This window comes from Camelina sativa, chromosome 12, assembly GCF_030686135.1.
Source record: "Camelina sativa cultivar CO46 ecotype springtype chromosome 12, ASM3068613v1".
Taxonomy (NCBI): domain Eukaryota; kingdom Viridiplantae; phylum Streptophyta; class Magnoliopsida; order Brassicales; family Brassicaceae; genus Camelina; species Camelina sativa.
The window spans coordinates 34,610,567-34,682,655 of record NC_141891.1 but is presented as its reverse complement, the minus strand read 5'-3'; the positions used below and the strand labels follow the sequence as shown (position 1 = coordinate 34,682,655).

General features: G+C 39.4%; 1 protein-coding gene, 2 long non-coding RNA genes and 1 other non-coding gene across 5 annotated transcripts; 2 read left to right on the top strand and 2 right to left on the bottom strand.

Annotated features, from left to right (window-relative positions):
- Nucleotides 1-18,298: 18,298 nt before the first annotated feature.
- On the top strand, nucleotides 18,299-19,189 carry LOC147933063 (uncharacterized). The gene is made up of 2 exons (XR_015574119.1): nucleotides 18,299-18,686; nucleotides 18,790-19,189. It is a non-coding gene; the product is annotated as an uncharacterized LOC147933063 (long non-coding RNA).
- A 13,831-nt stretch (nucleotides 19,190-33,020) lies between these two features.
- LOC147933062 (small nucleolar RNA R71) lies at nucleotides 33,021-33,127 on the bottom strand. Its single transcript, XR_015576722.1, has one exon. It is a non-coding gene; the product is annotated as a small nucleolar RNA R71 (small nucleolar RNA).
- A 3,943-nt stretch (nucleotides 33,128-37,070) lies between these two features.
- LOC104732983 (uncharacterized) lies at nucleotides 37,071-38,726 on the top strand. 2 transcript variants are annotated; one of them, XR_002034562.2, is made up of 5 exons: nucleotides 37,275-37,702; nucleotides 37,800-37,974; nucleotides 38,147-38,336; nucleotides 38,432-38,478; nucleotides 38,595-38,726. It is a non-coding gene; the product is annotated as an uncharacterized LOC104732983 (long non-coding RNA). The 2 variants fall into 2 exon arrangements; XR_015574120.1 differs by lacking the exons at nucleotides 37,275-37,702; nucleotides 37,800-37,974 and adding an exon at nucleotides 37,071-37,118.
- A 24,927-nt stretch (nucleotides 38,727-63,653) lies between these two features.
- On the bottom strand, nucleotides 63,654-64,631 carry LOC104732984 (uncharacterized). The gene has a single exon (XM_010452593.2). The coding sequence runs from the start codon at nucleotides 64,437-64,439 to the stop codon at nucleotides 63,885-63,887; it is 555 nt and encodes a 184-aa protein (XP_010450895.1). The 5' UTR covers nucleotides 64,440-64,631; the 3' UTR covers nucleotides 63,654-63,884.
- Nucleotides 64,632-72,089: the final 7,458 nt, after the last annotated feature.

The window sequence follows — 72,089 nt, the reverse complement described above, 5'->3', positions numbered from 1 at the left end:
TGCATTCTTCTCCTTGGACACAATCCACCTCCCAAATTTAGCCCAATCTTCTTGATTCCTTCCCCACGAACCACCTTCCTCGTTCTCTTCCTTTTCTCCTCCACCATTGCAGCCTAACCACACCACACCACCGTTGTTTCCGTCCGTCAAGAACCATCGCCAAAGTCTCTTGTACCGTGTAGGAAGGTCTTCCTAATGTTTACGGATCCCTTCCTAAATTTTCAAGAATGCTTCAAGAATTTTTGACAAAGCTTAATTCAATCACTTTTCCTAGTACAATATAATGTACTGTTTATTCATTCCCCACGAACCACCTTCCTCGTTCTCTTCCTTTTCTCCTCCACCACCGCCGCCTAACCAGACCACACCACCGCCGCCTAACCAGACCATACCACACCACCGTTGTTTCCGTCAAGAATTGGAGCTGCAATAACACTCATAATCAAAGACGAACAGTGCTCATACAAGATTGAAGGCTTCAGTTGCCATATGAGATTGAAGTATATACAGTTTGAGTCTTTGTATTCACATGGTCTTTGTGTTTAGCATTAGGATTTTGGTTATGAAAGATAGTTTGAATGGTTTTCACCACAAAACTTGTTTTAAAACATATTCAGGAAGGTTTTGTATTAATTATCTCGATATTTTGGTAGATAGCTGTGTTTTCACCGGTAAACATATAAGAAGGATTTGAATGTAACATTCAGGAAGGATTCTCATATATTTATGAATGATTTCTTGAATTTCAGGAAGACCGTCATGAAAAGAAAAAAAAAGCATTAGGAAAGAGCCATTGACGTTTAGGAAGAACTCCTTGAAATTTAGGAAGAATTCATTGACGTTTAGGAAGATCTTCCTAAAACATCATGTTGGATACTTCTATTTGCTATCTTTATTGTAAAACACCAATATGTGGACATAATCAAATCATTAATAAAGTAATATGTGATACAATACAACAAAACACATATAAAGAGATTTAAAAACACATTTTAAACTAAAATAGGAAGAATTCCATAGCTTTTAGAAAGGTGTTCTTGAATTTTAGGAAGACCTTCCATAATGACGAACTCAAACTTCCACTCAAGTGCCCATTTTTCCATCTTCATCATCAACTCTCTGCTTTGTTCTTGAAATATTTGTCATCATGTATATCATCAATCACTTGAGTTAGACCTGCAAACCTTATTCAACAACATGATCATTCCATGAATTCAATTTTTGTTTTAACATTACTTCAAGAGATATCTTATATATCACCCCACATTTAAACTAGTTCTGCAACACTACCAGATTGATTAACCTTAAAACCCCAAGAAACACTACCAAGTTGATCTATGCCATTAGCAAAACTATTCAAAAACTCATAGCAAGCTAGATACCTACCAATTCAAATCAGTCCTTTTAATCTTCATCTCCTTACAAGCTTCACTATAACATACTTATAGAAGCTTCAAGCCTTGATTCATCAGTTTCTTATGCTTCTCTTTCCCCATTTCTGAAAAATGTGCTCTACACATCATCTGTTTTTGACAAACAAAAAGCTCACTCAAACATTACAATAACATATAAAAAAAAGTTTAAAGATTGGTGTTTTTTTGTTAGTTAACTGATTTGCAATGATTTGAAACGAGAAGCAAGACTAAAGAGAGCTTATGAACAAATCCCAGAGTCCAAAACTCCAATTGATTTGATATCTTATTTGATCCCATTCATAATTGGTAACTCTCTCTCATGTTCCTCATTTGCACCTTTAACATCCCTACATACAACAATAAGTCAGAATTTACAAAGAACAATTTCAACATCTGACAATGAAAATTCCAGAAACTCAATCCTTACTTTGATTAACAGATTCGAGAACAGCTAACAAGATTCTCTCACTGAAGCTCACCGTCGCTGATTCCGTTTTCGTGATTGAAGCTATCAATCGAAGAAGAAAGAGAACCCAACAATTTCAAACTCTGAAATCAAAAAAGAAGAAAGATTTATTGATGATAGCCATCGATTTAGTACATGATTGAAGCTTCACGGGAAAATCTGAGATTAGAAATAAAGATCTCAGATCGGAAAATCATCAAACTTCGCCGGAGAGAAATGAAAGAGCGATCGGGTTTTTGATTTTTTGAGTTTTTTTTAATAATAATAGAGATAATATTTCTCTCTATTAATTACTCAGTATTAAAAAATGCTAGTTTTGGAACATTCACGCGTGTGTGTTAGTTTTGGAACAAAAACTTAAATGTGTGCTATTGTGCTAGTTTTGGAACAAAAACTTAAATGTGTGCTATTCTAGGGTATTTCTCATAAAGGTAGAGGGTTAATTATATATCTGTTTATATATAATTAATATTATAGTTCTGAATAATTCAAATTGTCATATCTGAAACAATTGCATTCCGATTTTCATATTCTATAAACCAAATCTTCGTTTGGACATTATTACAATATAAACGAAATCTTCGTTTGGACATTATTATAATATTATGTAAATTGTGACCAGGTGAGGATAAAACATATATTTGTATTATATAGAGTATGTCATATCTTTATTTCATTAATTAAAAAAAAAAGAATAATATCAATCTGTATCCCTAGAGAATCGAATAAATTAGTTCTCTCTGTTAGTGACTGTTTGACATATATATATAAATATACATGAATACAAGACAACTACACCATCATACACATTTTATTTATTTTTCTTCTCTTTATGTGTTTTTTTTCTACTCTTGAGTATTTCTCTGGCAAAACATTACTATAATCAAATAAGTCATAATCTCTTGAGGTTTATTGATCGAAATAGGGGAATGGGAATCGTTGATGGCAAAAACCACTGTCACATTATTCTGGATTTGATTCAGCTCTATGGGTAACAATTTACTTAGCAAGCTATTTATAGACTGAAAGTGCTAATATATAAGTTAACTGTGATAACTAAATTATCATTTCAAATAAATATGTTAGTACATAAGTTACCAGTAATAATTAAATTATTAGAGTAAATAAACAGATTAATATATAGGTTAGATTATACGAATCATATAATTCATGATTTAATATGATGAATATTAGCATATATTGTATAAGTTACACGATAATATAAATGATATTCATATATTGTATATCTAACCATGTTTATATAAATATTATTTGGATATACAATATGTTAGCACGTTATCATCTTAAATAACGTGTTATTATAATTGTTATCACATTAGTGTTATCACATTAGTCATGTAAGAGAAAGACTAATCCATTTCATTGAACTGATATATACATAAAACAAACATTAATTCATATTTTTAGAATAAGAACATGTGTTTAACATATAAGATGTAAATTTTTGCAATAGAATATTACCATATTATTTGGTGAACAGTGTAGTTGATCTCGAATGAACCATTGTCATATTTTTTGGGTTTGATTCAGCTATATGGGTAAAAATTTACTTAGCAACCTATTTAAATACTTAATGTGGTAACATATATGTTAACCGTGATAACTAAATTATTATTTTAAATAAATATGTTAACACATAAGTAATGTAACACCCGCAAACCAAAATTGTGCGTTTTGGGGGAGGGTGTCGATCAACATCAAGGATGGTGTCGGTCGACACCAATATTCTCTAGTTCGACCAATTCGATTTAATTATCGATTTGAACCGGTTTTGATGTGAGCGCAGGTAGGATCGCGGTACGGACAGAAAGTCGAATCCTCGGGCCGTTCAAAATTAGGAGAACTTCCTTCGGGCCAAACGATGCTGAATGGTTGTAGAGGACAAATAAACGATGGAAACGAGTTTTGGCAAAAAACAAACAAGTGGAACGCGAGATGGAACGATGGTCACGACTTCAGGCGTACGGACGGTCCGATGCGATGGCAGTTCGGAACGACCGTCGAGAACGGGAAACGGTTAGCGAACCAAGTGATGGTTTAGCTAGGAGGAATGTAAGCGATGGTGGATTGAATGACGACACACGAGTGACGACTCTACTCGTGATACGGCCAAACCAGTAGATTACGAACCCGGTTCATGAATCTACTAGGGTTTCTCGAGAGCTAGTCCCGTATAATTGCTAAAGAGAGAGTTGAGACAAGAAACAAAGAATCACTCTTTGGAAAAAATAATTTCATTCAAGTCTGCGTTTTACAAAATAGAGAAGGGTTTAAATAGTGTGAGGGTTTAGAGGGAACCAAGGACACGCGGACTCGCTATGGTCCGCACACGTTTTCCCTTGACGCATTTCCTTTGATAGAGAACACGTCGCCCTCTAAAGTGGTTTAAACAGAACCACACAGGTCACACTACTCTATCGTTACAAAAGAAAGTTCTAGACAAAGTTCAAAAACGCAACGTTTAAACAAAAGATAACATGTCCTTAGGCTTAGATGCGACAACCACGCCATTGGCTTCAAAACGTGGAGGTTTGCGTTAGGACTCGTCGCCTCATTAAAAATTTCTCCGGTAAACCTTGTGGGACAAACCCAGAGTGAGGAAAAAGAGTACGGGTCATGATCTTAACGACTTGGTCGCCTTTATCCTTGGGTAAGGATGAAGGCCATGCAAACATTCTCCACTTGAATGGCTTCGGCCGGGTTGTCTTCTTGAACAAAGGCTTGCACGAACCGGATGATCTTCTGTCTTGCGGCCTTAGACAAGCTCTTTGATCGCGTGGTAGCTCCTGGAGTGATCCTTGGTGCATTGGCCTGATGTTGTCCCGCGGGTAATGCAAGTGTCTCGGCCGCGTCCTGGGCGTCTTGGTCCGGTACGAGTGTTCCTGGCCGCGTGTCCGGTCCCGTGCTCACATCATTCCCTTCGTCATCACATGCGTCAAACGGAACAAGATCAGTGACGTTGAACGATGTAGAAGTATTATACTCACCTGGCAGGTCGAGGCGGTAGGCGTTGTCGTTGATCTTCTCTAAGACTCGGAAAGGCCCGTCGCCACACGGGCTAAGCTTGTCTTTCCTCGTTTGTGCAAACCGCTCCGGCCTTAGGCGCAGCCAAACCTAATCTCCCGACTTGAAAAGCATAGGTTTGTGTCCGCGGTTCAGGAAGCATGCATATTGTTCTGTCCTCCTCTCGATGTTTGCTCGAACCTCCTCATGAAGCTTCTTGACCACCTCGGCTCTTGCGTTTCCATCTTGACTCTCAACCTCGTTCGGTGGTAAAGGTAGTAGATCCATCGGAGTAAGAGGTTTAAATCTGTACGCGCCCTCGAATGGTGACTTCTTTGGTGGCCGAGTGAACGGCTTGATTGTATGCGAACTCGATTAGTGGGACGCATTCTATCCATGCTCCTTTGTTGCTTGCGATCGCCGTCCGAAGTAAAGCTCCAATGGAGTGGTTCACGACCTCGGTCTGGTCGTCGGTTTGCGGGTGCGCGGCGGTGGAGTACAGCAGTTTAGTTCCAAGCTTCTTCCATAAGGTCCGCCAAAAATGCCCAAGGAACTTCGGGTCACGATCCAAAATAATGGTTCGCGGTAAACCATGGAGTCGGATCACTTGACTAAAGAACATGTCGACCAATTGCTCCGCGTTGTGGCTCTTGTTACACGGAATGTGATGCGCCATCTTTGAGAATCGATCGACCACAACCATCAAACTGTCCTTCCTATGTAAGGGTGGCAAGCCGAGGACAAAATCCATCGATAGGTTGATCCAAGGTCCAGTCGAAACCAGCAGTGGTGTGTATAGGCCGTGCGGGTGGGTAGTTGACTTGGACGCACGACACACCACACATTGTCCACAATGATTCTCGACCATGCTTCGCATGTTCGGCCAACAGAAGTGTTCTTGGAGCACGGCCAAAGTTTTTGTTATACCAAAGTGTCTGGAAAGGCCGTCAGTATGCGCTTCTCGGATCAGCAACTCTCGAATAGAGCCGGTTGAGACGCATAAACACCGGCCCCGGAAAAGATAGCCGTCGTAAACATAGATCTCGGTGAATATGCCCTTGCTGTGTTTCTTGAAACAATCTCCAAACTCAGCAGCTTTGCCGTACGCCGCTTTGATGCTTTCGAACTCCAACACTTTGGCGTCCATGGGTGTGATCAGGGTGTGTCTTCGTGACAAAGCATCGGCAACGATGTTTTCCTTTCTCTTCTTGTATTTGATCACGTAGGGGAAAGACTCAATGAACTCCATCCATTTATCGTGCCTCCTTTTGAGATTGGTCTGACCACGCAAATGCTTCAAGGTTTCGTGATCCGTGTGAATCACAAACTTTTGGGCCAAAAGATAGTGCTGCCAGGTATCCATGGCACGAACCAATGCGTATAGCTCCTTATCATACGTAGGGTAGTTGAGAGTGGCGCCGCTGAGTTTCTCACTAAAATAGGCCACCGGGTTGCCGCCTTGTGTGAGAACCGCTCCAATGTCTATTCTTGATCCTTCTCCCATTTGAACTCCTGATTCTTCTTGATCACCGCGGTAAGAGGCGCCGCGATCGTACTGAAATCTATCACGAACCGGCGGTAGAAGTTGGCGAGGCCATAAAAGGCTCAAACGTGTGAAACACTGGTAGGCGTGGGCCATTCCTCGATGGCTCGAATCTTATCACTGTCCACCTTGAGTCCCTGTTCACTAATAACAAAACCTAGGAAGACTAGTTCATTAGCAGCAAAGACGCACTTTTTCAAGTTAGCGTACAATTGCTTTTTGCGGAGGGTGTTTAAAACATATTCTAGGTGCACGACATGATCCGATAAGCAAGAACTATAAACAAGGATATCATCAAAGTACACCACAACAAACTTGTTGATATAAGCTCTCAAAAAATGGTTCATCAATCGCATGAAAGTAGAAGGTGCATTGGAAAAACCAAATGGCATTACCAACCATTCATAAAAACCTTACATGGTTTTGAATGCGGTTTTCCATTCGTCCCCTTCCTTCATTCTCACTTGGTGGTACCCGCTTTTGAGGTCGATCTTGGAGAAAATGCTCGAACCGCTCAATTCGTCCAACATGTCGTCTAGCCTCGGTATTGAGTGTCGGTATTTGATCATGACTTTGTTCACGGCTTGACAATCGATGCACATATGCCAGGTTCCGTCTTTCTTTGGTATGAGTAGGACAGGAACGGTACACGGACTGAGGCTTTCTCGAACATAGTCTTGGGACATGAGTTCGGCCACTTGTCGCTCTAACTCTTTGGCTTCCTCCGGGTTGACTCGGTACGCAGGATAGTTCGGTAATTGAGCTCCAGGAACTAGATCAATCTGATGTTCGATTCCTCGGATCGGTGGTAGTCCTTCGGGCAGTTCGTCCGGGAAAAAGTCCGCAAAACGTCAAAGAACGTCACGGATAACGCCCGGTAGTGCGTCCACCAAGTTTTCAATCCCTTCAACCAACAAATCTCTAAAAACCATCAATAAAACTTGGTTGGAGTCCTTAAGGGACTTTCTAACATCACTAGAGTGAATTAGAAAGTTCATTTTAGAGTCTGAATCCTTAGACAGTTTAGATTGCATTTCACGAACTTGTGTGGGAGTCAACGGTTTTAAAAAAATACGTTTATTATCGTGCACAAATGAGTATTGGTTGGTGTGGCCGCAGTGAGAGGTCCTTTTTTCAAACTGCCATGGATGCCCCAAAAGGAGGTGGCTAGCTTGCATTGGCACCACATCACACAAGAAATGGTCTTTATAAGGACTCACACTGAACGAAACCATGACTTGTTCTTTGACTTGAATCACGGTTTTGTCATTCAACCATTTGAGCATATAGGGTTTTGGGTGGTTTGTGGTGTTAAGAGACAATTTCTTGACCATGTAAGAACTTGCAACATTAGTGCAAGATCCACCATCGATGATCAACCCACAAACCCTCCCACTTACAGTGCAACGCGTATGGAAAATATTGTCTCGCTGGTTTGAGTCGTCCGTTTCCAGGTTGGTGCAGAGGATACGTCAGATCATCAAGAGTTCTCCGACCTCCGGTTCTGCTACGGCCTCCTCCAGGTCCGCTTCGGCTTGATCGTTATCTTTGGCCACTTGTAGCAAATGATGTCCCGGCTACAAAAGTCGTTGGTCGTCCTTCGTGGATCTTGACGATTGTCACTGGCCGGCTCCTTGGATTTGAACCTCTTGTCAACATTGGCCGCTTTCGGCTTCTATTGTGGCCGGTTGGAGGATAAAGCGTTAGGTGACCAGTTTGGCACTCCTTGAGCTCTGGTTCGGTTAGTAGCGGCAGCCTTCTTCTTGATTTGGGATTCAATTTGCTCCGCTAGGTGCAGTAATTCTTCGAACCCATGGTAAGGCTGTCGCTCGACCTTTCGTTCAATCCGGTCTTGTAAACCGTCGAGGAACTGCGCCATGAGGGACTCCTTGGTGTCTTCTACTTGGAGTCGGTTGCTTAAGTGCTCGAACTCCTCGTAATATTCTTCAACGGACCGCGAACCTTGGGTGAGTCACCTAAATTTCTTTTGGAGCTCTCGATAATGGAATGGTGGAACGTATCATCTCCTCATCACGACTTTCATGACTTCCCATGTAGCAATCGGTCGGTCATGGTTGCGGTGTTGTTCGGCCACTAAGCGATCCCACCATGTAACAGCGTCGTCGGTAAACTGGGCCACGGCATAAGAGATATTGCGAATCTCCGAATAGTTGTAGCAGGAGTAAAGGGGATCCATCCGGCTCTCCTAGTCGAGGTAGGCCTCGGGGTCAGATTTGCTGGCAAAAGTTGGGGCCGCCATCTTGTGTCCTGGTTCGTTCGGCCGTGGTGCGTCCTCATACTGGTCATCGCGTCGGTGTCGTTGCCTCGGACGCGGTTCATAATCTTCGTCGGATTGGTCGCTTGGTTCTGGGTCTTGTCATTGACGTCGCATTGGAAGTGGATCTTCCCTTGGGGGATTAGCGAGTTCAAGATGCGTCATTCGTTTGGCCAGACGTTCTATGCCGTTGTGAAGGGCTGTCAAGGTGGCGCCAATCTCCGGTGGAGGTAAAGGGATCTCCGGTGGTTGTTGTTTGGCCATGATGCTTGTACGGACGGTCAATGATGACGTAGCTTGGTCCGTACACGTTGCGCTGTCCAATTGATTTCAAACCTCGTTGAAACAAAAACGAATATTCGTGTGTATATTACGTTCAATGGACAACGACTAAGATATTTCTTTGGCCAGTCAATGATTGAGGACAGCAAAGCAAAAAATAACCTATGACTAAACAAAAGCAAAAGCAAAAGCAAAAGAACACTACAAGACAAACTATTTGGGACCACAACACAAACGCAAAAGCAAACACTCTACTTTATCGATCTATCAGTTTCTAAACAAGAACAAGGATGAACAACAATAAGAACACGATGAACAAGAGATAACTTAAACGATCTAACAGCAATACTACGCATAAAACAAATTAAACCAAACGCTCTAATGAAGCAAGAAGAAAATGAACGAGACTACTAGAAGCAGTCAAGATTAAACCTTTAAACATGTAAAGAAAAGTTATGGGTTTCAGAAAGATACAACCTTTTGAGGGAACTTTCGGCTCTAATACCAGCTGATGTGAGCGCATGTCGGCTCGCGGTATGGACAGAAAGTCAAATCCTCGGGCCGTTCAAGATTACGAGAACTTCCTTCGGGCCAAACGATGGTGAATGGTTGTAGAGGACAAACAAACGATGGAAATGACTTTTAGCAAAGAACAAACGAGTGGAACGCGAGATGGAACGATGGTTATGACTTCAGGCGTACGGACGGTCCAATGAGATGGCGGTTCGGAACGGCTGTCGACAACGGGAAATGGCTAGCAAACTAAGTGATGGTTTAGCTAGGAGGAATGGAAGCGAGGGTGGATTGAATGACGACACACGAGTGATGACTCTACTCGTGATACAGCCAAACCAGTAGATTACGAACCCGGTTCGTGAATCTACTAGGGTTTCTCGAGAACTAGTCCCGGACTATTGCTAAAGAGAGAGATAAGACAAGAAACAAAGAATCACTCTTTGGGAAAAATAATTTCATTCAAGTCTGCGTTTTACAAAAGAGAGAAGGGTTTAAATAGTGTGAGGGTTTAGAGGGAACCAAGGACATGCGGACTCGCTATGGTCCGCACACGTTTTCCCTTGACGCGTTTCCTTTGATGGAGAACACGTCGCCCTCTAAAATGGTTTAAACAGAACCACACACGTCACACTACTCTAACGTTACAAAAGAAAGTTCTAGACAAAGTTCAAAAACGCAATGTTTAAACAAAAGATAACACGTCCTCAGGCTTAAGACACGAGAACCACATCATCGGCTTCAAAACGTGGAGGTTTGCGTTAGGACTCGTCGCCTCAATAAAACCTTCTCCGGTAAACCTTGTGGGACAAACCTAGAGTAAGGAATAAGAGTACGGGTCATGATCCTAACGACTTGGTCACCTTCATCCTTGGGTAAGGATGAAGGCCGTGCAAACGGTCTCCGCTTGAATGGCTTCGGCCGGGTTGTCTTCTTGAAGAAAGGCTTGCACGAACCGGTTGATCATCTGTCTTGCGGCCTTAGATAAGATTTTTGATCGCGTGGTAGCTCCTGGAGTGATCCTTGGTGCATTGGCCTGATGTTGTCCCGCGGGTAATGCAAGTGTCTCGGCCGTGTCCTGGACGTCCAGGTCCGGTACGAGTGTTCCTGGCCGCGTGTCCGGTCCCGTGCTCACATCAGGTTTGGTTTAAGGAAAACCATTGAACCGAGATATTAAAGTGAGAAACGGTCTAGGTCGTGTTTTGTTTTGTCTCATGTCGTTTTTGACAAAAACAAAGTGAGAAAAGTGTTCTAGAGAGAGATTGTGAGATTTCAAGGCTTTATGGGTGAGATCTTGCTGTGGGAGTGAGGATCCAAGGCTAGGAACGTGTGAGAAGCTTGCTGGGAGTTTGGGATTCGTCATTGTTTATCAGAATCTTCTTGTAGAGAGGTGAGTGCATGACCATGGCTTATCTAAGCCTGAGATTTCCTTTGTCTTGCTTGTTTGAAGTTGTTTGTGGTGTTTTGTTGCTTGTTTGGGTTGCTATAGGGTTCTTACGGATTCATATGGCTATGGGATCGAGTATTGGACGTTTTGGAGGAGTTTAGGAGCGAGATTCGACTCTCAGCTTTGATCAAAACGCGATTGCAGAGGTAGTGTCGATAGACACCATAGTGGTATCGGTCGACACCAGTGAGCGAGCATCGATCGACACCAGTGAGTGAGCATCGGACGACACTGTGGGGTAGTGCCGGTCGACACCAAGTGCCAGTGTCAGTCGACACTAGGCTGGTGTCGGTCGACACCTCCCTTCCAGCGAGACTATGTGTTGCTTTCAGGTTGTTTGCTTTGTTTGTTGATTGCTTTAGACATTGGTATCTCAGTTGCTTGTGTGTATAGCCCAGTAGATGGGAGGATTGACTCACTGAGTGTTTATAAAATACTCATGCATCTCAATTTGTGTTTGTGGTGCAGGTAAAGGCAAGTGTGATCGTGGGATCAAGGCGATGAAGAGGAGGATGTTTTAGGGACTCGATTGGTTGTTGTCTGGCATTGCTAGGTTGCTAGAGTTGGGTCATTAGAAACATTGCTACGTTGCTGGTTATATGTTTTCTGTTGGTTGAATTTTGGATATTGTTCATGTTATAATGAGTGGTTTATTATTGGATATTTATTGGATATTGGTATTGGTTATTTCGGCTGTTAATTGTGACTGTGGTTAGGTGGCTAGTGGATATGGGACTACTAGTTGTAGTTATTTATTATTTTATTATTTTTAAAAAATGGGTCCGGTCGTTTCAGTTTGGTATCAGAGCTCTTACGGTTCTAGGTTTGTGTTCACTAGGCTTTGTGTTGTAGATGTTTGGGATTTGCATGCTTTCATGGTAGTGCAGATGGCTAGAGTGATGCTGTTGCTAGTCGTGGATGCGGTCGTGGTCGTGGTAGGGGCAGAGGCCCAACAGTTAGTGATACTGTGGCCCACAGTATGACAGCTGAGGGTGTTGGAGAGTCGCAGGATGTCCAGGAGTATTCTATGAGTGTGGCCGGAGGGGGCGGTATTGGTGCTCGAGTGGTCGATGATGCAAGGGTCCCGAGTGTGGGAGTCCCAGCAGATGGAGTCCCTGGAGTTGATGTTGTGGTTTTGCTTGCACAGGTGTTGGAGTGGTTACCAGCAGTGGTACCGGCTCAGGCTCAGGTAGTGCCACCAATGGTGGCGAGGAGCGGCAGCTAGTGGCTGCGGATGTGGGAGGTCATAGTCGTTATCTGTCTATGCTCAAGGAGATATGTGGCATTGATACTGCGCTGTTTTCGGTTGGTACAGATCCTACTACTGCAGATGCGTGGAGGACGAGTGTGGAACGTATCTTCTAGACTCTGAGATGTCCTGAGGAGTTTTGGGTGGACATAGGGGTCCACAACTTGGTGGGTGACGCTCAGGTGTGGTGGAGATCAGCGGCTGCTAGGAGAGTGCGGAGGGAGATGACTGGGGCTGACTTCATGGAGGAGTGGATATTCAGATAGGAGTTGTCAGAGTTGCGGGAAGCAAGTTTCTAAGGGTCATTGGACGAGCTAGAGGAGTGGATATTCAGATCGCAGGAGAGTCGTGGCCAGCGGATTTGCTTATCAGTCTAGTGGAGTTGTATGATGTTATTCTCGGGATAGATTGGTTGCATCGGCATATGGTACATTTGGATTGCCATCGGGGTACAGTGGAGTTTGAGCGTCCAGGAGGGAAGTTTGTTTTTTAGGGTATTAGACCGACTTCAGGGAGTCTCGTGATCTCGGCCATTCAGCCTGGGAAGATGATCGAGAAGGGCCGTGAAGCTTATTTGGTTACTATATCAATGCTAGAGTCAGTGGAGAAGTCTACGGTTAATGGTATTCAGGTTGTTGAGGAGTTTGAGGATGTGTTTCAGTCATTGCATGGATTACCACCATCTCGGTCTGATCCTTTTACTATTGAATTTGAACCAGGGACAACGCCGTTATCCAAGGCTCCTTACAGAATGGCTCCAGTAGAGATAGCAGAGCTGAAGAAGCAGTTAGAAGATTTGTTGAGTAAGGGATTCATCTGTCCTAATGTATCACCGTGGGGAGCGCCGGTGTTATTTGTTAAGAAGAAGGATGGGAGTTACCGGGATTTGAACCGGGTCACTGTGAAGAACAAGTACCCTCTTCCCAAGATCGATGAGTTGTTGGATCAGTTGAGAGGTGCTACTTAGTCGGATTATCATCAGATACCGATAGATGAGGCAGATGTGAGGAAGACGGCTTTTAGGATGAGGTATGGGCATTATGAGTTTGTGGTGATGCCTTTCGGGTTGACTAACGCGCCAGCAGCGTTTATGAGATTGATGAACAGCGTGTTTCAAGAGTTTCTGGACGTATCTGTCATCATTTTCATCAACGATATCCTGATATTTTCTAAGAGTCCTAAGGAGCATGCAGTTCATTTGAGGGCAGTTCTAGAGAAGCTGCGGGAGCAGAAGTTATTTGCTAAGTTGAGCAAGTGCAGTTTTTGGCAGCGTGAGATGGGTTTTCTGGGTCACATTGTTTCTGCAGAGGGGGTTTCTATAGATCTGGAGAAGATTCAGGCTATCAGGGATTGGCCTAGACCGCATAATGCCACAAAGATCAGGAATTTCCTTGGTTTGACAGGTTACTACAGAACATTTGTGCAGGGCTTTGCGAGTAAGGCACGCCCGATAACTAAGTTGACAGGGAAGGATGTTTCTTTTTTTTTTGTCACATGATATTGAGGAGGGCTTTGCAAGCCTTAATGAGATGTTGACTACTGCGCCAGTGTTAGCTTTGCCTGAGCAGGGAGAACCCTATGTTGTTTATACTGATGCATCTAGAGTTGGTTTGGGGTGTGTTTTGATGTAGCATGGGAAGGTGATTGCCTACGCTTCGCGACAGTTGCGGAAGCATGAGGGCAACTATCCTACTCATGATTTGGAGATGAGTGTTGTAGTTTTTGCCCCGAAGATTAGGAGATCTTATCTTTATGGTGCAAAAGTGCAGGTGTTTATAAATAATAATAGCCTGGAGTATATATTCACTCAGCCCGAGCTGAACTTGAGGCAGAGGCGGTGGATGGAGCTGGTGGCGAATTATGATTTGGAGATAGCCTACCACCCTGGTAAGGCTAAATTGGTTGTAGATGCTCTGAGTCGGAAGAGGTTAGCTTCGGCTCAGGAGCAGGAGATGGAGTCTCTAGTAGGAGAGATCAGTGCTTCGAGGTTGTGTACTGTTTCTCAGGAACCATTGGGCTTGGAGGCGGTTGATAGGGCAGATCTTCTGAGTAGAGTGCAGTTGGCTCATGAGAAGGATTTTGGGCTGGTGAATGCCTCTAAGGATGTTGATTCAGAGTATCAGGTCTCAGATAATGGTACTATCTTGGTGCGCGGGTGTGCCCAAGGATGAGGAGTTGAGGTAGGAGATCCTGAGAGAGGCTCATGCGAGCAAGTTTTATATTCATCTAGGAGCGACTAAGATGTATCGTGATCTCAAGAGGTACTATTACTGGGTCGGGATGAAGAAGGATGTAGCTAGTTGGGTCACGAGGTGCGATGTGTGTCAGCTAGTGAAGGCTGAGCATCAGGTTCCAGGCGGGTTACTAAAGAGTCTACCCATTCCTGAGTGGAAGTGGGATATGATCATGATGGATTTTGTGGTAGGATTGCCAATGTCTCGGACTTTAGATGCTATATGGGTCATTGTGGACCGGTTGACTAAGTCAGCACATCTTCTGGCCAATAAGAAGACTGATGGAGCAGCGGTCTTGACTAAGAAGTATGTGAGGGAGATAGTCAGATTGCATGGGGTGCCAGCGAGCATTGTGTCTGACAGAGATTCTAAGTTCACTTCAGTGTTCTGGAAGGCATTTCTGGCAGAGATGGGCACTAACATGCATATGAGTACAACTTACCATCCCCAGACCGATGGACATTCAGAGAGGATGATACAGTCACTGGAGGATTTGCTGAGGATGTGTGTGTTGGATTGGGGTGGCCATTGGGCAGATCACCTGAACCTGGTAGAGTTTGCTTCCAACAACAGTTATCAGACGAGTATTAAGATGACTCCTTATGAGGCTTTGTATGGGAGGCCATGTCATACACCGTTATGCTGGACTCAGATGGGGGAGAGGAGCATGTTCGGGGCGGATTTTGTTCAGAAGACCTTAGAGAAGATTCAAGTTCTCAAGTTAGACATGAAGAAAGCTCAGGATCGACAAAGGAGCCATGCCGATAAGAGGAGGAGAGATCTTGAGTTTCAAGTAGGAGACAGAGTATACCTCAAAATGGCCATGTTGCGGGGTCCGAACAAGTCATTGACAGAGACTACATTGAGTATGAGGTTTATGGGTCCGTTCAGAGTGATTGAGCGGGTGGGACCGGTAGCATATAGGCTGGAGTTGCCTGAGGTTATGCGTGCGTTCCACAAGGTTTTCCATATTTCTATGTTGCGGAAGTGTCTCTGTAAGGATGTCAGCTGTTGGCTAAGATTCCTGAAGATCTTCAGCCTAACATGACTTTGGAGGCAAGACCAGTGAGGGTTCTCGGGAGGAGGATCAAGGAACTTCGGAAGAAGAAGATTCTTTGATGAGAGTCCTTTGGGAGTGTGATGGTGTTGAGGAGCAGACTTGGGAGCCTGAGGCGAGGATGAAAGCAAGGTTTAAGAAGTGGTAAGAGAAGCAAGCCGCGACTTGAGCTTGTCTAGCCTGGTCCCATCTGTAATCCGTGGCTAGAGCGGGAATGGAGTTTTCCAGCCCATCTCTCTTGTTTACCTGGTCGCTTTGGGGTGGCTGGTTGTGCGACTAAGTAACAAGATGAGGTGGTGTTCAGGGTATGAAATTTTCGTGAGGCGGGGTTTTGAGGGAAAATTTCCCGAAATAGAAGTTTCTAAAAGTGGAAAGTTTTCAAAAGTGGAAAGTTCTAAAAATTGAAAGTTTTATGTGAGTTAGAATTTGTCCATTTTTAGTGGTTGTGAGCCTTGGAGGGGCTTGTGTGGCTTTAGTGGCGGACTTTTGAGTTATTGTGCCCATGTGTGGCGGTCTTTTGAGACATTGTGTGGCCTTTGTGATGGGCTAATATTATTTGGATATATAATATGTTAGCACGTTATCATTTTAAATAACGTGTTATTATAATTGTTATCACATTAGTCATGTAAGAGAAAGATTAATCCATTTCATTGAACTGATATATACATAAAACAAACATTAATTCATATTTTTAGAATAAGAACATGTGTTTAACATATAAGATGTAAATTTTTGCAATACAATATTATCTACCATGCTAAACAACAAATTATACACTAAATAAGAAAATAATTTACTATATTTTTTGGTGAACAGTGTAGTTGATCTCGAAAGAACCATTGTCACATTTTTCTGGGTTTGATTCAGCTCTATGGGTAACAATTTACTTAGCAACCTATTTAAATACTTAAAGTGCTAACATATAAGTTAACCGTGATAACTAAATTATCATTTTAAACAAATATGTTAACACATAAGTAATGTAACACCCGCAAACAAAAACTGTGCGTTTTGGGGGAGGGTGTCGATCGACACCAAGGGTGGTGTCGGTCAACACCAATATTCTCTGGTTCGACCAGTTCAATTTAATTATCGATTTGGACAGGTTTGGTTTAAGGAAAACTATTGAACAGAGATATTAAAGTGAGAAAACGACCTAGGTCGTGTTTTGTTTTGTCTCATGCCATTTTTGAGAAAACAAAGTGAGAAAAGTGTTCTTGAGGTTCTAGAGAGCGATTGTAAGATTTCAAGGCTTTCTGGGTGAGATCTTGCTGTGGGAGTGAGGATCCAAGGCGACAAACGTGTGAGAAGCTTTCTGGGAGTGTGGGATTCGTCATTGTTTGTCAGAATCTTCCTGCAGAGAGGTGAGTTCATGACCATGGCTTATCTAAGCCTGAGATTTCCTTTATCTTGCTTGTTTGGTGTTGTTTGTGGTGTTTTGTTGCTTGTTTGGGTTGCTATAGGGTTCTTACGGATTCATATGGCCATGGGATCGAGTATTGGACGGTTTGGAGGAGTTTGGGAGCGAGATTCGACTCTCAGCTTCGAGCGAAACGCGATTGCAGAGGTAGTGTCGATCGAAACCATAGTGGTGTCGGTCGACACTTTGGGGTAGTGTCGGTCAACACCAAGTGCCAGTGTTGGTCCACACTTGGATGGTGTCGGTCGACACCTCCCTTCCAGCGAGACTATGTGTTGCTTTCTTGTTATTTGCTTTCTTTGTTGATTGTTTAAACATTGGTATCTCAGTTGCTTGTGTGTATAGCCCAGTAGATGGGAGGATTGCCTCACTGAGTGTTTATAAAATACTCATGCATCTCAATTTGTGTTTGTGGTGCTGGTAAACGCAAAGTGTGATCGTGGAATCAAGGCGATGAAGAGGAGGATGTTCTAGGGACTCGATTGGTTGTTGTCTGGTATTGCTAGGTTACTAGAGTTGGGTCATTAGAAACACTGCTACGTTGTTGGTTATATGTTTCCTGTTGGTTGAATTTTTGATATTGTTTTTGTTATAATTATTCGTTTATTATTGGATAGTTATTGGATATTGGTATTGGTTATTTGCGCTGTTGATTGTGATTGTGGTTAGGTGGCTAGTGGGTATGAAACCACTAGTTGTAGTTATTTATTATTATTATTATTTATTATTTAAAAAAATAGGTCGGATCGTTTCAAGTAACCAGTAATAATTAAATTATTAGAGTAAATAAACAGATTAGTATATAGGTTAGTTTATACGAATCGTATAATCCATGATTTAATATGATGAATATTAGCATATATTGTATATCTTACCATGTTTATACAAATATTATTTGGATATATAATATGTTAGCATGTTATCATTCTAAATAATTGTTATCACATTAGTCATGTTAGAAAAAGACTAATCCATTTCATGAACTGATATATACAAAAAAAAAACATTAGTCATATTTTTAGAATAAGAACATTCGTTTAACATATAAGATGTAAATTTTTGCAATACAATATTTAGCATGCTAAAAAATAATTATACACTAAATAAGAAAATAATTTACTATATTATTTGGTGAACAATGTCGTCAGTCTCCAATGAACATTATTTCTAGTGTTGAAATAAAGAGTGTCATTGATATTTTAAAGTAAAATAAAATAAAAAAGGTTTGATCAATAGTATTTCTGTAATTAATTGAAAGAAAAAAGAGATTTTTTGTTTATGTTTTTCTTTCTTATTTTTAGATTCTCAAGAGTACAGATTTAATTAATTCGTTATTGATGGCTACATATTAATATCACCCTTAAAAAATTAAGAAGCCACGTTTAGTTAATATAAAACCTAAATGCTCTTCTTCTTCGTTGCTTTACATTGCAGTACTGCTGGCAAGAGAAGTTACAGTTTTTTTTTCAGATTTAACCTCAAACACATATATTTCTATTGATTATACACAGATCTAATCTTAGTTTCAAGTGATTCAACAAATTTTTTAACGATTCTAGTTCATCTGTTATTCGCTTCCTAACCCGAACCGCATGCTTCTCATGCTCTGTAAAAACTTAGATAACTTCCTATTCGATTTAGCTCCGATCTCTTCCTTTTCAATCTAGTTCTGATCTCTTCCTCCTCGACTCGCCATGCGTCTCCCCAGCCGACAGGCTGACCACCATCACGCTTAACCCTCTGATTCTTATCTAACAGGTACTTGTTCCATCTTTTCTCTTCTATTTCTAGCGATTTGTTGAGTTCAGATTAAGTTTAGACTATCAGATTCATTCTTCATTTCCACTGCCTTCTCGCTTAGGTCATATAGATTGGAAGCGTTAAACTCAAACCACTCGACCACTCTTTTTTCTCCGCCTCTGTTTTCTCTCCGTCTCTGCGATTCACAAGCTTTAGCCAGCGAAAGATTCTCACCGTCGTTTGTTTCGTCGTTCAAGGACATAAACAGATCCGACGCCACGAGACCACCGAGGAGCCTTGGAGGAAGAAGCATAGCAAGCAACGTCGGCAAACAGCATTTGGTTGCGTCGGCTGAGGGCTCACTAGGGTGAATAGGGTACTTTTTGTTACATTTAGCATCTGGTTTAACCGTGATTTAGTGGCCAGTTCAATTCTGTAATAATTATTCAATTTCCGGTTTGGGTGGTTTGTTGATATTAATATATATATATATATTAATTTAAAGAAAAATTATCACAAAATCATTTAAATTAATATATATATGAATTTTATTTTTTAATTATTATTTTTGTAATTTGTAACAAAAATGTCCCAAATCTATGATATAATTATGGTCACAATTTAGTCTCTAATACACGACCATATTATGCTGTCACAAAATGGTCGTAAATTTAGGACTATTTTGATACTTACTTATTTTGCGACCATATTTTAGCGACTATCTATAACAGTCATTAAATAATCGTAAAGTAGCTTTTTGCGACTGTTTTGTGATGTTTTTGGGAGTTGCAAATGGTGTGTTTTTTTGTAGTGTCTATCTGACTGTCTAGTAAAAAATTTATATGTTCTAAGAATGTCGTGAATGTCTTCTTTCTTGATCTCTTCATTCTTAGGGGTTTGGTAAGATGTATCTTTTGTGAAGTATTGACCAAACAATACTAATGGATTCAAGAAGAAATAGAAGATGGGCCTTCATACATGGAAGCCCATAAACAATACGTTTGTCAACACCGACTAAGGAAGCTAGGTTTTCTTCTAATCTCTTTGATGGCAAAAGATAATGGAAGTTTGAGGGCAAAAGATTCCTCACGAGACATACCCATAACTATTCAGGGAACTCGTTCAATCTTGGTGTCTTTTACTTTGTTGTTACTCATCTCCTGAGTAGAAACACAGAAGAAAACTTAGATCAAAGGTTGAATTTACCGCTACGTTACTTGACAAGTGTTATCATAGCCACAGTTTGGCACCAAAAATGAAGAAAGGATTTCACATGAAACCTGACCTACGACCCGGCCCACTAGAGGTTTAGATCATTAGGATTTAATGGTAAAGATGAAGGTTGTAGTCTAAAGGTCAGAAGGTCAATGTGGAATTAACCAACAGAGGGTTTCTGGAAGCTGGTTTAGCTTGAGAACAGATTGGTTCAATTGAGTCTAGTTTAGGCTCATTCATCCACTAATGTGTCAACACGCTCTACTCTCTCATTGGTTACATGCTTGCACGTGTGAAGGTTTGTTAGACGACTCATAAGTGTCTAAGTTCATCTTCTTCTTCCTCATCGATTCATTGTAGAGTGAGAAGGGAGAAGTTGTATAGAGAGAGAGAGAGAGATCTGAGCGGTTGTAACTGGCAAAGTATAAGCTCGAGTTTAGAGCTAAGTATAGTGGATTCAGGTGTACCGACACCAGCGAGACGTAGGGCTTCATATCGAAGCCTGAACTAGTTAAATCACTTGTGTCGTTTCGATTCCTCTTAGTTCTTTCTTTGTTTTCTATTTGATTCATGTTTGTTCTACTCTCAAGATCGTAGATTGGGTTTCACATATTAGTATCAGAGCCTGGATACGGCTAAGGCGAATCAAGATCTATGATGAGTGCAAAATTGGAAGTCGAGTTGTTCGATGGAACAAGTGATTTCTCTCTCTGGAGAACAAGGATGTTTATGCATCTAAGCGTTCTTGGATTAAAGGATGTTCTATCAGAGCATACACCTTCGACTCTAACAGAAGCCGAAGAGTCAGATCCGGCAAAGAAGAAGAAGCTGATTGAGGATGAACCTACAAGACTAGATCGCTGTGACAAGGCAAAGATGTGATCTTCTTGAACGTTGGGGACAAAGTTTTGAGAAAGATCGAGAAGTGTGCTACTGCCACAGAGACTTGGTTGACCTTAGAGCGTCTGTTCATGGTAAAGACTCTTCCGAATCGTGTTTATCTGTAGCTTAAGGTTTACAATTTCAAGATGCAAGAGTCTAAGACTTTAGAAGAGAACATTGATGAATTCTTGAAGTTGATTGCTGATCTTAGCCATTTAGATATAGAGGTTCCAGATGAAGTTCAGGCGGTATTGTTGTGTAGTTCTCTTCCTGCAAGGTATGAGCTGCTCAACGAAACATTGAGGTATGGAAGAGAAGGGATTAAGTTTGAAAAGGTTGCAAGTGCTGCTAGATGAAAGGAGATGGAACTTCCGAATAGTAACAGTGCTATGAGCACGGGATCGGACACGCGGCCAGGAACACTCGTACCGGACCAGGATGCCCAACACGCGGCCGAGACACTTGCATTACCTGCGGGACAACATCAGGCCAATGCACCAAGGATTACTTCGGGAGCTACTATGCGATCAAAGAGCTTGTCTAAGACCGCAAGACAGAAGATCAACCGGTTCGTGCAAGCCTTTGTTCAAGAAGACAACCCGGCGGAAGCCATTCAAGTGGAGATCGTTCGCACGGCCTTAATCCTTACCCAAGGATGAAGGCGACCAAGTCGTTAGGATCATGACCCGTACTCTTTTTCCTTACTCCGGGTTTGTCCCACGAGGTTTACCGGAGAAGGTTTTAATGAGGCGACGAGTCCTAACGCAAACCTCCACGTTTTGAAGCCAATGACGTGGTTCTCGCGTCTAAGCCTAAGGACGTGTTATCTTTTGTTTAAACGTTGTGTTTTTGAACTTTGTCTAGAACTTTATTTTGTAACGTTAGAGTAGTGTGACATGTGTGGTCCTGTTTAAACCACTTTAGAGGGCGATGTGTTCTCCATCAAAGGAAACACGTCAAGGACAAATGTGTGCGGACCATAGCGAGTCCACGTGTCCTTGGTTCCCTCTAAACCCTCACACTATTTAAACCATTCTCTCTTTTGTAAAACACATACTTGAATGAATATAATTTTTCCCAAAGAGCGAATCTTTGTTTCTTGTCTCACTTCTCTCTTTAGACATAGTCCGGGACTAACTATCGAGAAACCCTAGTAGATTCATGAACCGGGTTTGTAATCTCCTAGTCTGGCCGTATCACGAGTAGAGCCATCACTTGTGTGTCGTCATTCAATCCACCCTCGCTTCCATTTCTCCTAGAAAAACCAACCCTTGGTTTGCTAGCCGCTTCCTGTTCTCGATGGCCGTTCCGTACTGCTACTTCATCGGACCGTCCGTACGCTTGAAGGCGTGACCATCGCTCCATCTCGCGTTCCAATCGTTTGTTCTTCACCAAAACTCGTTTCCATCGTTTTTTTGTCCTCTACAACCATTCACCATCGTTTGGCCCGAGGAAAGTTACCCCTACACTGACCGGCCTAGAGACTCGACTTTCTGTCTGTACCGCGAGCCACTCGGTGCTCACATCAAACAGCATAAAGTCTATCTCCGAAGCTCATTTCATCAGAGGGAGATCGGAGAACAGAAACACTCAATAAAATCATGGCAAGAATTGGTCAAGGTCTAAATCCAGAGATGGTGGTAAGAAAATCTGTTGGGTGGAAAGAAACAAGGGAAAAGGTGCTCAGTCCCAAACTCAAGGCGAGGCTGCAATGGTTAAAGATGACGCCCAAGATCTGCTCAGGTTGGTAGCTTTCGAAGTTAACTCGGCTATAGGAGATATTAGTCAAGATGAGTGGATCATGGATATGGCTTGCTCGTTTCACATGACGTCGAAGAAAGACTTATTCATTGATATGAATGAGTTGTCTAATAGGAAGGTTAGGATGGCTAACAACACCTTCAGTGAAGTGAAAGGCCTAGGATCAATCATGTTTCAGAATCCGGATGGTACTACTTTTGTTTTGCATGATGTCAGGTTTATGGCTGATATTTCACGAAACCTGATATCTCTTGGTACCTTGGAGATGAAGGGCTGTGAGTTCAAGGGGGGGGGGGAATGGTGTTCTTAAAGTGGTGAAAGGCTGTACAGTCTTCATGAAGGGCACGAGATGTCAGACCCTCTACATTCTGGATGGAGTTGCCAAAGCTGCAGAGGTTCACATTGCACGAGATGTCAGACCCTCTACATTAGAGAAGCTTACTGAAACAGGCTGATGAACAGAGTTTGTTGTGACACAGCAGACTAGGACAGATCGGTCAAAAAGGTTTACAGGTTCTTGCCAACCGAGGTTGTTTCAAGGATAGTAAAGTTTCAGGTGTTGACTTCTGTGAAGATTGTGTTTTTGGTAAGACACACAAGGTGAGTTTCGGTTCAGCTCTACATGTCACTAAAGAGAAGCTGGACTATGTTCATTCCGATATATGGGGTTCCCCGAATGTGCCTATGAGCTTAGGCTGGTGTCAGTACTTCATATCATTCACTGATGATTTCTCAAGGAAATTTTGGATTTATTTATTGAAGTCCAAGGATAAGCATTCAAGAGTTTCGTAGATTGGAAGAAAATGGTGGAGACTCAAACAGAAACGAAGGTTAAGAAACTTCGCACAGATAACAGTCTTGAGTTCTGTAATTAACAATTCGATCGGTTTTGCAAGGATGAAGGTGTGGTTAACCACAGGACGTGCACCTATACCCCAAAACAAAATAGAGTGGCAGAGAGACTAAATAGGACCATCATGAACAAGGTCAGGAGTATGCTAAGTGAGAGATTCTTGGCAGAAGCATCATCTACTACGGTTTATTTGATAAATCGTTCTCCCTCTACAGTTATCGACTTCAAGGTTCCAGAGGAGTTGTGGAAATCTGGGATGCTACCTTTGGATGGTTTAAGGAGGTTCGGTTGTTTAGCCTATGTTCATTCAAATGAGGAAAAGCTAGAACCCAGGGCGAAGAAGGGTGATAACATCATTATTTTATCCATTTTAGCTATAGTTTTAGTATGCATTTAGGAAGATTATGATATGATTTCAAGGTTTTAATGTCTATTATCAAGTATTTTAGGTTTCAAGAAGATGTTACAGGTTTTATAGCAAAAAGGACCAAAAGACAAGGAAAACATGTTTCAGAACAGATTCAGAACTTTACAGTACGTGACACTTTTGAAGAACTTCCAGAACTCACATTTTGACGTGCTTAGTGTCTATGGAAATCTGACAGAGTCATCATTCTCCTCGAAGTGGAATCAAGTCAATCTATGAAGCCATCCGGAAGATATATCCGATTTACCGAAACGTGTTATAAACCAACGAGAAAATAAGTTTGAAGCCAAGTGGACTTTAATGACGGCCCAATTAGAGACCATTATGGTGGCCCGGTCCAGAGGAGTCACCACGTTCTAGAAGCTTCCTACACCGCCCTTTGTCTTGCACTCAACAAGAAAAAACATTTATACCCTTACAAAACCCTAAGCCTTCAAAACCCTATAAATACTCATCTAAACCTAGGGTTTAGTGTGTGCCTTCATTGTGCCTTCACCGAGCAGCCAAGATATCACGACCAGAGAGCAGCCACGACCTGAAGCTATCTCTCGTTCCTCTCTTGAAGCTTTTAAGATCACCAACTCTTTCTATTTCTTTGTTCCATCGTTTGTTCTAGTTTTCATAAGGGAGAAGATCCTTACAACTTTGTACCAATCATTGAAGTAATATCTAAAACCCTTTTCTCTATTTATTCTTTTATGTTTATGAGTTTATTAAACCTTACTTTGATGATTCCCTTAAACATGCTAGAGTAGTATTCTAGTTGGGTTTAAAGGGATAATCAAAGGGGGAGATGATCTTAGTTTAGGTGGTAATTTTGAAGGTTTGTTAGATTTAAATTCTGTTTATTCTATACTTTAATTCTAAGTCTTTGCTTAATGCTTTAAGTTAGCCTCATCAACTAACTATGATCTAAAGTGTGTGTGCGTCGCCAAAAACTTGCATATGTGCTTGAGCTAACTTAGATGTGTGTCGTGTCATATGGAGCACATACCACTTACCTATAGAACTTCATGAATTAGATTCAAACATGTTTTAAATGCTTTGATCTATCCGTCGTTGCTTGCGAAAGTTGAGTAACAGAGTATAGAGATCTTAGATGGTTAGCTTGTGACCTATAAGTTAACGGCTCATTAGTGTTTCGTAGTCTGAGTTTTAGATAAACAAACTAATCCTAAACTTTCCTAGATAGATAGATCATTGATCCCTTGTGATTCTCCTTGATGCCCTACGCTTGTTTCATTTATTTATTTGCTTTTATTTTCGTTTATTGCTTACTTACGACCCTGACAACCAAAACCCCATTTTTATTGAATCCTAGCCTTACATCTCTTCCAACGGATTTTCTAAACAACAACTCTCTCACTGTGGGATCGATCGTTAAATACTTCAACCGATTACTGTGCACTTGCAGTAGTCATGTGATCTTTTAAGGCAAAATATTTTGAAGCAAAATATCACACGCATCAAAGGGAATCTTCACTGGTTATCCGGATGGAGTTAAAGGGTTCAGGTTTTGGGTCTTAGAAGACAAGAAATGTGTCATCAGCAGAAATGTGGTTTTCAAGGAGGATGTGCTGTTCAAGGATCTTAAGTCTGAACCAAAGATATGTAATGATAAAATTGTTTTGACTACTGATAAGCTTTTGAGTTCTGATCTTGCAGGAGAACACAATATCTTAGGAGATTCTTCTCAAGTTGGAGCTTCTTTAGAACAAGGAGTTTCATCTGAGCAAGTCTTGTCTGATCAAGTGGTTCAGGATACAGAGAATGCAGGTCAAGACGGTAGTCAACATGACTTGGGTGGTTATCAGTTGGCAAGAGACAAGGTCAGAAGGCAGATTTTTCCTCCTGTCAGGTTTCAGGACTATGATGTATGTACAAAAAAGGATGATATGGCAGCCTATGTATGTTTCTTATCGGAAGATGGAGGTCTCAGTGAACCTACGAGCTTTGATGAGGCGCTTAGAGATCCGGATAGTGACAAGTGGATGGAAGCAGCATCGGAGGAGATAAGTTCTCAGTACAAGAATCATACTTGGGATCTTATAGACAGACTGGAGAACTGCAAGCCGATTAGCTGCAAGTGGATTTTCGAGCGGAAAGCAGGAATGTCAGATTCTGATCCTCCGAGGTTCAAAGCTAGGTTGGTGGCCCGAGGTTTCTCGCAGAAAGAAGCGATAGATTATCAGGAGATCTTTGCTCCAGTTGTCAAACACGTTTATATTCGGTACATGTTGTCAGCAGTGAATCATTACAAGATGGAGCTACATCAGCTGGACGTGAAGACGGCTTTTGTGCATGGTTATCTGGATGAGTACATCATTATGGAGCAAGCAGAAGGTTTTGTAAACAAGAAACATCCTGAGAAGGTTTGTTTACTAAAAAAGTCGTTGTACAGTTTGAAGCAGGCACCTAGACAGTTGAATAAGAGGTTTGCTGAGTTCATGGTTCAGATTGGATTCAGCAGGAGTGATTATGACATTTTTGTGTACTACAAGAAGGTTAAAGGAGGTGCGTATATCTATCTACTCCTCTACGTAGATGATATGTTGATAACTTCGACATATAAAGATCTGATTAAGAATTTGATGTCTTTGTTGTGTCTGGAGTTTGAAATGAAGGATCTTGGAGAACCTAAGAAGATTCTAGGCATGGACATTATCTGTGACAGATCAGCGAGCAGGTTAAAGGTATCTCATGAGAGTTATCGAATAAAGATCCTCGGGAAGTTTAGAATGGATAAGGCAAAGCCTGTTGCTACGCCTTTGGGAGCTCACTTCAAGTTAAAAGCATCATCTGATGAGGATTTAAGTAATCAGGCGGACTACATGAGGAAGATTCCTTATCAATGTGCTGTAGGGATTCTCATGTATAGGATGATAGGCACCAGACCGGATCTAGCTCATCCAGTGGGTCTGATCAGCAGGTTCATGAGTCGTCCTATCAAACAACATTGGCAAGCAGTTAAGTGGATCTTCAAGTATTTGAGAGAATCTGTTGGATTAGAGTTAAGTTTCAGAAAGCAAGGAGAGTTTTTTATCACAGTGTATTGTGACTCAGACTATGCGTCTGATGCTACACAGAGGAGGTCTACTTCGGGTATGGTCTTTACTGCAAGAGGTAATCCTATTAGTTTGAGGTCCACGCTTTAGAAGGTGGTGGCTCAGTCTTCTACCAAGGCTGAGTACATTGCATTGTATGGGGCTATTAAAGAAGTTGTTTGGCTTAAGGGTTTGGCAGAAGAGCTTGGGTTTCCGCAAAAGACAACATAAGTGCATAGCGATTCTTAGAGTGCAATTGCACTATCTAAGAATGCCGTGTTTCATGAGAGAACAAAACACTTTGCTGTGAAGTATCACTTCATTAGGGATCTTATCAGTAAGGGAGAGATTACAGTGGTAAAGATTCCTACAGAGAGCAATCCAACGGATATTTTCACTAAGGTACTTCCGTTTTGGAAGTTTCAGGAAGTATTGTAGATGCTTCGAGTTTCGAGAAACTAAGAGGTCTTGTACGTTAAGCAGGTGTCCGGGTTTGGATATGAGGTTTCACCATGTAAGGGATCTTTGACTAAGGTGGAGATTTGAATGTTGTAGTCTAAAGATCAGAAGGTTAATGTGGAATTAACCAAGTGTTAGAAACACTCTGGTGGTAAGTTTCTGGAAGCTGGTTTAGCTTGAGAACCGATTGGTTCAATTGAGTCTGGTTTAGGCTCAGTCGTCCACTAATGTGTCAACACACTCTGCTCTCTCATTGGTTACACGCTTGCACGTGTGAAGGTTTGTTAGACGAATCATAAGTGTCTAAGTTCATCATCATCTTCCTCATCGATTCATTGTAGAGTGAGAAGAGAGAAGTTGTATAGAGAGAGAGAGATCTGGGCTATTGTAACTGACAAAGTATAATCTCGATTTTAGAGCTGAGTATAGTGGATTCCGGTGTACCAACGCTGTAATGATCCATAACCAGAAGTACGGACCAGACGGAGAAACATGTTCGAATGACGAGGAAAAACCCCGAAGAGACAGAGAAAAGAAAATCTCGAAGAAAGATTAAGAGACCTGCGGAAGAAGTTACCAAGTTGTGAGATGATCCAAGACAGAGAAATGGACGTGAACCGTTAGAGCATCCGGTGAATTGGACGATGGATGGTCAAGGAAGGAATGGCCATGGAAAAATGGTGAGAAGGACGTCACAGACGAGAGGTCCGGAGAGGGACGAGGGAAGTCGACGACACAGACGAGAGTTCCAAAGGCGGACCAGAAAAATCGAAGTCTCGGATAGAAGGACAGAGGACTGATGAGGAAAGTCAAAGTCTCGGATGAGAGGACCAAAGACTGACGAGGAAATAAAACCATCGATGAGTAAACGTTGAATTGCGGACAAGCATGGGAGCTTGGGACGCAAGAGAGACGTGGGAAGGTTGGAGGAAGTGGAAAGGTCTCTAAAGAGCTGCAACGCCACGTGTCGCCATCGCATGCTCTCTCGCCAGAGAGTGAGATGCACGCGCAAGTAAGTGAGACTGGAAGCGTTCTGCATGCAGAATTTCTGCCACTTGTCAAACACAAGTTGCCACTTGCCTAGCCAGAGAACTCGACTAGGGGTTTATAAATAGCCTCTTTGGTCTCTCATTTTCGACAAATCTCTCTCAAACACCAAAGTCTTGCAAATTTTTCTCTCAAAATATTCTTGAAGAGAAATTAAGAGATTTCCAATGAAGGAAGAGGAAAAAGCTCGTCGGAGCTAGTGGAGAAAGAGGAGGCGAATTGCTGTCGGATTGCGGTGTGGTGGTGGAGCTCGACTCAGACAATTCTCTGCCTAAATCACTGTGAGTTGAGGTTATGGCGTTAGAGTTGTTGTAATTTTGTTGGTGGATGTAGAGGATACATGAGCTTGATAGCTCTTGTGATTCTCTTAAATCCTTGAGTGTTGCATGTTTTTCTTTTTAGATCTACATGATACCAAGTTCAGATCTAGAGAGTAGACTAACATGCATTCATTTATTATTGCATATCGTCTTGTTTGGGCTTAAAAGGTCATGCATTCATAGAGAAGGGTGGTTTGGGTTGCTTGCAAGATCAGATCCGAAATGGATGATCATGCATGCATCCGTCTTTGCATTTTTCAATCGATTAAGAGAGCAAAATGAGGTGGTGTGAAGAGCTGAAAAATGCAATAATTATTTTTGCATAATTTTGGAGATTAAATTGAGTTGCATGCATGATAAGAATGGGAGCAAAATTGGTTAGCATCACTTGGATGTCAAGAAAAAATATTTAAGAAATTAATCTTAATTTTTCTTGTGAGTTGAATGGGTTGCATGCATGTGGGTGTTGTCTTATATGCATGAGTAATTTTATTCTTACATTTTAAGAATTTTGGGGGTGAATTTCTTGCTTGTTTTTCTTGCATGCATTGCTTGATTCTTGCTCAAAATTATTTCTTATTTAAGTACTTAATTCTTTGTGTCGGTAGACTTAGAATTAGTACTTTTCTAGCTAGTTCTCATGTGTCATATTGGACTAGCAATCGACTTCTGTCCCCAAGTGAATGTGGTGGTCCGGCGATCTAACCTTCGCGATCTCATGGCAAGGACAATCGGCGTCTAGTGAGAGACTAGAACGATCTAATGCATGACGATGCAAATGTGTGGTGACCCGGTTGGTAGCCTTTGTGGTTTCAACGCAGTGTGGAATGGGAGATGGGACAGAAGGTCATTCGGCCCTAGGTTGCGTGTGTGTGTGATGAAGTATAGTGGGTGTGCATGTAGATGTAGCATCACTAGTACATTCATTCCCTTGAGTTTTGGGAGTTGTGTTAAGAAGCCTACAGTGGCTATGTGTCTAGAAGTGTCATGTTTGGTCATTTCTAGTCTTGCTTGTTGAGTGATGTTTGCTTGTTTGCTTTGTTGCTTGCTTGCTTGCTAATCGCTTCCGTATTGTGTGATTCTGATTGTTGTTTGGGGGTAGTTGGATAAGGAGGACTGCATGTAGAGAGTCACCCAACTCACTGAGTAATCTTAGATTACTCACTCCTTCTTAATACTGTTTTTCTTGCAGGGAAAAGTAAGTGGGTAGAATTGGGCAGCTAGGAAAACCGGATAGGATGTTTATGCTGTGTGATTGCTTAAATAAAAATCCTTGTTTCTTTGACATGCATTTCCTCAAAATGGATCCAACTGTTTTACTTATGTAATTTTGTTTTTAAACACAAACATTATACTTAAGTAAATCGACATATTTTCATATATATTCAGACAAATGGAAAAGTACATGGCCTAGTCCGGGTCAGCAAAACGACCTGCACGTACCAAAGGTTGAAAAGCCAGAGGTGCGTGCGAGACGGGTAGGCGGCAGCTAGCGGACTGGACGGGGAACGTAATTCGTTGGTCGAACCTCGACCGGACTGCGGGCTGTCGACCTCATTGTGACATCCTCCCAGGCCGGTCCGCGGTTTTTCCAGCCGAGTGACGAACGCGGTTCACGGGCGTTACATACGCCGGCAAGTCGTTTTGATTCCTCTTAGTTCTTTCTTTGTTTTCTATTTGATTCGTGTTTGTTCTATTCTCAAGGTTTCACAAAAGAGAAGTGTGTTTCCTATTTCCCCGAGTGGAATCGAGCTGACAGGTTTTTTTATTCTAGGTTTTGTCTAGTTTCAAACTTTGAGAGTTTTAGTGGAAAAAAATCACAAACATGCATAAAGAATTCCTCATAATCAGTCCATCAACACCAAAAATGAAGAAAGGATTTTACACAAAACCTGGCCTATGACCACGCCCACTAGAGGTTTCGATCGTTAGGGTTTAATGGTAAAGAGAAGATACGTACTGATGGGAATTTTGATGGGTATAAGATAGATACTCCTTCTTTAAAGTATTTGAAACTAGTGGACTGGACTTATGATCCACACCACTACTCTTTAATTAAGAAGATGCCTAAGCTGCGGGAAGCATATGTCGATGTTCTATCCTCTTATCCCAAGAATCTTATTCTTGTATCAATCACATCTGTCAAGCGTCTTACATTATGTTGTTTAGAGGTGACACTACAAGAAAACACGCTTTTTTGCGACGGCAATATTTGTGTTCATCCCTCGCAAAACGGTAATAGTAACGGATTTGCGAGGAACTTTCGTTCCTCGCTATTCGCGTCTCACAAATTGAAAAACGTAGCACTTCCGTCGTAATATTTGCGACGAATATAATTCCTCGCCAGATACACGCAAATTGCGATGTCTAATATTCGTCGCAACTTTCTTGCAAATCATGTCAAAGTAAATCTCTCGTAGATTTGCAAGATTTTTGCGACAGTTTTTCCATCGCAAATTATTAATAATATCATATACCCAGTAATATGTTTCCTCATAAATTAGTAACAATTTTGCATTCATCGCAAATCTGTAGCATAAATTTGCTATGGATTTTGGATTTTTTTTTTCATTTTGATATTTACATTTTGATATTTTAACAATTTTTTTTATAAATAGAAATAGAAAATAAAATTTAAAATCCGGTATATAAATAGAATATAAGTATTTGATTACCAAATATAAATTGTCTTACATACCATGTTCAAAAAACCAAGTTCAAAAAACAAATCAAAACTTAAAAAGCTTGTGATACAGTGGTTCTGGTTCCTGTTATGGTTCCTGTGTTTGTGCTTGTGCCTATGCCGGTGCAGGTGCCAGTGTCGTATGCTGTCTCTGGTATGGTTTGATTGCAGCCATGTTCATTCCTCATCGGAGTTCTGCCTCCAAACTTAGAAACAAACTCAGGATCCTTCTTAGCAAGGTAATCAAAGTATGCATCGTAGCTATGCATTTTTTCCACATTTTCTTTTAGTTGAGTGGCTTGAGTTGCCAAAGTTTCGGCTTGAGTTGCGAGAGTAGCTTCAGCGACAGCAAGCTTCTTAGCAAGAAGAGCCGAATCATCTTAATGCCTGATTGGTCATGTTTCTCCAACGAGATTTGGGTAGGGAAGTGATCAAGGTTGATTGTTTCTATCACGAGAGTGTTTTAACAAAATTTTAGAGATTCATTGTCTAGGAAATATTTGCTTGATGCATGTAAGACATATGTACGGGTCAGGAATAGTTAGGATTCGATTACTCCATCCTTAGAAGCTTTCGTATCTTTATTGCTTGCATTTTCATTCATCACTCGATCCCTTACCCGAACAGGTACACGATCACCTGCTTCGAGTAACCCCTTGAGTTGTTCATACCATCTATTCTTACTCGATCACCCCACCCGATCTTGTACTTGAATGCTTGCATCGAGTGCTTAGGTCATGTGGTTTCTTTGTTTATACTCTTTTCTTTTATTATTTTAGGATTGCTAGATATTGCTTGGCTTGACTTGCATTGTTCTGATTGTATCCTTCCTGCTAACATAAAAAACCATTTGGATTGATAACCCTTTGTACTACAACTGCATAGGGAATTGATACCCTGGTCAATAACCGTTTATCAATTTGGCGCCGTTGCCATTTGGTTGAATTTTATTTTGCTATGTTTAGGATTTCAGCACTTGCTAGATCAAGTTCTTTAATTTATATTGGTTCGGAATCTGACTTGTTTGCTTTACCTCTTGTTTGTTTTGAATCTCAGGTACAACCCAAGCACCCACCCGACCCGTCAGTCGATCACCTGGATCGGGTTGACCCTTGTGTACACACTCGGTCATCTACTTGTGCATGCAAACACGATCCAGAGGTAGCCAAAACCTGAGTCCTTTCATCGACAACATCGACAGACCAAGGCTACTCAGGTAACAACAAGTTCAACCGCAACCAGCAATCATTGAGGAGACAATGAACAATCAGAACAGTCCACCAGCTCCGCAAGCAAGGACCAACATAGGAGCAGGAGATGCTCCATCTACTCACACTCAAAGGAATGGCATTGTGCCACCTGCTGTCTAGAACAACAATTTTGAGATCAAGACTAGTCTCATCCATATGATACAGAGTAACAAGTTTCATGGATTGCCAATGGAAGACGCATTGGATCATCTGGATGAATTCGATAGGCTGTGTAGCCTCACCAAGATAAATGGAGTTAGTGAGGATGGATTGAAACTCCGACTTTTCCCATTCTCTTTGGGAGACAAAGCACACTTCTGGGAGAAATCACTTCCCAAGGAGTCCATCACCACTTGGGAAGCGTGCAAGAAGGCATTCCTGGCCAAATTCTTCTCCAACTCTAGAACCGCAAGGCTGCGAAATGACATTTCCGGCTTTGCTCAGAAGAATAATGAGACGTTCAGTGAAGCTTGGGAACGTTTCAAGGGATACACTACCAGATGTCCTCATCATGGCTTCAGCAATGCTTCATTGCTGAGTACACTTTACAGAGGAGTGGTCCCCAAGATACGGATAATGCTGGACACCGCAAGCAATGGTAACTTCCACAAGCTCCAAATCCACTCAAATAAGGAGCCCTGTCTTGAGGTATTTTCACAAGTCCCTTGAATGCACTCTTTTTGCTAGAAAAGAGACTGGGAATGTGAATGATAACAAGCTCCAGCTGCTGGACATTGCATTGTGTGGAGTTTTGGACAATGCTAGGGATGGTACACCGCTAGTTGGAGATGTTGCGGATACCAGCAAGGTCTTTGTGTTGCTCGACCAATTCCTCTACCTTAAGTCATGGGCTATAAAGAGAAGAGAAGAAGACTGAGAGATCTCCATTGGAGGACTAGTCACACCGATTTTGGTCGCTTGCGATGTACCCTTGAAGGGAGTGGTACACGATCCGAGATGGCTGGACGTAGACTACCTCGTGCTGGCGTGATTTCTGGCCTATGAGAGGCCTAACGACATGATGCTCTTCAAGTTCATCCATCCAACCGCCGGAGCCGCCCAAATGATCCTACCCAATGTAGTGTGCACCAAGGTCCGGCTGGGGGACAACATTGACTTTGCACCGCCTTTGGAGGAGCTGTACAATCCGGAGGAGGAATCCGAAGCTGAGAAGAGAGAGGCAACCGCAGGGAGATAGCTCGGAAGATTTTGACTTTGAGGAGTATGTTTGCTCTCAAAATCAATCCGTTGGAGTGAGGGAAGCCCACAAGAGGATCGGATGGCTGAAGAGGATGAACAAGTTTTTGGTGAGAAAGGTGAAAGACCTTACCGGTTCAGTGAAGACTATGAGAGGTCATATCAAGGAGCTGCAAGACAAGGCAAGCTGTGCCTCAGCCTCTACCTCGGCATACGCACCAACATGGATGGGGAGAAGCGGACCGCTAGGAGGATTTCGAGGACTGACACCTCCAGAGCCTCATAGAGCATCATCATACGAGCCCCAAGCTGAGGAGAATATCACACGACCTGAAGCATCGCGGAGAAGCCATTAAGACGCCTATCCGATGCAAAACCCGATGGACTACTCGATTCCTTATCCGATGCACCCATCGAGCACACAATCGGGTGATTACTCAGGACTCTTCCCTCCGCCTTTCCAGATACCATACACGATGCCATATTCGATGCACCCTGCGAGTGGCTATATGGTTGATCATTCTAGACCTCTTCCACCATACCCATCGTATTACCCGATGCCCTACCCGATGAGCTACGCGATACCCCCCTCGATCAACCCCTCGGATGCTGGTCCGAGTAAGTCGTCCGTGCATATCACCGAGCTCTCTGACAAGCAAACCCCGGCACCTGCTGAAGCCGGACGACCCTGGCTACAAGTTGGCGAGTATGGAGGCTGCTGCAACCTCGTTCTTCACCAACCCATAAGGTACCACTTTCATCCAATCTTTGTAAATAACATTGCATTTAGTTTATTTTATTTTGTGTGATTCTTGGATTCTTTTTCCAACTTTTATTTACACAGAGACTGTGTAATTTATGTTTGGGGGAGGGTCCTAGAATATTTTTAACATTGTGTTTTATTTTCTTATTTTCTTATTTCAAATTTTTGCATTGCTAGTTTTATTCATTTGAGTCTGCATCTATGTGCATTAAAAACCCAAAAAATTTTGAATAACTAAAAAAAAAAAAAAAAAAAGAAAGAAAAAGAAGAGTGTTCATGTAGTTGCATTTACATATTAGGATTGAGTCTAGTTTGCTTCATATAGGATTGTTGCATATGCATCTTAGGGGACAATGATTAAAACTACCTTGTTTAAAATCAAACTTTAGGATTGAAGCTATAGCCCTTAATCACAGTTCATTGTTGCTAGATAAATCTTTGGAAAAAAATGAAAAATCTTTGCTTAGAAACTTGTGTCTTTTGAATGCTTCCTCCACTTGTTTGAACGTTGGAACATCTCTATATTATTGGACTTATTTTGAACTTAAATTGGCTTGCTTATGGAATTTGAATACTTGCTCATGATAACTCTAAACTCGGGTTAGCACTCTATTTTTACCAATCTTTTCGTTTAACCCGATTTGTTTGTCCTACCCATGAACCCAAACCTTTCTTTCAAACCTTGTTGTGAATTGTTGAGTGAGGCATTTTCAATTGTGCTATAGGTTGTGAAACCTTGAGAGTATCGAGAACGACAAAGAACTGCCTCTTGATTTAGAATTTGAACTAGCTGATAGATTCGGTCTTGAAAGATAGGTGGTTAGTATGTTTATTTGGGTTGGGTTGAGGAATAAATAAATAAAAAAGTCCCTAAGGTTAGAATCAATTAGCTCTAAGTAAAAAAAAAGAGAAAAGAGATCTTGCTATAGTCTCCTAGAAAGAAAGAAAAAATATATGTATATATATATATATATATATATATATATACATATTAGGAGTTTAGCAAAGAAAGAAAAAAAAAAGAGCTAGAAGTTTAAAGTTTAAACCTTAGGGAGTAAAAAAAAAGAGTTAAAATCAAGGATGTGGGTAGTTTAATTCTAGGGGGTTTGATAAAAAAGAAAAGTGAATGAGAAAATGGTAGATTATCAAGAGTTAAGCTTAGTATGCCCAAATTTTTCTCAATCTTAGATAGTTTTCAAAACTGTCTAGCATTCCTTCTTGAGAGAAAACCACCCAAAGAATTTGTTTGAAACCACCTTACTAAAACGCCTTGCCCTTGAAACCGATTGAGCTTGATTCACCTTCCATTTGCAAGAATTCACCAAACACTTAATTGAAGGTGAAAGAGTTGTTCTTTACTTTTAGTTGGAGGTTGAACTAGATCGATGCATGGTAATGAGCATAGAAAAATATTTGTAAGTATGTTGATTGATCTTAGCACCATTAAACTATCTTTAAGGACTATAGCTTTAATCCGTCACTTAGCATATAAAGGTTATGAGTCCCCATTTTTAAACCGCACCCTCCTACTTCCTTGCTAGAGGACTAGCAAGATTTAAGTTTGGGGGTCTGATAACTCTCTAATTTACATGTTTTTAGCATCTTTTTTTGTCCATATTTTGCATTGTTCATACCCTTAACTTAGCATTTTTAGGTCATTAATTGTAGGAATTCACTTTTAGGCCATTTAGGGTGTTGCATTTTTGCATTTGCATATTTTGGATGAAAACAGGTGCTTAAGAGCCTAAAATGGGGAAAAACAAGGACAAACCCGAGCATGTACCCGAAGGAGCCATCGAGCTGGAAGAACGAGTCCGAATCCCAACACAATCGAGGAGGATCCAAGAGCTGGAAGAACAACCCGAAAATCTACCCGAGGAGTAACCCGACCTCATCCTCGTGTACCCAATCGAGTAGACCCTCTGGCAGGACTGGGAAGCTAGGTCAAAGGGGTTTCCATATATAAACCCCTCCTCTCCTTCCTCGCAAACGAGTACGTCGTAGACCCTCAAACCAGAGAGCGAGAGCTTCTGTGAGAGAACTGAGCGACTCAAAACACTTTTTCACCTTTTGTTAGATTTTATTTCATAACTTTTTATTATTTCTTTAGATTTCTATCTTGTATTCTACTTCTTTACTCTACCTTTTTTCATAACGCAATTTTCGTTCATATATGCTTTTGTGTTTCTTGCTATGATTTCCGAGTAGTGTAGTAAAGTTTCTAGGGATGAGATAGATGATTATTTGTTCTTGATCGGTTAGGATGTCTTAGTTTGATTGTATATGTTTAATAGATTTCCTTCTAGATTGGTGTTCTTAATGTTGTCAACAAACCGAGAGGGTGAGATTAAATCTAAGGTGTTTTACCACCGAGAGGTGTAGATGAGATGCTTGAATCTACCAATGCTAGAGGTTTACTCACTTAGCCTAAGAGATTAGATGAGTAAGGGGTCTACTGACAATAATGAATCTGATCTTAATGCACTACAACAAATATTCAAATTAATAGCACATGACGATAGCTCATTTTCCACAACTGCTATGATAGAGTAATTATTTTTTCGATTGTTCTATAATAACACTAAAACAATGCTAAGAAACCAAATCGTTGAGCGGAAAGCTAAAATCACATATTCCGCCAACATTTGCTCGAAAATATTGAGTTAAGCGCCATAACTTAGAAAATATTGACTTAAGCGCCACAATTTTTCCTTTCTTTTACATTGGTTTGGAGACAAAAATGAAAAAAAGAAAAATTTCGACCAAAAGAAAAACAGTTCTTGAGGAAACCATCTTCTTCTCCCTCCATCCTCCTCGCAGATCTACTCCGCCGTTGTTGCTGAACCATCTCTCCCACCCTCTTCCATCTTAGCCACCTCATCCATCTCCAATTCCTACGACCCAGCTCACCCAAACCCTAAATCGAAATTTTGGTTGATTTAGGGTTTATGCCTCATCTTCCCCGTCTCTCTCTCACCTCATTGGCTCTCTCAGTGAGGAGCCCGATTCCAGTTTAGGGTTTATGCCTCATCTTCCTCGTTTCTCCCTTTCTCTCTTCGTAGCCAGCCACCACCATGGATTCTCGAGCTATACTCGATTCCGCTTTGTTTCAACTCACTCCTACTCGCACGAGGTCTATCTCTCTCACTTCTGATTCAATTTACTTCGTTTGATCTTCTTTTCGTGGTTGAATTGTCTTTTGAATTTTGTGTTTGATTGTGTTTTATAAGAGTCGATCTGGGCTCTTCTGTGAGAGTAAGAAGCATAAGCTAGCTTCTAGAATTTCAAACCTTTCGTCTCTCATCTCCAATTCGCTAGAGATCAGATCTCTAAAGGAGGTTACTCCATCTCTCTTCATCCTCCTTCTTTTCACTCTCCTTGGTTCACCAAATCCACTTTTGATCGGTAATTTTAATTCCCTGAATCCCGATTCTTTGATTTTTTTTGTTGACAATTTCTAATTTCAGATTCTCATTATGTCAATTTTGTTTGCATTATTGGTGTGTATGTGAGTTGAAGAAGATCTTGATAAGAAAATTTTGAACTTGTTGCTGATTACGTTTCTTTAATTTTGTAGATTTGTAAACACGCCTGCGATAATCGAGAGATTTGCGAATCTGGAGAAAGAGATCTTGTAGATTGAGCATTCTATTCAAGCTAATGAAAACGCCAATGCTGCTGCTGATGCTGAGCAATTACAAACACAAGATGGTGAAGCTAATTCTGGAGTAAGTAGTAATCTAAGGAAGTCGAACGAGTTATTCAAGGTAAACTTGTGGTTTTGAGTTGGACTGTGTTATTCAGTTACTTGTTTTGTTTGGTAAATTGAGTGTTTAATTTTGTTCTCAATGTATTACTATAGAAGGTATTTGAGAATGGCAATGAGGTTACAGGAGAGGAAACCTCAAAGTAACGTTTCTAACTATGGAACTTAATACAATTTGTTTTGGTGCATTCTGCCATTGATGGATAAGTTTTGGTTGACTAATCGTGTTTTTTTGTTCGTCTTATTTACCATAATTCAGCTTCAACGTCTTCTTGAAACACATAGGACATTGCTACTGTAGGATTTCGATAAGTTTTGGTGGTTGCAGTGAAAGCCGTGCAGTAGATACAGAGTCACTATGTGTTCTAGCCGGAAAGGTGGTCTGGTCTGTTCGCATTGATGTTCACATTTTTGACAATGGAATTGGCTGCATTTCTTCTTCATGTTCAGGTTCTTGTTGTAACAATGATCTTTTATGTGTATTTTGTTGCTCACTCTCAAATATGAACTTGGTTTTTTTCAAAAATCACACGTTAGAATATTTCATTATATTTATATGACTCTCTTGTCTTTTAACTCTCTGTATCTTTGATGAATTAGAGCTATGGTGCAAGGCAGTGCAAGTGTGGATCGGAGGACCTTGCTCTGTCCATGACATCAACTCTTACTCTCTCTCTCTCTCGGAACAAATTGTAAATGGTAACATTTTTTCCTTCTTCTTATCTGAGTCATTGCTTGACCTACTTAGTAGGAGTTGCTCATGCTTCATTTGAGTACATCAAGTTCATAATGTGAGTTGGAATATCTTATTGGAAGTTTTGGTAGTCTTGTGAAGGTTTGGAATATATCTTATTGCTCTGCTTGTTTTATCCGTTTCATTATGTTTTTGTGTTTATGTCTTGGTATAGGTTCTCACATTGCCTATATCTGTTAGTTGTCTATTTGAACATGTTGTAACGTTGAATAATAAGGTTTGTAGGTTTCCGCTCATGTATAGGTAACACTTACAATTTATGGTTTATTTATCTCTATGTGATTGCTATGTGCTTATAGGGTTAATGGCATATTGTGGCTTCTCACGATTCTTTTGTTTCATATGAGCAGATACATATGGAGAGGATAACTAACATGTCTTTTTCATACATTCAAAGTGAACTAGTAGCTGTTCAATGGACTGTTTCAAGAAACGCTAAGTGAGCAGCTAAAAGAGAGTCTTTGCTACAACAAGTAAGAAAGGCTGGGTTACATGTAAATGTCATGTTAGTTTTATTGTTAGTTTTATTTTGTTTAAGACTTGGTGACACTTTGTTATGTAAGACTTATTTTGGTTAATGTAATTTATGTTATGTATGTTGATTATTTTATGAAATGTAAAAATTTAAATATATTTAAATAAATTTTGAAAAAAAAAATTCTAATAATAAATAAAACAGCATGAATTTTGTGATCCAATAAAATATATTATAGCATTCGATTAGTGCTATGATATAATTACAGTAAAAACTCCTAACATAGCGTGTAAAATGACTTATAACATTATCTTTAAAAATTTAAAAAACGGGATAACATAGCATTTCTGTACTGCTATGGTATAATACTATACCATAGCATACGAATTATGCGCTATCATATGTGAGGTACCTACAATAACAGTGGCCTAACATAGCGTTTGTAAAAGAGCTATGAATTACATATTATAGCGTTTCTCTCGTACTAACAATGTACATATTTGTTGTAGTGATGTCTGCTTGGTCATGTTTCTCCAACGAGAGTTGGGTAGGGGAGTGATCAAGGTTGATTGTTTCTATCACCCCATCCTTAGAAGCTTTCGTATCTTAATTGCTTGCATTTTCATTCATCACTCGATCCCTTACCCGAACAGGTACACGATCACCTGCTTCGAGTAACCCCTCGAGTTGTTCATACCATCTTTTCTTACTTGATCACCCCACCCGATCCTGTACTCGAATGCTTGCATCGAGTGCTAAGGTCGTGTGGTTTCTTTGTTTATACTCTTTTCTTTTATTATTTTAGGATTGTTAGATAAAACTCCACTATTGCTTGGCTTGACTTGCATTGTTCTGATTGTATCCTTCCTACTAGCATAAACAACCATTTGGATTTGTAACCCTTTGTACTACAACTGCATAGGGAATTGATACCCTGTTCAAAAACCGTTTATCAAAGCCAGTGCCATCAGGGTCATGATATCAAGCATTATGACCGTTGAGACTCTTCACTTCTGATTTGGGATCACGCCCATACTTAACTAGTCAAGCCCAGACTGGAGGATCACTCCATCGAGGCTTTGCATTATCACCATTACCCCTCCACTTTTCCTTCCACCGGCTCACTTGATCACACATCCGCTCCTTCAACTTCTTTTCAAACTCAAGCCTAACTCTATCCCAGTTATATGTTTGCTTGTAAAAAAGAAAACAATATATAAGTAATGGTACCATTGATCCATATATATAAGTAATGATACAAAAGTTAAATCAAAACACTTCATAGAAGAATTAACTTACCGCAAAAGTTTCATACCATCAATCTACGACCCGCTTTGGTGTCTGTGTCCAATTGGCATGATGCTCTTTGAAATCTCTTTCAAAGATGCTACGGACAGTGGCTGCAACGCTCCCATCTTCAGAAAACCTAGGGAAACAGAATAAAGAGATTGGATGTAATAAGTCTAAAATTGAAGCGACAGTTGAAATTTCAAATTTAAAATTGCAATCAGTTTAATGAATTACTTACCAAAGAGTTCCAGGAGGACGGTGTAACATCCGCGAACCAGAAATTGGTTTTTGGATGGGTGTCGATCGACACCAAGGTGGTGTCGGTCGACACCATTGTTTTCTGGTTCGACCAGATTGCTATAATTGTCGATTTGGACCGGTTTGGTTTAAGGAAACCATTGAACCGAGTCTTAAAAGAGAGAGAAAACGACCTAGGGTCGTGTTTTTTGTGTTTGTCTCGCCGCTTTGAGAGAAAAACAAAGTGAGAGTTTGTTCTTGAGGTTCTAGAGAGAGTTTGTGAGATTTCAAAGCTTTATGGGAGAGATCTTGCTGTGGGAGTGAGGATTGAAGGCTAGGAACGTGTGGGAAGCTTGCTGGGAGTGTAGATTCGTCCATTGTTGGTCAGAAACTCCCTGCAAAGAGGTGAGTGCATGACCATGGCTTATCTAAGCCTTTGATTCCTTGTTCTTGCTTGTTTGTTGCTGTGTTTGTGTGTTTTTCTTGCTGGGATTGATTGCTACAGGTTCCTACGGACGAAAATGACTTGGGCTTTGAGTATTGGGCGAGTTGGTGGAGTTGGGAAGCGAGATTCTACTCTCGTTTTTGTCTGGATTGCGAATGCAGAGGGAGTGTCGATCGACACCACTTGGTGTCGGTCGATACCAGTGAAGCAAGCATCGATCGACACTGTGGGGTAGTGTCGGTCAACACCGTTGAGCTAGTGTCAGTGACACTTGGCTGGTGTCGGTCGGCACCTCCCTTCCAGCGAGTCGGTGTTCGTTTTCCTGGTTTGTATGCTTTGTTTGTTGATTGTTTGGAACATTGGAATCACTGTTGCTTGTGTGTATAGCCCAGTAGATGGGAGGATTGCCTCACATAGTGTTTATAAAATACTCATGCATCTCAATTTGTGTTTGTGGTGCAGGTAAAGGCAAAGTGTGATCGTGGAATCAAGGCAATGAAGAGGAGGATGTTCTAGGGACTCGATTGGATGTTGTCTGGCATTGCTAGGTTGCTAGATTGGAGTCATTAGAAACATTGCTAGGTTGTTGGTTCCATGTTTTCTGATGATTGGTTATTTGGACATTGGTTATGTTATGAATATTGGTTATTTTTATTTATTGGATATCGGTATTGTTAATCCGCTGTTGATTGTGATTGTGCTTAGGCGGCTAGTAGATATGGGACCACTAGTTGTAGTTTATTTATTATATTATATTTATTATTTATTAATTAAAAAAACGGGTCGGGTTGTTTCAGTTTGGTATCAGAGCCCTTGCGGTTCTAGGTTTGGGTTCACTAGGTTTCTGTTGTGATGTTTGGGATTGCATGTCTTGATTGATTATGTGAGTTAGTCAATTGTGTGTGGCATGGAGTCCTAGAACATCCTCTTCGAGCCTATAGTGTGATTCCACGGTGAGTTTGTGTTTTTGTGTTTTTGTGTTATGTTAAGATTGCTTGTTAGCCTCTGTTCTTGGAAGTGCAGTGGTTAAAGGTGTTTGAGTTCTCTGTCGGAGACGGGGACGTGGTCGTGGTCATGGTCAGGTGCGTCCCGAGGCCAGCGAGTGTGTGGTCCAGAGTTCTACGAGGAGGTATGTCATAGGGTCGCAAGCGTCTCAGGAGGGACCAGAGAGGGTTAGCCGGTGTGAATGTCGGGGGTGCTGGGAACCCAGTTATGGGGTTGCAGCAGGTGGAGACCAGGGTCGAGATGATCGCTTGGTGGATCTATTGGCGTGCTGTTGGAGCGGTTACCGAGAGGGGTACTAGTGCAGTCTCCAGTTGTACCGCATGTGACCGCATGTGGCGGGGTGCAGCCGAGGGCTGCGGATGTTGAGGAGTTTCCATCTTATGTTAAGAGGATAAGCAGTTGTAGATGACCGGTATGAGATTATTCTCAAGAGGTATCAAGCCTAGATAGGAAGATAGGTGGATATATGCAGTTGGAGCAGATAATTTTTGCAGCTTGGTAGTTAATCCAGTTGAATATTGGAAGTAGAGTGGGCAGGCGTAACGTTGCAATGTTATACTCGGACCACAAGAGGTACTTTTGGTTGGGAGAGGTTTATAGTCGTTAAGGATTGTTGCTCCTGAGGGGATGGTTATTCCCTTGAATACCGATAGCTCGAGGGGCTGATGGCTCCGAGAGTGGCAGAGCGGATGATGTTCCCCTGAGGGGATGAGTAGTTCCCCTGATATCAAGATCTTGAGGATTGTGGTCCAAGAGTGAGACGGTATAACTCAAAGACGGTGGCCTAAGAGTGAGATCGGTATGGCTCGAAGGTTGCGACCTAAGGGTGGAGGAGTTGGGAGCAAGCAATGCCTAGGACGTGAGTATAAACATAACAACGGGATGTAGACCTCGAGAATTGATGGTGGTTTAATCTTGGATTTTAGTTGTGTTGGCCGGTGGGCCAGGGTTTTTATGACCGGTACGGTCATGAATGTGTGGCTGATGTGCCATGATTGGGTGGCCGATGGTGCTGAAGTCCCGGGAAGGAGAGCTATAGCAGGTATGAGCCGGCAAGGGGATGGTTGCCAAGTACATAAGATTTTACGAGAAGCCTTCATGGCAGGATAAACTAATCGTTGCGACGATAGTGGATGAAGTTCATTGGAGATGGACAGGGATTGCAAGGTTCAAGGTTTTGGTAAGCTTGCTGGGGGAAAACAAGTCAAGTGGGTTGAGTTGGCGGCTTGCAAAGCATCTGACGCGGAGAATCGGAATATGCAAACGTATGGTACTTGTTTGTTTTATTACGCTCGTATTGATGATTTCCTGTGAAGGATTGCCCAGTGGAAAAGCCATCTCTGGAATAAGCTATCTTGTGGAAGTTTCCCTAAAAGGCAAGTTACAGGAGATTCTTGGACGAACAAGAGGGTTGATATTCACGTGGCGGTGAGTTGATGTTGGCATACTTGATTATTTGTTTAGTAGAGTTGGAGACGCAGCTAGAGGATCTACTGAGCAGGGGATTCATTCATCTCATCACTTCACTGTGGGTGCGTCGGTGTGGTTGTCAAGTAGAAAGACGACGTGTGGGTTTACGAGATCGTGGAGACGCCTTTTTGGGTTGACTAACGCGCCAATAACGTTTATGAGGTTGATGAACAGTGTATTTCAGGAGTTTCTGGACGTGTTTGTCATCATCTTCATCGACGATATCCTCGTCTATTCTAAGAGTCCAGAGGAGCATGCAGTGCATTTGAGGGCAGTTCTAGAGAGCTGCGGGAGCAGAAGTTGTTTGGTAAGTTGAGCAAGTGTAGTTTCTGGCAGCAGAAGATGAGATTTCTGGGTCACATTGTTTCTGTTGAGGAAGTTTCTGTAGATCCGGAGAAGGTTCAGGCTATCAAAGATTGGGCTAGGCCGCAGAATGCCATAGAGATCAGAAGCTTTCTTGGGTTGGCATGTTGTTACAGGAGAGTTGTGCAGGGTTTTGCAAGCAAGGCACGTCCGATGACTAAGTTGATAGGAGAAGGATTTGGGGCTGGTGAATGCCTCTAAGGATGTTGATTCAGAGTATCAGGTCTCAGATAATGGAACTATCTTGGTGCAAGGTCGGGTTTGTGTGCCCAAGGATGAGGAATTGGCAGGAGATCCTGAGAGAGGCTAATGCGAGCAAGTTTTCTATTCATCGAGGAGCGATTAAGATGTACCGTGATCTCAAGAGGTACTATCATTGGGTCGGCATGAAGAAGGATGTAGCTAGTTGGGTCGCGAGGTGCGATGTGTGCCAGCTAGTGAAAGCTGAGCATCAGGTTCCAAGCGGGTTACTGAAGAGTCTACCCATTCCTGAGTGGAAGTGGGATATGATCACGATGGATTTCGTGGTAGGATTGCCAGTGTTTCGGACTTTTGATGCTATTTGGGTCATTATGGACCGGTTGACTAAGGCAGCACATTTTCTGGCCATTAAGAAGACTGATGGAGCAGCGGTCTTGGCTAAGAAGAATGTGAGAGAGATAGTCATATTGCATGGGTGCCAGCGAGTATCGTTTCTGATAGGAATTCTAAGTTCACTTCGGTTTTCTGGAAGGCATTTCAGGCAGAGATGGGCACTAAGGTGCATATGAGTACAGCTTATCATCCCCAGACAGATGGACAGTTAGAGAGGACGATCTAGATGCTGGAGGATTTGCTGAGGATGTGTGTGTTGGATATGGGTGGCCTTTGGGCAGATCACCTGAACTTGGTAGAGTTTGCTTACAACAACAACTATCAGGCGAGTATTAAGATGGCTCCTTATGAGGCTTTGTATGGGAGACCATGCCGTACACCGTTATTATGGACTCAGGTGGGGGTGAGGAGCATGTTCGGGGCAGATTTTGTTCAGGGGACCTCAGAGAAGATTCGAGTTCTCAAGCTGAACATGAAAGAGACTCATGATAGGCAGAGGAGTTATGCTGTTAGGAGGAGGAGAGATCTTGACTTTCAGGTAGGAGACTGAGTGTACCTCAAGATGGCCATGTTGCGGGGTCCGAACAGGTCATTGACAGAGACTAAGTTGAGTCTGAGCTTTATGGGTCCGTTTAGAGTGATTGAGCGGGCGGGACCGGTAGCATATAGGCTGGAATTGCCTGAGGTTATGCATGCGTTCCACAAGGTGTTTCATATTTCTATGTTGCGGAAGTGTCTTCGTGAGGATGATTAGTTGTTGGCTAAGATTCCTGAAGATCTTCAGCCTAACATGACTTCGGAGGCGAGACCAGTGAGGGTTCTCGGGAGGAGGATCAAGGAACTTCAGAAGAAGATGATTCCTTTGATGAGAGTCCTTTGGGACTATGGTGGTTTGAAGGAAAGTGTCTTGAAATAGAAGTTTCTAAAAGGGGAAAATTTCCAAAAATGGAAAGTTCTAAAAATGGAAAGTTTTTTTTGAGTTAGAATTTGTCCATTTTAGTTGTGGAGAGCCTTGGAAGGGCTTGTGTGGCCTTAGTGGCGGACTTTTGAGTCATTGTGCCCGTGTGTGGCAGTCTTTTTAGACATTGTGTGGCCTTTGTGGCAGGCTGTTTAGCGAGATGTGTGGCCTTTCTGGCGGGCTGTTTAGCTAGATGTGTGGCCTTTGTGGCGGGCTGTTTAGCCAGAGTGCCTGTTTAGGCGGTCCTTCGGGACAGATGGTCCTTCGGGACAGATGGTCCTTCGGGATAGATGGTCCTTCGGAACAGATGGTCCTACGGGACAGATGGTCCTTCGAGACAGATGGTCCTTTGGGACAGATGGTCCTTCGGGACAGATGGTCCTTTGTGGCGGGCTGTTTAGCCAGAGTGCCTGTTTAGGCGGTCCTGTTTAGGACAGATTGTTTTGTCTTTGTGACAGTCATGTTTAGGACAGATTGTTTGGTCTTTGTGATGGTCCTGTTTAGGACAGATTGTTTGGCCTTTGTGGCGGTCCTGTTTAGGATATTTGTTTGGCCTTGTGGCATGTATATGATCTTTGTGTGGTCATGAGGTATTCCAGTGAGGGGATATGTGGTTGGTAGGGCATTGAGATGTTTTACGCGAGCCACAGGAAGGAAACCAGGATAGGGATAGGACTCAGACGTGTTCAGAATTGTTTGCTCGCGACTCTTGGGGGACTTAGGTTCTCCTAGTACTGCCATATTTAGAGACTTTGTGGCTTGGGAGTATGGTTGGTATATCGATTTCAGATGACTATCCGGGGGCGCACTGTAGGGTGGCAACCCGAGAGACGAGTATTGGATTTTTCCTTATATATTAGGGCATGCGGGTTTAGGCCCGATGAGGAGCCAACATTATGACATGCAGACTTAGGTCTGATGAGGAGCCAATAAATTGGTTTTTTGGATGGGTGTCGATCGACACCAAGGTGGTGTCGGTCGACACCATTGTTTTCTGTTTCGACGAGATTGCTATAATCGTCGATTTGGACCGGTTTGGTTTAAGGAAACCATTGAACCGAGTCTTAAAAGGGAGAAAACGACCTAGGGTCGTGTTAGTTGTGTTTGTCTCGCCGCTTTGAGAGAAAAACAAAGTGAGAGTTTGTTCTTGAGGTTCTAGAGAGAGTTTATGAAATTTCAAAGCTTTGTGGGAGAGATCTTGCTGTGGGAGTGAGTATTGAATGCTAGGAACGTGTGGGAAGCTTGCTGGGAGTGTAGATTCGTCCATTGTTGGTCAGAAACTTCCTGCAAAGAGGTGAGTGCATGACCATGGCTTATCTAAGCCTTTGATTCCATTTTCCTTCTTGTTGTTGCTAGGTTTGTGTGTTTTTCTTGTTGGGATTGATTGCTACAGGTTCCTATGGACAAATATGACTTGGGTTTTGAGTATTGGGCGATTTGGTGGAGTTATGAAGCGAGATTCGACTCTTGTTATGAAGCAGAGGGAGTGTCGATCGACACCAGTGAAGCAAGCATCGATCGACACTGTGGGGTAGTGTCGGTCGACACCGTTGAGCCAGTGTCGGTCAACACTTGGCTGGTGTCGGTCGACACCTCCCTTCCAGCGAGTCAGTGTTCGTTTTCCTGGTTTGTATGCTTTGTTTGTTGATTGTTTAGAACATTGGAATCACTGTTGTTTGTGTGTATAGCCCAGTAGATGGGAGGATTGCCTCACTGAGTGTTTATAAAATACTCATGCATCTCAATTTGTGTTTGTGGTGCAGGTAAAGGCAAAGTGTGATCGTGGACTCGGTTGGATGTTGTCTGGCATTGCTAGATTCCTAGAGTTGAGTCATTAGAAACATTGCTAGGTTGTTGGTTCCATGTTTTCTGATGATTGGTTATTTGGACATTGGTTATTTTACGAATATTGTTTATTTATATTTATTGGATATTGGTATTGTTAATCTTCTGTTGATTGTGATTGTAGTTAGGCGGGTAGTGGATATGGGACCACTAATTGTAGTTTATTTATTATATTATATTTATTAATTATTAAAAAAAATAACAGGTCGGGTCGTTTCAGTTATTTTTTATATGACAACCCGTCCCGCGGACTCCACTAGCCCCCTGATAGCTGCCCCAACGGACCGTCCGTGGACCCTGCTAGCCCCCCGCTAGCCGTCCCAGCGGAACCCAAGCTGGCCCCTTAGGGCATTGACCCTAACCCGTCACTGTGGATATCCCAATCCACCAGTAGGTTATTGGTGCGCCAGGCGTTCCTCGAACCCTGGTCCTCACCCTTTAACAACCTTCCCACAGGAGAATTTGCCACCAAGTTGCCACCAATTGGTCCTAAACCCTAAACCCATAATGCCCTCACAAATCGTTCGCCTCTTCCTCTCAAATTTGCTACGGATAATATTACTCGCTAATATGTCGCAAATTTGCGAGGGATTTGCGACAGAGAGAGTTTCCTCCTCGCAAATTCATCGCACATTTCTCGCTAATGTGTCGCAAATTTGCGAGGGATTTGCGAGGGAGAGTTTCTTCCTCGCAAATTCATCGCACATTTCTCGCAAATTTGCGAGGGATGATTTGCAACGTTCCTCGACTTCGTAGCAAATGACTCGCAAATCCATAGCACATTTGCGAGGAAATCCCCGTCACAGTTTTCCGTTGTAATGTGATTACTTTTCATTTTTATCAAATGCGAAACTTCAATCTCATTTATAGAGTTCTTTGTTAATACTTTTGATATATATTGTGGGCAGGATTTGGATGGTGATGGTTGTGTTTTTACGGAGCTTAAACATCTAAGCCTATGTTTGTGCAAAAAGGATTTATGTAACCTCCTTGGCCAGTTTCTCAATGGTTCTCCTAACTTACGAGTATTAAACATCTGTGCTATGAATGTACGTTTCATAATTGATAAATACTTTTTTGTTTTTTAATAACCATATGGCCCTGTTCGTTTGCCTGTCGCTGGATCTAGCGACAGCGACCAGCGACAGATTCGAGCGACAGCATATGTTGTTCGTTTGTCTGTTAGATTTAGTTGAATTTTAATAACTATATGTAGTTATATTTTTATTTAACTAACTTTAATTTTGATCATATTTTATTTATCAATTTTTTTTTTTTGGTCGCTATGTTGTTCGTTTGCCTGTCGCTGGATCCAGCGACTAGTTTCAGCGACTGATCGCTGAAAATTTTAGCGACTGAAAATTAATGTCGCTGATCGCTGGCGACAGTCGCTGCGACTTGTCGCCGAACTAGCGACAGCCAAACGAACAACTTTCTGTCGCTGTCGCTGGTTTCTGTCGCAAGCGACAGACAAACGAACAAGCCCTATATCGTTTTAGTTTAATACTTCTAGTTGGTCTTAGGGTCATTCAGTTGATATGAGTAATGTTATGGTTTGATGGAATCAACAGACTTCAGTTCCTGAATGCTTGTTGTCGAGTCTACAGATTTTCAGGTGGTCACTATACTTTGCTAGACAGCAAGATAGAGATATTGTGGTTTATATCTTGAAAAACGCTTGTCACTTAAAGAAGGCAACAATATTGGTTAATACATGGAGAAATTATGTTCCAGAAGTGATCAATGAGTTGAAACTTTCTCCCCAAGCTTCAGGCACATGCCAACTAAGTATTCGCTGAGGGACTTGGATCATATGGAGACTTGAACTTTTATAAATACCGATAAAACAATGTGTTTTTAAATTTTATAAATATATATTTAAAATGATGTGTTTTTTCCTATACAGATATAATTGACTATATCCAAAATATTGAAAAAAACGGATGTTCGTACTCCTACTATACCCATATGAACTCGTTCATGTGTATGTGCGGCCTGGACTCGACAAATCACACTGTGATTGTGGGGTGTATGCACTGAAATACATAGAGTGTCATTTTTTGGGTCTGCCCATTGATACATTCAACGATGATAACATACATAGAGTGTCATTTTTTGGGTCTGCGCGTAAGAGGATTGCAGTTGATCTATGGGACGCAGCATGTGATCCTGTTTTCATTGACCGAATGGCAAAGTATAAGCCTCCACAACTAGATTGAAATTGGAGACAATTCTTTTATTTTAGTGGTCTTTCGAAGAACAATTGAAATTCATTTTATAATTTAGTCAATTTCATATATTACCTTCAGTGTAAGCCAAACTATCTATGGTTTAATTTTGTGTTTCTTTTGCTCAAATACACATTAGCTCTAATAATATTATACCACTGTTCTCTCATTTCAGATAGGTTCTGGGAAATTGGCGGTAACTTTTAAACCGTAAATCCAAATCATGATCCGCTTTTTCTTGTGGTTTTGTACAACTTCTGTTAGTAGTTCCACCAAATATCTTAATTTTTGATTGTCTTGGTCAAGACTCAATACCACATAACAGATGTGGAGCCCCATTCACAGTTACTCTAACTATATTGTTGGAAAGGTACATACTTTTTTCCATGATAAATCCCTGTACTTACTTTAGTAATGGAATTGATATTATCTTATATATTACTAGGAGAGTTACCCGCACGCTTGTGCGGGCAAGAACTGAATAGAAAAAAGAAAAAAATAATAATTTAATTCTTTAAAATGTTGAATCAAAAATTTTATTATATTTTAAAAACCTGTTTAATTTTTTAAGTTTTTATAGTAATTCGTATGCTCAGACATAAATTATTTTTTTGTAAGTTTCGTATTAAATTTATTTTTCATTTTTAAAATAATAAAATAAATAGTTAATAAAATATTTATAGTATTACTCTACATATGCAAAATATAAATTGAAATTTTAAAGTCCATTTATAAAGTTTAAGCCCAAATTGACCGTCCAATATAATATGTAATTTTGTTTAGACTATTAAAATAATATTTTAAGCAACCCATAAATATACTTTCGTTTAGACCATTATATTTGGTACTACAAACATTCAAAATTATACTAAAGTTTGCATATACAAAAGGTTCATTAAGCCACCGTATCTTCATTTCTGAGTCCATTCTTTATGACTGAGTCTCTGAGCTCTCACTTTGATGCTCCATTACATGGTTTATGTAATAGCGTCCAGCAAACTCAGACCTGTAAATATATTAAGTGTATGAAACAAAATTATTTTAACATCATACATAATAATATATAAAGTGTATAAAGTTATTTTTACATAATCAAATCTTACCAGTCCTTCGAACTGTGGTTTATAAAGATCTTCGAAGAGGCCAATGTGTTTTCGATACATGGTGCACCTATAAACATTTGCAGAGTGAATATATTGGTTACCTTATGATGATTATATCAAAATATATTGGTTACCTTCATATTCTCCGACCTTCACAAACCGCATTAAACAAAACTCAGGTTCGGATTTGTATATGAGATGGCACCTGTTTGATTGCCATTTAGACATGAATTCAGAAGCGTAGTTATCTTTGACACGACACTTCACAGTTTCATTCCTACATGTTTATCAAATTAATAAAAAATCTTAACAGAGACAATTTTAAAACGTAACTGGCCAAAAGGTAGAGTAAATGTCTTTTACTTGCAATTCAACAACGTGAAAACAACTTCATTACTTTTAATGGCACTCTCAGATCTTCCTTTATCTTTCACATCTACTATACACCCACAGACATCTAATTTGGGGAAAAGATAGAATTTAGTTTTTCAAAGGGTTGCAAATCTACATTTTGTAAAATTTTAATTCATACTTTTCTGAGGGAGGGGCCAATACACAAAGTTACAACAAATCCTATAAAGATTCTAGATTCCCAAACACAAAGTTACAATTAACTATACTCACGGATTGTACCATATCAATATTAAATTAATTAACTAAACACTTACCAAAAGAGATAGGATGATTTATTCTTCCACGAGATATTTCATCCAAATCCTCGAATCAAAAGTAATTCTTTGGACTCAATTGTTGGACCAGCGTCATAGTGGTATCGTCCGTGAATTTAATTTGATAAGGATGATGAGTATTCCTCTCATTCAGGGTTGGATTGATTACTTTGAAAGTTCTAATATCATATCAGTCACCATCGTCAATATATTTTTGGAGTTTAGCGAGTGTATTTGATAAAAAAATGTAGCTTCGATTGTGTTACCCTTCACAGTTTAATAACAATTGTGTAAGAAGTCATATATATGTAAGAACTGTTAAAAATTGAAATTTAAGTAAGAATGATGTTCAATTAACGACACTAACCTCTACATCCACAAGAAGCAATACTCTTTTTGTAAAGAACTCGCTGATACTCCAAGAATGTAAGACCTTGGCGTGTATACGCCAATTAGTTCTTCCGGGAAGAAGATCAGCAATTTTATTGAATCTCATGATTTTCTCAATTAGGGTTTTTCCTGTTTTTTCTCTGTTAACGAAAACGAAAAGTGGATTCCGGATTTGTAAGAATACAAACAGTCACGATTAAACGTTGCGTCTTAATCGTTTTAGTATCTCACTCTTTGTTTGACTATTAAATATTTTTAATATTTATTATTATCTATATATAATAGCAAACCCACTTTTGGGGGTCAACTTTAATCTAACGAGTGAGATTGTTTCTACTATCTCCTCTAACAGTCTAGAATTATTAATGATCCCAACAGTTGCAAGTTTTTTTTAATAATCGTGTTTTTTCGTCTTACCCCTTCTTTTAAAAATCACATCATTTAATTTTTACACTTTTTTGTTTCACAGCTCTTTATTTTCACATCTCTTTGTTTTTATATATATACCAATTTTTATGAACTTTGAAAAAAGTTTTTGTTCTTTGAGTATTATATTATTAATGATGTCACCCTTTGTTAATGATCTCAAAAGTTGCAAAGTTTTGATCCAACAATTGTGTTTCAGCGACGCACTCCCAGTTTTCCATGTTGGCACCCGTTAGGTTTCACACCTTTTTGTTTTGCACCTTTTTTATATATAAAATTGCAATATTTTGATCCGATAACAAACCTACTTTTGGAGGTCAACTTTAATCTAATGGATGAGCTTGTTTCTGAAAGGACCGACCTTTTAAAAAAATAAAAAATAATAATAAATATAATATAGTAAATAAACAACAACTAGTGGTCCCATACCCACTAGCCACCTAACCACAATCAGAATCATCAGCGGAATAACCAATCTCAATATCCAATAGATATCCAATAATATAACCAATAAATATAACATCAACAATATCCAATAATCAAATAACCGGAAGCATAGAACCAGCAACCTAGTAATGTTCTAATGACCCAACTCTAGCAACCTAGCAATGCCAGACAACATTAAACCGAGTCCCTAGAACATCCTCCTCTTCATTGCCTTGATTCTACGATCACACTTTGCCTTTACCTGCACCACAAACACATATTGAGATGCATGAGTTTTTGATAAACACTCAGTGAGGCAATCCTGCCATCTACTGGGCTATACACACAAGCAATAAGATCTCTACATGCCACAATCAACAATCAATAAAACAAACCAGGCAATATACAAGGCATGCAACATCCGTCGTAGCTGAAAGAAGGTGTCGACCGACACCAGATGGTGTAGATCGACACTGACAATCTGGTGTCGACCAATACCATACTGGTGTCGACCGACACCATGCCCGTCACTCCCAAAAACCCTAGTTTGTGTCGACCAATACCTCCACATAGTGTCGATCGACACTCGCCAAAGTCTCGAGCCGTCCTCGCGTTGGTGTTAACCGACACCCCAACTGGTGTCGACCGACACCGATGCCAAGCATCGATTTCCTTCGATCAAAAACTCTGAATCTCGCCTCCAATCTTCTCCAATCCGCTCCATGCATTCCCAGAAGATGAAATACCATAAAGAACTCAAAGAAACAACCATATAAGCACCAAATCACAGAGAAACTAGAGATCTTAGCTTAGATAAGCCATGGTCATGCACTCACCTCTTTGCAGGAAGATTAAGACAAATAGCAACGAATCCAACCCTCCTAGCAAGCTTCTAGATCCTTCCTAGCTCCAAAACTCTCAAGAAAAGCCAGGAATCTCACCAATCTCTCTCAAAATCTCAAGAACAATGCTTTTCTCTCCTTTCTCTCAAAAACAACAAAGCGGTGACAAAATTAACTTCCAAAACCCTTCTTGTGTTGAAACCCGCTTAAATAACCTGGTTCAATGGTTTCCTAAAACCAAACCAAACCAAAACAATTAAAAACTCAATCTGGTCGAACCAGAATTTAGTGGTGTCGACCGACACCCCCTTGGTGTCAATCGACACTCATCCCCAAAAACCAATTTTTGGTTTGCGGATGTTACAATTCTCCCCCACCAATCTAGATTCGTCCTCGAATCTAGAACAACCATCAGCCAAGGACTCCCGTGCAACCGTCTCCATGGCCTGCACTCCTCCGACCGATCTACAGAAGGTCACCTCTAGGCGATAGGCTCACGCTCCAAGCGTCATTTGCTCTTGACTTTTGGACTTTCCTTTTCTCATAGGCCTAACCCTTGAGTTTTTATTGGCTCCTCATCAGACCTAAGTCTGCATGCCATAATATTGGCTCCTCATCGGGCCTAAACCCGCATGCCATAATATATAAGGAAAAATCCAACTCGTCTCTCGGGTTGCCACCCTACAGCGCGCCCCCGGATCGTCATCCGAAGTCGATATACCAACCATATTTCCAAGCCACAAAGCCTCAGAATATGGCAGTACTAGGAGAACCTAAGTCCTCCAAGAGTCGCGAGCAAACAATTCTGAACACGTCTGAGTCCTATCCCTATCCAGGTTTCCTTCCCGTGGCTCGCGTAAAACATCTCAATGTCCTACCAACCACATATCCCCTTACTGGAATACCTCATGACCACAAAAGGATCATATAAATGCCACAAGGGCCGCCACAAAGGCCAAACAAATGTCCTAAACAGGACCACCACCAAAGCCAAACAAATGTCCTAAACAGGACCGCCACCAAGGCCAAACAAATGTCCTAAACAGGACGGCCACCAAGGCCAAACAAATGTCCTAAACAGGACAGCCACCAAGGCCAAACAAATATCCTAAACAGGACCACCACCAAGGCCACTCGTCCCGAAGGACCGTCACAAAAACCATCTGTCCCGAAGGACCGCCTAAACACTCTGGTTAAACAGCCCGCCACAAAGGCCACAGAAGTGGCTAAACAGCCCGCCACAAAGGTCACACAATGGCTAAACAGCCCGCCACAAAAGCCACACACGGCTAAACAGCCCACCACAAAGGCCACACAATGTCTAAAAAGACCGCCACACACGGCACACTGACTCAAAAGTCTGCCACTAAGGCCACACAAGCCCCTCCAAGGCTCTCCACCGCTAAAATGGACAATTTCTAACCCCCGTAAAACTTTCCGTATTTAGCACTTTCCACTTGGAAACTTCTATTTCAGGAAACTTTCCTCCAAAAACCCCGCCTCACAGAAACTTTGTAGCCCGAGCACCACCTCATCTTGTTACTAAGTCGCACAACCAACCACCCCAAGCAACCGAGTAAACAACAGAGATGGGCTGGAATACTCCATTCCCGCTCCAGTCATGGATTACAGATGGGACCAAGCTAGACAAGTTCAAGTCGCGGCTTGTTTCCCATACCACTTCTTAAACCTTGCCTTCATCTTTGCCTCAGGCTCCCAAGTCTGCTCCTCAACACCATCACAGTCCCATAGGACTCTCATCAAAGGAATCTTCTTCTTTCGAAGTTCTTTGATCCTCCTCTCGAGAACCCTCACTGGTCTCGCCTCCAATGTCATGTTAGGCTGAAGATCCTCAGGAATCTTAGCCAACACCTGCTCCCCCTCACGGAGACACTTCCGCAACATAGAAATGTGGAACACCTTGTGGAACGCACGCATAACCTCAGGCAACTCTAGCCTATATGCTACCGGTTCCACTCGCTCAATCACTCTGAACGGACCCATGTACCTCGGACTCAACTTAGTCTCTGACAATGACCTGTTCGGACCCCGCAACATGGCCATCTTGAGATACACCTTGTCTCCTACCTGAAACTCAAGATCTCTCCTCCTTCTATCAGCATAACTCTTCTTCCTATCCTAAGCCTCCTTCATGTTCAGCTTGAGAACCCGAATCTTCTCTGAGGTCTCCTGAACAAAACTAGCACCAAACATGATCCTCTTCCCCACCTGAGGCCAGCATAACGGCGTATGACATGGTCTCCCATACAAAGCCTCATAAGGAGCCATCTTAATACTCGCCTGATAACTGTTGTTGTAAGCAAACTCTACTAGGTTCAGGTGATCTGTCCAATGGCCACCCCAATCCAACACACACATCCTCAGCAAATCCTCCAGTGTCTGGATCGTCCTCTCTGACTGTCCATCTTTCTGGGGATGACAAGATGTACTCATATGCACCTTAGTGCCCAGCTCTGCCTGAAATGCCTTCCAGAACACCGAAGTAAACTTAGAATCTCTATCCAACACAATTCTCGCTGGCACCCCATACAATCTGAATATCTCTCTCACATACTTCTTAGCCAAGACCACTGCTCCATCAGTCTTCTTAATGGCCAGAAAATGTGCTGACTTAGTCAACCGGTCCACAATGACCCAAATAGCATCAAAGGTCCGAGACACTAGCAATCCTACCACAAAGTCCATAGTGATCATATCCCACTTCCACTCAGGAATGGGTAGACTCTTCAGTAACCAGCCCGGAACCTGATGCTCAGCTTTCACTAGTCGACACACGTCGCACCTCGTGACCCAACTAGATATAACCTTCTTCATTCCGACTCAATGATAGTACCTCTTGAGATCACGGTACATCTTAGTCGCTCCTGGATGAATAGAAAACATGCTCGCATGAGCCTCTCTCAAGATCTCCTATCTTAAATCCTCATCCTTGGGCACACAAATCTGACCGTGCCCAAGAACAAACCATTAGCTGAGACCTGATACTCCGAATCAACATCCTTAGAAGCATTCACCAGTCCCAAATCCTTCTCATGAGCCCAACGCACCCTGCTCAGAAGATCCGCTCTATCAGCAGCCTCCAAACCCAATGGTTCTCGAGAAACCGCACACAAGCTCAACGCACTGATCTCTCCTACTAGAGACTTCATCTCCTGCTCCTGTAGTAACCTGCCAAACAAAGGAAACTCCTGATCTCCGTGGCATTCTGTAGTCTAGGCCAATCCCTGATAGCCTGAATCTTCTCCGGATCTACAGAAACCCCCTCTGCAGAAACAATGTGACCCAGAAACCCATCTCACGCTGCCAGAAACTACACTTGCTCAATTTAGCAAACAACTTCTACTCCTGCAGCTTCTCCAGAACTGCCCTCAAATGCACTGCATGCTCTGTAGGACTCTTAGAAAATACCAGAATATCGTCGATTAAAATGATGACAGACACGTCCAGAAACTCCTGAAATACGCTGTTCATCAACCTCATAAATGCTGTTGGCGTGTTAGTTAACCCGAAAGACATCACCACAACTCATAATGCCCATACCTCGTCCTGAAAGCCGTCTTCCTCACATATTCTTCATCTATCGGTATCTGATGATAACCCGACGCCAGATCTACCTTGGAGGCCCAAGTAGCACATCTCAGCTGATCCAACAACTCATCAATCCTGGGAAGAGGGTACTTTTTCTTGACAGTGATCCGGTTCAAACCCTGTTAGTCATACACAAGCGGAAACTCCCATCCTTCTTCTTAACAAATAACACCGGTACTCTCTACGGTGATACACTAGAACGTATGAATCCCTTGCTCCATAAATCCTCTAGTTATTTCCTCAGCTCAACTAAACAAATACTCAAGTATGCCGACATCAACTCACTGCCACTTGTATATCAACCCTCTTGTTCGTAGAAGAACCTCTAGTAACTTGCTAGTTAGGAAAACTTCCACAAGATAGCTTATTCCAGAAATAGCTTTCCGCTTGGCAATTTTCCACAGCAAATCATCAATACGAGCGTAATAAAACAAACAAGTACCATACGTTCGCATTTTTGATTCACCGCATCAAATGCTTTGCAGGCCGCTAACTCAAACCACTTGACTTATTCCCTCCAACAAGCTTACCAAAACCTTGAATCTAACAACCCTGTCCATCTCCAATGAACTTCATCCAACATCGTTGCAACGATTAGTTTACCATGCCATGAAGGCTTCTCGTGAATCTTATGTATCTGGCAACCATGCCCCTTGCTGGCTCATATCTGCTGCAGCTCTCCTTTCCGGGACTCCAGCACTACCGGCCACCCAATCCCGGCACATCAGCCACACATTCTTGACCGCACCGGTCATAAAACCCTGGACCAACGGCCAACATAATCCTAAAATCCAAGATTAAACCACCATCACTCTCGAGGTCTACACTCCGTCGTTATGTTTATACTCATGTTCTATACATTGCTTGCTCCCAACTCTTCCACTCTTAGGTTGCAACCTTCGTGCCTTACCGATCTCACTATCAGACCAGCATATTCGAGTTATACCGTCTCACTCTTGGACCAGAAACCTCAAGATCTCGGTATCAGGGGAACTACTCATCCCCTCAGGGGAACATCATCCCCTCTGCCACTCTTGGAGCCCTCAGCCCCTCGAGCTATCAGTATTCAGGGGAATCACCATCCCCTCAAGAGCAACAATCTTTAATGACTATAAACATCTCTCGGCACAAAGTACATCCTGTGGTCCGAGTATAACATTGCAATGTTACACCTACCCACTCAACTTCTAATATCCAACTGGATTAACCCCCAAATAGAGAAATATCTGCTCTAACTGCAAATGTCCACCTATACCTCTCTAGGCCCAATACCTCTTGAGAATAATCTCATACCAGTCATCTACAACCGCTCCATCCTCTTAACATAAGGTGGAAAGTCCTCAACATCCGCAGCCCTCGGCTGTACCCCGCCACATGCGTCACAACTGGAGCCTACACTAGTACCCCACTCGGTAACCGCTCCAACAGCATGCCAACAGATCCGCCAAGCGATCATCTCGACCCTGTGCTCCACCGGCTGCAAACCCCACACCTGGGTTCCCAGCACCCTCGGCACGCTCACCGGCAGACCCCCCTCTAGTCCCTCCGTATACGCTTGCAACCCTCTGACGTACCTCCATGTGGAACTCTGGACCGCACACTCGCTGGCCTCGGGACCCACTCGACCATGACCACGACAAACAACTCAAAGCACCTTTAACCACTGCACTTCCAGGAACAGAGGCTAACAAGCAATAGAAACAAACCAAAACCACACAAAGAAACATAACAATAACTCACCGTGGAATCTCATTGAAGGCTCGAAGAGGATGTTCTAAGACTCCATACCACACACAATTGACTAACTTACATAATCAATCAAGACATGCAATCCCAAACATCACAACAGAAACCTAGTGAACCCAAACCTAGAACCGTAAAGGCTCTGATACCAAAATGAAAGGACCGACCTTTTTTCAAAAAAAAATAATAAATAATAAATATAATATAGTAAATAAACTAGAACTAGTGGTCCCATACCCACTAGCTACCTAACCACAATCACAATCATCAGTGGAATAACCAATCTCAATATCTAATAGATATCTAATAATATAACCAATAAATATAACATCAACAATATCCAATAATCAAATAACCGGAAGCATAGAACCAACAACCTAGTAATGTTCTAATGACCCAACTCTAGCAACCTAGCAATGCCCGACAACATCAAACCGAGTCCCTAGAACATCCTCCTCTTCATTGCCTTGATTCCATGATCACAGTTTGCCTTTACCTGCACCACAAACACATATTGAGATGCATGAGTATTTGATAAACACTCAGTGAGGCAATCCTCCCATCTACTGGGCTATACACACAAGCAATAAGATCTCTACATGCCACAATCAACAATCAATAAAACAAACCAGGCAATATACAAGGCATGCAACATCCGTCGTAGCTGAAAGAAGGTGTCGGCCGACACCAGATGGTGTCGATTGACACTGACAATCTGGTGTCGACCGACACCATACTGGTGTAAAGTCCCGAATCCAATTAATATTTCTTCCTTCTTCTTTCTATCAATTTAAGAGGAAGAAAGAATATTAGTCATAAATATTTATGAAGAAATATTAGTCACAAATATTTATTTAAATATTAGTCATAAAAAATATTTAATTTATTTGTAAATAGAAAGAAATCAAAGTCTGTAGAAAATTATCATAATTTTTTTTGAATAGAATCCACCATAATTTTTGTGCAACTATAATCATTACAAAAAATATTAGCAACAATATTATTTTTTAAAATTAAGAATTCGGGTTAGCAAAAATTAATACCTCAATTTCATTATATTCAATTTTGTAGATCCACAATTTTTGATCAATGATCATCCATGAATTCAACTGAAACAAAAAAAAAATATGTATTAGGTTACATATAAAATTTTATTTCAAAGTACTAAACTACAAAACAAAATATTATAAATAATACAACCTATATTTTTTAAAGATGGAGAATCCATAGACAAAGTCTATGATTGCTTGATCTTGCTTTCCAAACAACCACTAAAAAAAAGCATAAAAATTATAAACCGATGATAATATAAAATTGTCAAAGTTGTCTTTGCTCATTTGCTTGTAGAATAAAAAATCATGGAATAAAAATATGATCATGTTTAACCAAGAGAATAAAATTGAATAACAATCACCACTATAAAAAAAACAAATAAATACAACTATTAAAAATACTTTACCGATTTGATGTTTTTGCTTGCTTCATCAACTTGTTCGTCCAATCTTATTTTTGATATACAAAAAAAACATTCATGGTCCATGGCAGGTACACCTAAAAACACAACCAAACAGTATGAAATGGGTTAAACTTTTGATATGATTCAACACAATAATTAAAAATTATAGCAGCATAAAAATTAATCATGCAAAGCACCAAAGCATATGGATAGTATATCAACATGAAAAAAAAAAATCAAAATCATGCAATAGTAAAGGTGATTCAATAGAACCAAAATAATACAAAAAAAAAAAATTATACTCTCAAAATATATGTTTATCTTAATGAATCCAACTTCTACTGTTTTGGTTGAGCCTCTATATATATAGCTTAGAAGGAAAATCGTCATAATTATCTTTATCATTTTAATATTTTAAAAAATAGAAATTTTCTTTAAACAAATATTCGTAATATATTCTAATATTTATCTTCCATTTAAAAAAAAAAAAGAGATATTGTGTAAATATATTAGATTTCCGATTTTGTAAAACAAATTTCGTTTTTTTTTTTTCGTTTTTAATTCTTTTTTTATTAAAACTTAGAAAAGGGTAAAAATGCACAGTTTTGAATCTCATTAATGGCAAATTAGTAATCTTAAGTCTGAGGATGAATGTTGTGCGTTTCAGCAACCTAAATAGAGAGGAAAAGCTTCTCCGAAATATTTTTAATGGCAATTTTCATTAAGGGCAAGAGAGGTCAATTTTTGTGAGATTGGCTGTGAGCTCTCTCGACTTCTCCTTTAATATATTAGATTATATATCTTATTAGATAAATTTAGGTTTTGAAAGATAGACATTACCATGATTTTGACACATGTCAAGTTACTAAACTGAGATTTTGACATGTATAAAAGTTAATATTTAATAGGAGATTTCAGATTAAGACAAAAAACAAAAAAAAAAAAAAATTTAAAACTATATTAATAATATAGAAAGATAATTATCAAAAAATTACAAAAATTAAACAGTTTTTAAAATAATTATAAGGAGATTATATATATAATTCATAAAATTCGAAATTATAAAAAAAATTTACTTATTTTAATTTTAAGTTATAAATTCTACAAAAAAAAAAAGAAAAGAAATTAAGGAAAATATACAGAAAATTATTAATTATAAAAAATGTAAAATACTCACTCTATATAAACATAGATCGTCTCATATTATTCATATAACAAAATAATTTATTTAAAAATATTGCTTTCAACTTTGTTCTACTGGTGAAACTTTTTAAATGGGAATGCAATTATTCTTATTTTCCTTGTTTGTGTTTGATTAGCCTATTTTCTCCTTTTTCAGTTTGGAATAAGTAAGATTAATATGGTGACCCATAAAAAAATGGAAGATTAATATTTGCATCTTCTTTTTTCTAATTATTGTAGTAGTTTTAGATTGTTTTATTTAATTTATATTTTTATCTTTAAATTATTTGAGATTCATATATTAACGTGCTTATAATTTTCTATTATTTCTTTAAATATGTCAAATTAATTTTCTTCTAATTTCTTAACCTTCACTGGTTGGTCATAGACTTTTTTTTGTGCAAACATAATTGTTATGATTCGTTCACTTTTAAAAGGAGATAAAGAGGAGAAGGTCATCAACCTAATGGTTGGATAAAATAGGCTAATCAAACACAAACTTAGAGTAAACATAGATTGATTAAAAAAACATAAATCGTTGTTGATGGATCTATAGGAGCTTGGAGACAAAGAAATTTCAATGAATAAGCTGGAAAATTTAATATTAGTTACTATTAAAATATTTTGTGACGTTGGAAAAGGGTCTTTAGTTTCAATGGTTGCAAGAGCAAGCCACTTTAAGATAGCTAAAAGACGTAAACATGTTATCTCCACACAGGAGGAGGGCAGAGCCGAGGTTTTATCTATGGTGGAGGAGGTTGGACGCAAGGTTATCTCCCCAAAGGTGGAAGGTGGGGGAGGTTGGAAGCAAGGTTATCTCCCCAAAGGAGGAAGGCGGAACGAAAGTTCTTTCCATGGTGGAGGAGATTGGACACAAGGTTCTCTCCATAAGGGAGGAAGGCAGAACTGAGATTATCTCCATGGTTAGTCATACACTAATGTGATATAATTTATTTTAATTTAAAATATTTTTTGAGCCAACAATTTTAGTTGTTAAATAAACTATGCAAAAGTGAAAATAAAGAGACATCTAATAATTGGCTTAATTTGTTCATATAGACATTTTCTAGGTGGTGGTAAATAATATATTTGTAATATACAATATACCTTGGTGTAAAAAATTTTACTTTTAATGGTAACATACATAAAAGATTTTTATATGGATATAAATCAGTGTATTATAGCAAAAAAGAAAATTTATAAATAATGTACAATAAATTTAAATATATTTTTAAAAAATTAAATTTATTAATAAAACTTTAATCCCGCACATTGGGCAGATCCTCATCTAGTATATATATATATATATATATATATATATGTCTTTAAATAAATAATAGTATTTGTTATTAAATAAAAATAATAATATATTAGAGGATGAAATCATTTTTTGTGGTGTGACACAAGATAAAAATATATTTAAATTTATGTAAATATCGATCCAACATGTCCTACCGTATAACTTTGTTGATGACATTTAAAATAAATTTGGATTTACATTTATATTCAAACTCAAAAAAAAAATTTGATTTCTCTATAATACAAAATTTTATTTCAAAATTAAAAAAAAAAAATAATTGACCTGTGCTGTACAGGATAAATCCTAGTTTGATAATATTTTTCAAGATTTAGTTTGTCCAATCTAAATTTTGACGACGTATAGATGGACTAAAATCCATTAATGACATTTTCTCAACGGCTTTTTTTTTTCATTTGATTGTTTCCAGTTTATTTGATTAGCCTGATCATTGAATGAAACCAGTTGAGTTTAGAATTACCAGGAAAAGTGGTACATAATAACCCAACAAATAAGACAAAGAAAATAAAACGTTTTATCAAGTGTTATTTGTAACCTTCAGAAACATTAAAAACTACAAAATTCTATTTAAAAAAAAAAATAAAAAAAAAAAAAAAAAAAGGCTTCATCAGCCGCACAACAGCCACATACAATCACGATTCACAAGGTTGACAAAAATATGAAGAAAAAGAAAGAGTAAAAAAATGAAACTAATTATATAATCTAATCATATCAATCACTGATCAGTTTTGATGGCCACCGTACGATCCAACTCGAACCACCGTTGGATGCCTTCTTTGTACAGCCTCTCGGGTGTGCTCGAGATGATGATGAGGGCTAAAGAAATCAGAGTATACCTCCATGAAAAAATGCTCAACCACGTCGCGGTAAGCAGTGTAACGAAGGCAAGAGTAGCAATGCAAAAACTCTCTTACATCCGAGATATAATGCTCATCGCTTATTATATCATTATTCATCATCTTCTCCATCTCCTTTAGCTTTCGACGAACAAGATTCACCTTTGGTTGGGAAAGTAGTGCCTCGTCTCTGCCTCCTCTTCTCGGTCGTAGAGTCAAAGCTCTGTTTGTAGTCACATAGTCTTTGAGTTTCGGTTGAAACTGTTTGTGTGTGGATGATGTTGGTGAGATGATGTTGGACTTTGGATGATGATGTGTATTGATGTTAGGTGTTTTGGGTAGTTTGTGATAAGTACCATCGTTGGAGAAAAATGACTTGAAGTTGTCAATAGTTTTTTGGAAGAACTTTCTTGTGTTGGAGATTGAGCTTCTTAGAACCATTTTTTCTCTTCTTTTCTTCGTGTAATTCTGAAGATTGAGAGACGACAAATCTGTTTGCTCTTATTACTTTCGCCTTCTTTTTGAGTTTGGTGATTTGTTCTATAAGAAAGCTCTTGCTTATGTTATGTTAAATAGTAGTTGAAAAGACTTTAGGCGTATATATTTTCATTGTTATTATTATTATTATTTTTGTTTGGATGACTAAAAACCAAGGGATGGTTATATTTAAGGGTGTAAAGTTGAATCATATATCTATGTATATAGATGTAATAATGAAGGTATCTTTAAGCAAGCAGGCTATCATCAATCTATACTAGTATTTTTGCAGCAGTTTTTGCTCAAAAATACTTTTTGGAAAGTTTTTACATTTAATGCATTGATTTTAATATTAGTTACCAAAAATTTCAAAATTAATCATAGGTAAGATTTAAAAAAATAAGGAAATCTTTCTACCTCATTCAAACATAAATCTATGATTTCCTTTCATTTTTATTTGAATTTATATTTAAATTATCTTGAATTATTCTGTAATGCATTTAGTTAATAAAAATTGTGATTTTTACTGCATATGATGTAATACAAATTTCTAAAAACAGACATATATTACTCAATAGATGAATAAAAAATACGGATATAATATCTCACATCACCTAAAAAAATTGGTCAATAGTTCAGAGTCATACTATAAAAGAGACCAAAATGATTCATAATACAATTGAGTAGAAAGCTTGATTTATCAGGCTTTCAAACTTTAAAAAAAAATTATTTGGTTTATTCTGGTTCTTTATTTTAAAGATTTTTTAAAAAGTTAAATATTATAAATATTTAAAACTCTTAAAAAGTTAAATATTATAAATATTTATATTTTATAAAAAATATCAATATTTATATTTTTTAGAAAGTTAAAATTTATAAAATGTTAAAATATTAATAATATTTAAATGTTTATGAAGTTTCAAATATTATAAATATTTAAACTTTATAAGAAGTTTTAATATTATAAATATTTGAACTTTTTAAAAAAGTTGGAAGATCTTTAAAATATTAATAATATACTTAAACTTTTACGAAACTTCACATATGAGAAATACTCAACCATTTTAAGAATTCCAAGTATTATAAATATTTAAAATTTATAAGAAGCGTCAATCTTATAAAATGTAAATTGTTACAACCTAATAAATAATATATTAACTCAATCTAATATTTATAATACAAAACAATAAATATTAAAAATTAAAATTATATAGTGCGAGTTAAAATATCTCGGGACGGAGTTATATAGCGGGACAGGTTTTGTCGATATTTATATGAATTTAAATTATCATTAATTTGGTGTTAAACGGGTAAAATATCATTTTATTATTTTGTTAACACTATCAGTATCCGAGATTACACATATCTAATTAAATTGATTAATAAATATTATGTAAAAAATAAATTATATTGCAGTATTATATGGTTTAAACTTTAAACCATAAAATTAACAATTATTATACAATTATAACATATTTAACCAACAAATACAATTTATAATTTAAATATTTTAGTTATAAATAATTTGTCACGCGGTATACCGCGGGTCCTAATCTAGTTATCAGTTATAATAAAGGTAACAAATCAACTATTGAGAAAATGAAAACATCATCAAATTATATTTTATCGTCCGTTATTCAAAATAGTTAATGAATCAAAAGAGTAGGAAAAAAATTGGCAGTACTACTTAGTACTTATTGCTTTCTAGTTTATTTTGCTGAAAATGATTTCTATCTTAACATTTTTCTACTTTTAGGTTTACGGTTTGAGTTGTAATTAAATATTATGGAGTATTTAATTATATAGTTATAAAAAAACGGGTTGAGTTGTTTCAGGAACTTAGTTGTCTAGAACGGATGCTATGTTGTTGTTCTTGTGATTTGCTTTATGACATGTTTAAGATGTTGGAATTATGTTATTGGTTTATTCGTTAATGGTTATTGGATTATTGGAATTGTTTTATGTTATCCGCTGTTGTTTGATTGAGGCTAAGTTGCTAGTGAGTATAGAATCACTAGATATTAGGATATATAAATAAAAACGGGTGGGATTGTTTCACAAACATAGTCTCAAGTTTTAAATACAAATATATATATATATATATATATTAGTTATATTATACTTTAAGTAAAAATAACAACATATACCGACTTTTAATAGATAACATGAATTTATAATTTAACACCAAGAGTTGATTAAAAAACTTTTAGATATTTGTATTTTTTTTTTTAAAAATCTTATTTTCATTATCCTAAGAATTGTAACTTTTTAAATTAATTGTTGTTCCATTTAATATATGATAGCTTTATCTTTCTCCTATTCCTAGTTTTTTACAAATACTTACAAATTATTATATGTTATGATTGAAATATCAAATTATATATATATATATATATATATATATATATATATATATATATATATGTAATCTCTATTATATTCTACTTGAATATTACTTTCTGGTTGTATTTTTTTTTCATTTCGTTTTTGGTTTATTGGTTTATATTTTAGTTTAAATTGTTGTAAATTATTTTTTTAATAATAAAAAATATCACAAAACTGAGTGAAGTAATTGATGCATTAACTTTAGATTTGATGTTCCTTTGATGATGTGGATTAATTGTTAAAATTAAAAATAAAAGGTGATGAGATGGAAAAAGGAGAAGAGAGAAAAGCCAGTTTTATAATAAATAGATTATCTTCTTTGGATTCTTTGGAATCAAAATTATCTTCAAAATAAAAATCTATTTTGAAAATCATTACCCGCTTACATCATTTTTTATTTTGTATGTATTAGTGATTTTAGGCTCATTTCCATTGTATTTACCTATTTGCTAGCAAACATACTTAGAAGACAGTTGTACATTGTTTAGAGTTTTCATTGTAAACGAAATAATTTTAAATAGCTAATACCATATTTGTATATAGTATATACAATATGCTTAAGTGAAGTACAACATATTGATGGTATTTTTCTGTTGTTACAGTTAATAAATATATTGTTGTGATATAAAGAACAAAACAAATAATTAAAGAAAATGTAGAGTTTAATTTCAAACGAAGTAATGTAATTTACCTCGTTTAAAAGTTATAAAACCGTAAATAATTTTGTTTTGTTTATTAAATGTAGAAGAAATGGATCTTGACTTAAAACTTTTAAGGAAGGAGTGAAGTAAGAGGGAGGACACTTTGATCCTTTTAAATGTAGAAATGGGGTAGATCTGTTGCAGTAGTCTATGGTGGTTGAATTGGCACCATTCTAATTTAGCTACTCTTGATTTATCTATTTTACCAATTCTATATACACCAACTTCTTTCTTTATTTTTTATTAACTTACACATAAAGCAGACAACAATAATCTTGAGTTTATCCTGTTATATTCTTTTATTTTTCATTAAATTTTTGGTAGAGATATAAATATATTATTTTCGGTAAATAATTACATATATACCATAATTTGAACTATATATGATCGAGGTCCGAATTTTAACAACTTGCATCTGTATGGACTCTTATAAGAAACAACTAATGCATCTGTAGCTACACACCTGGACTACATTGGTTCAACTACTAAAGAGCTTTTCAACAATTCAAATCTGAGGTCCACATACAACTAAACTAAGTGTATAAAACCTTTTAATTCTACTTCAACCTTTGCAACACAGGAACTGGTCTTATGTAAGTGTTGATGATCACAAGCAAACATAATCTTGTATCATCAAAGTTAAGTCGTTCCGAAGTATCTCCCATTGTCGTCACTACCTTAGTTGCTTCTTTTTCCATATAATATTTCTATTGTTGTAGGCTGTAGCGTCTGAATTGTCTTTATAGAGAAGTATGATGATCACCTTCATTCTTCATTAAGTGCAGTTTTCACTGTACGATGCCTCTTCCTGTGGAATTGTAAAGAAACAATCTCTGACTTCAACCCAAGCCGACCAAAACAATATGAACAACGTCAGTTAAAGACTTGTTAAGAAAAATCGAACACTTGAGGATTGTATCTGACTTCGAAGCTAAAAATAGAACAATTTTAACAAAGATATCAAGATTAAAAATACGTTAGTCCTGACTCTGTATATACAAACAAGGACGGGATTTAAGTATATAATTTTTCCAGACGCTGCAAACTATCTAACGTAGTAATAGTTAATATACCCTCATAAATTTGGACTAAAAGTATATATCCCAAACATGCTCTTCTGGTCAAACTATTAGTTGTTTGCAGCGTCTTTAACAGAATCTCTAGCCATCGTTATGAGTCCGTCCGTACCATTCTACTAACTTAATTAACAATTGTATTTTTTTTTGAATATAAATAAAGGACAGTTTTAGAACTATGAAAATCATATATAAGTAAAGGTGTCAAAAAGGGTCAAGTTTCATGGTTCAACTCAATTCAATCCAACCCATGAACCCTAATGAATTTACAAAATTTATCCTAATGAGTTCATGAATAAAATAGGTTAATGAGTTAATTGGTTTAGTGGATCAAATGAATTGAGTTGTAATGGGTAATAGTTAACCATTTAATCCATCAATTCTAATTTTATTGAGTTAAATTGTTAAACCATTAAATATAACCAAAAATCTGTAAGCCAATCAAAATGTATAAACCGATTAATGTTTGATTTTTTCCCAAAACAGCTTATCGTGATTTAAGGCCCTCACCGGCGTGAAAAATAAAATTTGGAGATCTTTGCCGGCGTGAACTAGGCAGCTGGTTCCCTCCTCTCATCTTCGCCGGATCTTCACCGGATCTTCGTTGGATCTTCACCTGAGTCCAGGTTTATTTCTTCTCTCGTGCTCTCTCTCTCTCTCCCTCTCTCTGTTTGCCTTGGTGTCTTTCTCTCTCTCTCGGTCTCTTTGTCTCATGGATTTGAAATATTGATTTGATTTCTCCTTTAGTCATTGAAATCTCGAAGCTGGTTTTGATTTTTTCTGGGTTTTGATATCTTAGAAACAAATTGACTCTGGGTTTTGATTTTTGGGTTTTGTTTTTTTCTGGGTTTTAATTTTTTTTCTGGGTTTTGATATTTTAGAATCGCTACTCTCGGTGTTTGTGTATCTATGTGGTTTGTTCTCTTGATTTGGGTTGTTAAAAAAAAGATTGTAGTGACTGATTTGGGTTTTTAAACTTGTTCTCGGTGATCATCATGTTTGGTGGTGTATGTAAAGTTTTCAGCAATTGTATAGGAAACTGGATTGCTTGTTAGATTACTTGTGTTTGTTTTAAACTTGTTCTCGGTGATCAACACTTTTATCTTATGAAATGCCTAGTTGCTCTAGGATAAAAGTGTATGAAATGCGTATAAAAGTGTAGGATAAATGCGTATGAAATGTATTTTTGTGAATCATTGACTGGTTAATTCATAGGATAAAAGTGTTGAACATGTATTGACTTTCATCTTTTCGAATCAGACATGGGGAAGCCCTAATGTCTATGACACATGATAAAAGTGTCTTGAAGAGTATGTTTCTTGCTATTTGTTGTTGCCATTGTTCGCTTCGTATGATAAACAAATCTACTTGATTCTTTGTGGTATATATAATATATGCCAAGTAAAAAGAGTTTCTTTCCCCGGTTCTTTTTGAGTTTTTCTGTCAGAGATTTTCAGTTAAGAAGAGTCTTATTTGTTTTGTCTATTTTTCTAGATCAATGGACAGTGAAGACGCATATTCTCGTGGTGGGGGTGGTGGGCAAGCTTCAGCAGATACATCACAATCTGATAAAAGTATGGTAAGTCTTTCTCGTAAAAGAGTAGGACATCAGATGTGTGGAATTACTTTAGACTAGAAAAATAAGAGAATGGTGATAAGAGAGCATATTGTCAGAACTGCCCAAAAAATTACTTGATGTTGCCCACTACTGGAACATCAAATATGATTCGTCATCATAATAAATGTTCAATGGGGTTGAAAGAAAAATAGCAAAGACTGATCACATAATTGCTAGGGAAAAGTTTAGTCGAGTGATTATTAGACATGATCTTCCTTTTCTTTGTATTGAATATGAAGAGTTGAGGGATTATCTTTAGTATTTAAATCCAGACTATAAGTGTTATACTAGGAACACTGCTGCAGCTGATGTGGTTAGAACTTGGGAAAAGGAAAAACAGATTCTAAAGTCTGAGCTAGCAAAGATTCCTAGTAGGATATGTTTGACTTCTGATTGTTGGAGTTCATTTGGTGGAGATGGATATATTGTTTTAACAGCACATTACATTGATGCAAAGTGGGTATTGAATAGCAAGATTTTGTCGTTCTGTGACATTCTTCCTCCTCATACTGGTGATGCTTTAGCTAGTAGGATCCATGAATGTTTAAAAGAGTGGGGTATAGAAAAGAAAGTGTTTACACTTACTTTGGATAATGCTATAGCCAACGATTGTTTGCAAGATATATTGAAAGATCGTCTTAATCTGGATGATAATTTGCTTTGTAAAGGAGATTTTTTTCATGTGCGGTGTTGTGCACATATCTTAAACCGTATTGTGCAAAATGGTTTGCTTGTGCTTGATGATGCTTTGTCTAAGATTAGAGAGACTGTGAAGTATATTAAAGGTTCAACATCTAGGATAATAGCACTTGCAGAATGTGTAAAAGGTGAAGGGGAAGTGCTTCTATCTTTAGATGTACAAACTAGATGGAATTCAACATATTTGATGCTTACAAAAGCTTTGAAGGATCAGCGTGCATTGAATAAATTTAAGATAGAGATTACTACTTTGATGTCTGGGAGAAGCTACTCAACTTCCAATTTATATTTTGGACATATTTGGAAGATTCAGTGCTTGTTGGAAGTGCACCAATACAATGAAGACAAGGTCATTCGAGAGATGATTTTTAAAATGAGGGTTAGATTCGATAAATACTGGGAAGAATATAGTGTTATTCTTGCAATGGGGGCTGTTTTAGATCCTAGGATGAAATTTAAACTTCTTAAGCGTTGTTATCATGAGCTTCATCCATCCACTTCACAGCAAAAAATAGATTTTCTAGAAAGCAAGCTTATAAAGCTTTTTGAAGAATATAGAAAAGCTTTTCCTTTGACTCCGGTTATGAATTCTGGAAGAACAAATTTCCATGTTTCAGAACCAGGAAGTGAGAGCTTGGACTTGCTAGAGGTAAGTTTTTTCGGTGAATGATCTCACTTCTATTAAGTTTTTAAGATTGAGACTTTGACCTTGTTGATATAACTTTTCTTGTGATACAGGATCTAATCGACTTAGATGATGTTCCAGAAGTTGAAGAAGGAAAGTCAGCGTTAAGTATGTATTTGGAGGACCCAAAACTAGACATGAAAAGTTATCCCAATTTGAACGTTTAGCAGTATTGGAAAGAAAATAGACAACGCTTTGGTGCTCTAACATACATGGCGATGGATGAGCTCAGTATCCCCATTACAACAATAGCTTCTTAATCTTCTTTCAGCATTGGGTCTCACGTAATAAATAAGTATCGAAACCGTCTCCTTCCTAGCAATGTCCAAGCTTTATTGTGTACTCGTTCTTGGCTATATGGTTATCCGACTAAAGATGAAGGTATGAGACAAAATTCGTGTGTTGTGTACGTGTGTGTTGCTGTTATTTGATTGACTATGCTCGTGTATG

Bases quoted from the DNA above. Each gene is read 5' to 3' on its own strand.
- LOC104732984 (XM_010452593.2), bottom strand. From the start codon at position 64,439: ATGGTTCTAAGAAGCTCAATCTCCAACACAAGAAAGTTCTTCCAAAAA.